General features: G+C 40.0%; 1 protein-coding gene and 1 non-coding gene across 8 annotated transcripts; one reads left to right on the top strand and one right to left on the bottom strand.

Annotated features, from left to right (window-relative positions):
* Nucleotides 1-16613: 16613 nt before the first annotated feature.
* Cpsf6 (cleavage and polyadenylation specific factor 6) lies at nt 16614-48576 on the bottom strand. Of its 7 annotated transcripts, XR_002385168.2 has the most exons (12): nt 48420-48576; nt 39129-39338; nt 37077-37180; nt 34584-34729; nt 33628-33801; nt 33387-33497; nt 32483-32987; nt 32054-32169; nt 30703-30856; nt 27736-27928; nt 27580-27650; nt 16614-26893 (listed from the first exon to the last, which is right to left on the bottom strand). XR_002385168.2 is itself a non-coding variant. In XM_021233747.2 (11 exons), the coding sequence occupies exons 1-10, from the start codon at nt 48477-48479 to the stop codon at nt 27739-27741; spliced, it is 1770 nt and encodes a 589-aa protein (XP_021089406.1). In that variant the 5' UTR covers nt 48480-48576; the 3' UTR covers nt 16614-26893; nt 27736-27738. The 7 variants fall into 7 exon arrangements, 6 of the variants coding, with proteins under 6 accessions (XP_021089406.1, XP_012976996.1, XP_005081551.1 ...); XM_021233747.2 differs by lacking the exon at nt 27580-27650; XM_013121542.3 differs by lacking the exon at nt 27580-27650 and having other exon boundaries at nt 16614-21396.
* A 21129-nt stretch (nt 48577-69705) lies between these two features.
* Nucleotides 69706-69812, top strand: LOC121143416. Its single transcript, XR_005880605.1, has one exon. It is a non-coding gene; the product is annotated as a U6 spliceosomal RNA (small nuclear RNA).
* Nucleotides 69813-72089: the final 2277 nt, after the last annotated feature.

Raw genomic sequence — 72089 nt, 5'->3', positions numbered from 1 at the left:
CTCCTGTTGTCCTCACAGCTGTTCCTGAGTTCACTGGCTACAAAGCAATGGAGACTGAACTACCCAGGGCTATTCTCAGCAGTCAAGTCAACTGGTAGATTTGGAAAAAAAAAAAAAAACTTTCCTGCCCTCTTCCCTTTGCCTTCAGAAAGTCCTTTGAACTTATGGGAATGACCGCATGCCTCAAGAGGGTTTCCCTGTCAACTTTTCTACTTCCAATGTTGTTGCCCACTACCCTTGAGTAAGTAACTTTTACTCTAACAAAGTGGATGTATGTATGTAGACTTTTTCTGCCAATGACTGTCTCTACCACTAAATGACCATTACATTTCAATGAGAAATAAGCCAACTTCTCTTTACGCCAATTTAAAATGAGCTATCCTTCTGCTTCAGTGGTGAATGCAGCTGTGGGCCTCTTCCTTCTTCCCCAAAATGACTCATTAACCCTCTATAATCTGTATGTCTTTTTGTTGTTGTTTTGAGATCGGGTCTTGGGTAGTTGGCCTTGAATTGCCTATGGAGCCCAGGCTGGCCTCAAACTCCAAATCCTCAGCTCTACCTCCCAAATACTAGGATTACAAGGATGGTTCACTATGCTCCTTGTGTTTCTTTCCTTCTTTCTTTTCCTTTCCCTTTCCCTTCCCTTTTTTCTTCTTCCCTTCCCTTCCCTTTTATTTTCTTTCCTGTGATATGTGGTGTGGTATAGTATGGGGGGGGTGGTATGATGTGGTATGTGTGTGTGTTTGTGTATGCATGTGGTGTGGTGTATATGTGTGTGTGGTGTGACATGTGGTGTGGTGTGGTGCCTGTGTGTGTGTGGGGTGTGGTGTGGTATGTGGTGTGGTGTGTACACATCTATGAAAACCAAAGGTTGACATTAGTTTTCTTCAGTCACTTCCCCCTTATATTTTTAACCTGGAACTCACTGATTTCACTAGCCTGGCCAGCCACTGAGCTCCAGGAATCCACCAGTTTTGTCTCTCCAGCATGATGATTACAGGTCTCTACCACCCTGCCCAGCCTTTTATGTGGTCACTGGGCATTGAACTCAGATCCTCATACTTGGGTAGCAAGCACTTTACTTACTTAGTCACCTTCCCAGCTTCTCTTTTCTTTATATGTTCCTTTATTACAAGGACTTGATGGGATTTGTGTTGTAAGGCTGACAGCTTGGTAAAGAGAACCCTTATAGATGCTGAGAAAAGGACAAGATCCATGTGCCAGAATTCACCTTTGTCATTTCTTTTAGGGCTGAAAGAGCCTCAGTTTTCCATGGTCAGTCCTGGGTTACCATGCTGACTCATGACAACAACAAAATTGGCATCCTGGCAACAGAGATAACAAGCAGAAAAATCTGCTCCATATTCTTCAGCAACAGTTGTGTCTGGGATGGTAAAAGGACTATTTATTGGCCTTTCATAAGAAGGATTAGGCTAGCAATGGTAACAACTTTGCAGTGATGTAGATGCCTTTGAGATACCCAATAAATTCACTGGTTCACTAAGCTAGACTTGGGTGAAATAATTTCTTTGATCTGTCATCAGTGCCTTATCTGGGATGAATAAATGTTTACATCTACCCAGGAAACGTCATGTGACAAAACTTGTGACTACATAGGGACTGAAAGAACCAAAGATGAGTTGAAGAGCAGTTGCTGCATCACCCCTATGATGGATGGTAAATCATGCAACGGGGCTGATCCACGTGAGGGTGGAGCATGTGTGGGACCAACCCTGACACAGCGACCTTTCCTGTAGCACAGGATGGCATGCCTCCTTGGCATAGTGGCGGTTGTGTGCTCCCTGTGGTGGTTGAGAGGACATGCAACCAGAGCCAAGACATGTAAAAGTGGTGCATCCAATGGAAAAATCCCAGAATGGCTATCTCCTCAGCATGGGATGGGGTGATAGGCCTCCTTGATGCGGTCTGACATACGGGTATGGGCATATTCCCAAAATGACTGTTGTGGTGGAGAATACACTGCAGTTTATAAGACAGGACCATAAGCAGTCTGTTGCGGCCTTTGGGTTGCAGCTGTTTACTCAGGAAGAACTCCCCACATAAGGAAACAATTACAGTGGGGAAAGGCATGCAGATGCTGTCTTTAGCAGCCTCTGATGTGGCAGGAAAGTGGGAACAGGGAAAATGAGAAGCTGCTGTTGACCCGCCATTTCAGACAGCTGGAAGGATACACAGGAAGAAGGGCACATGTTCTATATGTGCTAAAGAGCCCATCCTGTGACCCAAGCACTTGGAACCCATGGGAAGAATCAGACAGTGGAGGAAAAACATGAGAGCATGACATGTTCCTCCGCAGATCTAACCTTTAACACAGAGGAAAGGATAAACAAGATTCAGCAGGCAGATAAAATGGGTGCCAGTACAGCAATGTACTCTCCATCCCAACTGCCATTATTGAAGATGATTTTTAATCAAGGAATGAAAGCCAACCGCAGTCTGACTTAGAGGCTGTGGGTACAAATGACATCAGTCTGCATGTTGGGAAAACAGGGAAATTAAGTCATAAAAGTACTCATTCCTTGAAGGCTTGTCACAGCCTGAGTTAACATAATACCACTAAGGACAGTTGGTAATCACCAGCTAAGAACCTCATGAATAACAAGGACCAGAGACAACAGAGAAGACAGACACCATCTCAAGAACCGGGTATGGGGAAGTTGGTGTTTGACACCCAGTTCACCAAGACTTAGGAAAGGCAGATGCAGCAGGGGCCTTGGGACCAACAGGTGTTGTAACGACTTTGCTGAGCCCCTTGCTGGGGTGTGATATTTATAAGATAGGAGTGGTGTTGATGGATCAGAACCACTTAGATTAGCATATAAATTGGGTTTTCAATGTGCAACATCACTCAAGAGAAGATGAACAAAAGAAAAAGAAGATGGCTCCGATCCAAGTCACAGGAAGGAAATGTGGCAAGATCTGTGCTGAGCTAAAAAGCTCTTGGGGAAATTTTTTAACAGAAAGTCAGGGTACTAGTGAGCATCTTTAAAGCCTGAGCAACAATTCACAGAAGATACAGATAAAACAGTGCAAATGAGAGCGAGAGAGAAGCTTGTCCTATAGATCGGCGCTGATTTCCCCCAGAGTACACCATGTTCCTTTTCTCTTGCAGGAAAGTATACTGGGGCTGCACACTGTCTGGCCTAGGGCTCTTTGGGCTGTTGGCTGTGACTGATATAAATGGCCATGATGCTGGACTAGTAGAGCTTGTCAATTGGGAAGTCAGCTCCAGAGTGAGGCACAGCCAGTGAGAGTGTAGCTCTACTTTCCCTTGGGTCTGAGTCAGGGTGAGCAATGCAAACCAGCCCCTGCTAAGCCCACAGGGGTGGAGAAATCACAGCAGCTTCATGGCAGCAGCACCACTCCAGGATGCAGACAGATAGATCATAGAGAATGTCTAGATTACAGAAGGCTGGATGGTGTAGTGTTTCCCTCAGGAATATCACTGTACCCAACGATGCTTTTTTTGATGAAACAACTGGTAGACATGATGGGACTTTTCCCCCCCAGGATGTATTGATTTGCTAACATTTCTTTGTTAGTATGCCCTTAGCCATGCAAGATCAATTAGGATGTACTGTACTTTGGAAATCCTGTATGATTTCATTACAGAGTGCTAAATTTGGACTGTCTTGCAAATTAGAAAAAGCATCTTGAAAAACTGTAAAGCGTTAAGGAATTTAGATACAACTCCCCCTGCTCCAGTGTGTGTGTGTGTGTGTGTGTGTGTGTGTGTGTGTGTAAATGCATTTCCTAGAAGCATTATTTCCTTAGTATTCCCCTATGAGTTGTTAGCCAAGGAGTCGGAGTCCTGCAACTGCTATTGGTGTGCCAGAACTAGATAGTACCCAAAGACACTGCATGCTTTAGCTACAGGGTAGGAGAAAATCAGGCCGGCTCAACTTAAGGTTCTCTCCCTCTGGCCACTTGCATAGTGTTGGAAGGCACTATGTTGCTGGGGGAAAGACCATCACCAACAATCCTGTTTGCTATGTGCTATAGTACCAACCATTTGGGTAAGAGCTGTTATGGATACAACCAACCGCTTTCCAATTAGAAGTAAGGCCTACCACACAGGAGGAAATTCTGTTTTATAAACCAGGGCAAAAGCCCATAGCTGGGGAAGTCACAGATGTAATTTTAAAAAGCGACATGTGAGGGGTTGGAGAGATGGCTCAGAGGTTAAAAGCACTGACTGCTCTTCCAGGGGTCCTGAGTTCAATTCTCAGCAACCACATGGTGGCTCACAACCATCTACAATTCAATCTGGTGCCCTCTTCTGGCATGTAGGCAGAGCTATGTATATGTGATAAATAAATCTTTTTTTTAAAAAAAAGAAAAAAGCGGCATTCGAGAGAAAGATACCACGTGATAGAATTTGGGTGAAGGGGAAAGTGAATGGGGAGAAGGGAAGAAGGGAAGGTAGATTGCCTTCTGGGGAGAGGAGCTGCAGAAGAGAAAAGAGGAGAAGACAGGGAGGGAGAGGGAAGGACGGAGGGAGGGAGGGAGGGAGAAAAAACCAGACAGAGGAAGAGAAAGAGGAAAATGGGAGGTGGGCAGGGCCCTTTTAAAAGGGCATGTAGTGAGTGTGCACAGGTGGTGCTCTTAGTGGCTGTAGCTGAGGACGTATCCTGTCAGAACCCTAAAGGCAGGTCAGCATAGATACCAGAATACTAACAATATGCCCCAATGGGGAAGCAACTGGGTGTGATGTATATGTGGATGTGGCTGTCAAACTGCCTTCTAAACATTTGTGTTTACAGCCATAAGCCACTACTCCTTTCAGCAATGGTCATGGAGGGAAACTTCCTTTCTGCAATGACAGTGTACTGTAGCGGCTCCTAAGTGGTAAAGCCCCTGGTAAAGCATGCTGTAAAGTTCAGCTGTGAGTGGAAGAAAATCATCAGATTACCCTCCATGGCTCAGGAAACCCCTCAGGAGAGGGAACTGAAAAGATGGAAGGGGATGTGCTGTGGAGCTTTTCCCTCTTAATCAAAACATCCTCTTCTGAGGGGACACTCAACATGAGTCACTAAGTGAAGGGAGCATACAAGGACCAGGAAGTTCTTGAAATTTTAAGATTCACAAGGCCTCTCACCAGTGCAATGAAAGCAATAACAAGGTGTAGGGAATGTAGACTTTCCAGCTGACCAAGCTGCCTGCAAGATGTGGTCCAGGGGGACCAGAGAGATGGCTCAGAGGTTAAGAGCACTGGCTGCTCCTCCAGAATTCCTGAGTTCAATTCCCAGCAACCACATGGTGACTCACAACCATCTATAGTAGGATCTGGGGGGGAGGGTCTCTTCTGGCGTGCAGGAAGAACACTGTATTCGAAATAAATAAGTATTTAAAAACAACAAAAAAGATGTGGTCCAGGAATAGAGCTTTCCTAAGATGTCACCCATACTGATGTGGGCTTTCTGGTGATACCACAGTATTTTGAGTCACCTATTCCTATACAAAAATCCTCATTTGTCCCAGCCCGTGGGAAGTTCTTGGTGAGTTAGTGGCCGGCCTGGTCTACAACAAGTTCCAGGATAGCCGTGGATGCACAGAAAGACCAGACCCTGTCTCAACGAAGAGAGAAAACCCTCACTTGTGATCCATAATAATCCCAATAAAGTAACCGGTTCACTACACTAGACTTGGGTAGAACTGTTTCGATGACCTGTCTTTGGTGTCTCTGTGATGAAGAGACATCTGTTCACATCTTTCCAGGAAAAGTCACATACAGTACTTACTTCATTAACTGTATATTGCCTAGAGATACCACAGTTACAACATGTGTTTGCAAACACATTTTGTGGTATTTTCACAAGGACAAAATTGTCCTTCATCCAATTTCTCAGAACATATTCCTCCTCTTAAGTGATGGTAGTTAGATTATTTATCTATTCGGTTAAGCTATGGCTTTTACACATTATATAAATATTAATATGGTGTGTTAGTTCAATTTACTTTTAAAGTAGGTACTAACAGGAAAGGATTTACTATTGCCATTTGTTGCTTTTGTATGTCTTGTAACTTCTTTGTCTTTTCCCTTTTGCTGACTGATGGGGAAGTCCTGTGTATATGTCAATAAAGCACTGTTGGCCAATAGGGAAGCAAGATAGGTGGGACTAGGAGTTGAGGAGGATTCTGGGAAAGAGAGACATGGCAGAGATAATGTAGGCCACCAGAAAAGTAAGATGTCCGGACCCTTTTCTCTGGTAAGAGAAATACTTAGATTAACAATTATGGGTTAGCCAGTAAGAAACAAGCAAACGGCCAACAGCTTCATAATTCATATAGCCTCCTGTGTGTTATCTGGGGACTGCAACTGTGGCAGAGCCCAAGCGGCTGATGGGGAAAAACCAAAGCGGCTGGCAGAGTTACAGCTGACTTTATAATGACAAATTTTAATTCCCTACTTTATTTCTCTGTGTATTAACAGTACAAATACATAAAATGGCTTAAAGATACAACAATCTATAAAACTGATAGCAACTGCATGCAAAAATTGTTTTTATGATGCATACCTACTCACATAAACTCCTACTTATTCTCCTTTTACATCTCTGCTGGATTACAAAATTCCATGCTGTGATGGCTAATCTAAATATCAACATGGCACACAGGTAAGAGGGAACTTCAACTGGAGAACTTTCTCCATCAGATTGGCCTATAGGAGTTTCTTTGGGACATTCTCTTGATTGCTAATTGGTGTACAGATCACTGTGGCAGAATCATGCCTGGGCAAGTAGGCCTGGACTATAAGAAAGATAAATGAAACTGAGCCAGGAAGCAAGTCAGTGAGCAGCTCTCTTTCATGGTTCCTCCATGATGGACTATTACCTAGAAGTGTGAACCAAATAAAATGTAGACCCTTTTCCCCTCAGATTTTTTGACAGTGTTTATCAAAGCAATAGAAAGCAAATTAGAACATAAATCTAAACTGCAATAAGATTAGCTACACCTTATTTGGGGTTGGTGAGATGATTCTGTGTAAAACTACTTCCTGCCAAAACTGAAGACCCATTTCATTAAAATTAACAATTGATGCCTACATGTGTGGATGTGACATATGAGCTCCTAAGCAGACACATACGCTTGCACACACACACAGACTGGAGGCTGGAGAGATGGCTCAGAGGTTAAGAGCACTTGTTGTTTTGTAGAGGATTCAGGTTCAGTTCCCAGCACCACATGGTGGTTTCACAACATCTGCAACTCTACTTCCAGGGGATATGATGTCCTCTTCTAATCTCCATGGGCACCAGTTATGTATATGATACACATACACAAGTGCAGGCAAAACACTCATACATATAAAATTATTTTTAATCTAAAAACAAATGTAGCTGGGTGTTGGTGGCGCATGCCTTTAATCCCAGCACTTGGGAGGCAGAGGCAGGAGGATCTCTGTGAGTTCGAGGCCAGCCTGGTCTACAGAGCTAGTTCCAGGGCAGCCTCCAAAACAACACAGAGAAACCCTGTCTCGAAAAACCAAAAAATAAAAAATAAAAAACAATGTAAAGGCAAGACTGGTTACATTATGAATACAGTGGTATTTGGGGATGATTCCCACATGGATACCAACCCTCGTAAATATTTAAATCATTTAAAGGACTTCCTTTAGTATTTTATATCTGATGACATAGCAGTAAGAATTGTTTAATAATCTCCCTAAGTAGCTTTAGTCTCTCAACAATTTTTGCAGGTAAAATGTTCTTGGCTGACAATACTATGAATATCTCATTCTGGTATACAAGGTTTCTGCTGAGAAACTCCCTAATACGACTTTTCTCATGTTTCCTCTTGATGCTTTCAAATCTGCTCTGTGATTTGATGATTGTGATTTTTCCATGTGAAGTTTTCTAGGCTTCTTTCACTGTGTGTGTTCATTGATCTCTGACCTTCATGTAGGTTCTTGGCCTTTCTTTTAATTCTGTTTCTAGGAATATGTTTGTTGTTCGACTGCTTAGTGCCATAAGGCTCTCTTCATTTTTTTCCTCCTCTTCTGCCTTCAGAATTTCCAAAACTGTTGCCTGTTAGGTTTGCAGATTCCTTGTTTTTGGAGACAGGGTCTCACTTCTAGGGCAGGCCTGGCTGTCCTAGAACTCACTATGTAAACCAGGCTGACCTCAAACAGAGCTCCTCCTGCCTCTGCCTCCTAAGTGCTGGTATTAAAGGTGTGCACCACGATGCCTGGTGGGTTCACTGATTCTTTATTCTGCCATGGTTTGGGTAAGTGCCCACCAAACATCCATATGATAAAGACATGGTTCCCAAGTGTGGTATGGTGCTATTCAGAGGCAGAAATTAAGAAATGACTTATGGGAAGTTAAGTTCTCCCTAGCTCTGAAAAGGAAATGTAGGACACAAGCTGGTCTTCTCTCTGCTGCCTGGCTTGAGGTATAAATGGTTTACTTCAACATGTATACCCTATCACAGCCATTCAGTATCAATGCCAGAGACCCAAAGCAACAGAACTGTCTAACTCTGAGTTGGAACCTCAAAAAGTATGAGCCAACTTTTTGTAAAACTTGCTGCCTGGCTGGGTGGTGGTGGTGCATACCTTTAATCCCAGCACTTGGGAGGCAGAGGCAAGCAGATATCTGTGAGTTCTAGGGCAGCCGGTCTACAAAGTGAGTTCCAGGACAGCATCCAAAACCAGAGAAACCCTGTCTTGAAAAACAAAACAACAACAAAACAAAAACAAAAACAAAAGATGTTGCCTGTATTTTATTATAGTTAGGTAAAGCTAAAACATTCCTGTTCAAATTTGTTACTCAATCCCTATGGCAAGATTTTCAATACAGGTATATATTCTTTAGCTCCATAACTGCTCCGCTTTGTTACGCTTTATATATAGCATCCTTCCTGAAATCCCGAGTTCTCTGGCAAACTGTGTATTCCATTTATTTCAAGTTGCCTTCTGGAAACGGGTGTGTGTGCTAGTGTGTGTGCATGTGAACCCTGCATCTTATCTTTCACTGAGCCCAGTGCTCAATAGTTACCTACAGTGGCTGGCCAGCAAGCTATGGGGATCACCTGTCTCTGTCCTTCTCCTTACCACCATCCACCCCCCCCACACACACACACACTGCAGCACCACCACACACATACCCTACCCACTGCTATCACTGGTTTGTTTGAATGGTAGTGCTAGGTTCTCTGGACTCAGGTCTTTCCAATTTTCTTTAGTGTCTTACTCTCCTATTGCTGTAGTATGACACCCTGACAAAGACTTATGAGACAACTGTTTCCTTCTGCCCATAGTCCATTATGGAGAAGGCAGCAGAGTCTAAAGCTGATCACATTGCATCCAGTCAGAAAGCAGATGTCTGCCCAGCTACGTTCCTTTTGATGCGGTATAGGGCACAACCCATGGGATGGTACTTCCCTCATGCAACTAACCTAGTCAAGATAGCCCCTCAAAGACACGCCCAGAGTTCTATCTCCCAGATGACTCCAGATCTCAAGTGAACTACTGAGATTAACCATCACAGCTGGGCGTTGGTGGTGCACGCCTTTAATCCCAGCACTCGGGAGGCAGAGGCAAGCAGATCTCTGAGTTCGAGGCCAGCCTGGTCTACAGAGCGAGTTCCAGGACAGCCTCCAAAGCCACAGAGAAACCCTGTCTCGAAAAACCAAAAAAAAAAAAAAAAAAAAAAAAAAAAAGAGAGAGAGAGAGAGAGAGATTAACCATCACAAGCCATTGTTTCCACTTTTGTCTTCAAAATTTTTGTCAAGATTTCGGCACTGAAGAGATCAACCGTCTTTCCCAGACTTACAGGTCTAGTTATAGATTGGAAATTTCCCATAGCCTGTAAAGAATCTGGATGTTTCTCAAGCCTTTCCTGGGAAGGTGCCCTCACTGGGTTTGTATGTGGATTTTTAACTGACAAAAATTGTTAAGATTTCAGTTCATAAATTCCTTCTGCTGGTCTGTGCCACTGTGGGTGCTTTATGCTACAGTAATCATAGCACCATACCTCCACCTAGTGTCTTCATGTGGTACTGCTGATTTTGGTAGTTTCCTTTCATTACTATGTTAGTGCTTGGACTCAAAACAGCATTTGAAGAAAGGGGGGAAAATCTTGAGAACCCAGAAATAGTCTGGTACAGAAAGCTTATGGTCAGGCACAAAGGAAAAAGATCCACCAGTGTTACCCAAGGAGAACATTGCACAGCAGCATGCTTCAGGGTCCCAAGAGAATGAATACTGGCACTTGTGTGAGACGCCACATGGAAGTTGTTTACTTGTTACTGGCCTAAAGCTAACATCACCTTAACTTGACTATATTTGAAACTAAAAAAAATGAGAACATGGTAGGGCTTAAATGAAGTTTTTCAACTCACATTAGCTTTTTACGCATTTAAATTGTTCAAGAATATTGTTTTAAAGTAGTATGCTTTTATCATGTTTTACGAGAAATATCTAAAACTTTTATTATCATTTTCTAGGTATAATGGTAGCTTATTTATCTAGAATCCATTTTGTACAATAGGCCATTGCATTGTATGTATGCTATATTATGTGTCAAAATATCTATTTACAACCCATGCAGTAAAATAGATGAGACCTATGTGTCAATCACAAGACACGAAGATGCCTGCCCTGTGGCATCTCCTGGGCTGTATACTCTACTTCCCTTCCATAGACTAATATGCTGAGCGGTGTTAACCGTTTTCTTGTATTGCTTCTTCCAATTGCTACTTTCCTAACTCACAAAACTCTCACACCTTTGCAGTTTGAAGTGTCTGGGAATGTACAGAAATAGGGTACTGGGAATTTTTCTGACTTCTTGAAGTCAAGATAATTTCATAACTCATTTATATATGGTGTACTTAGTTCAGAGTTTTTGTTATCAGGCTACCAAATGTTTGCTCTATCATTGTAATATTCTAGATGTTCCCAGTTTGTTTGGTTTTTTGGTTTTCCGAGACAGGGTTTCTCTGTATTGCTTTGGAACCTGTCCTGGAACAAGCTCGTAGACCAGGCTGGCTTTGAACTCATGGAGATCCGCCTGCCTCTGCCTCCCGAGTGCTGGGATCAAAGGTGTGCACCAACACCCAGCCAAGTTTTTAAAAATATTACAATACACATTGGCTGGGCAGTGGTGGTATACCCCTTTAATCCTAGCACTCAGGAGGCAGAATCAGGCAGCTCTCTTGAGTTCCAAACCAGCCTGGTCTACAGAGTGAGTTCCAGGACAGCCAAGGTTACAGAGAAACCCTTGTTCAAGAAAACAAAAAACCTAAATTCTCATAAGAATTTCTCCAGTATATACATCACAAAGGCATGTTCTCTACCAACCTACATTTCCAACACCAGTATTTTCTACTGTACCGTCTCTGCAAAGTACAGAACCGCATTTTTCCCTAATCTTAATGGTTGTAAAATAGCACATGATCTTAGTATACATTTCCTAGACTTCTAATGTGGTTGTAGTTAACATTTATGGACTATTCTTTGAAGTGTCAGTTCATATCTGTTCACTCTGAATAGATCCCCCAGCCCTGCACCCAATGTTGCATAGACTTGAACTCATGTTCCTCCTGCCTCAGCCTCCAAAACACTAGGGAGTGTAGTTGGGCACCACACGACGTGGTTTGTTACTCATTTTCAATGTTATATTTTCCTTATTATGATAGATCCATAATTTATCTTATTTTACAGTGCTGGAGACAAAACCTAAGTCATTATATACACAAATACTATTATTGCTGTAGCCTACTCAGTCCCCTTTTATCAGTCTTTAATGACTTGTGTATTTCAAGTTATCTTCTCCCAGTATAGAACTCCTCTTTACACTTTAAATTATCATTAGTGCCTAATGTATCCAATATTTGGTCTTTCCCCTTTTTACTAGTCTGTATTAAAAATATAATTCTGTAGCAGGTGTGGCTCATGAATGTCAATTCCAGGACTGCCAGGAATTAAGAGGCCAGCCCAAGTTACTTATTCAGTGAGATTCAAGACAGCCTGGGCTATAATGCAAGACCTGTTTGAATAGGCAAACAAATACAGCAAACTTCTGCAATCCAACATCACCAATTTAAATAGTCTACACTTTTAATGCCTCTAACATTAAGTGCTTATTTAGCCCACCCAGAGTTGGTATTTATATTCAGTATGAGGTAAATATCTTGTAACATCTGCATCTCAGTAGTCTGTAGAAATTCCCACTCTGTTCTACCTCAAAGGTTCACACATATGGTTTCTATCTCTCCACATTGTTTCTAGGAATCTGACTACTGTACTATCTACTTTATTATGAACAAGCCCTACCCTGTCTCTCCCTTCTTGGTACCCATTTGCCTCTCAACTCCCATATTACACTCAGTAACAAAATCCCTGGGATTTTAATTAAATTTGCATTAATTCTAAAAACTAATTTAGGAGGAATTGTATTATTACAATACTATCTCTTCATAAAATAGCACATGACTGATCTTCATTTATCTTAATGTCTTCCAATAAAGGTTTAATACTTCCAGCAAAAGGACATCACACTTACAAATTTCACATTAGCTACACTGGTTTCTAAACTGATTCTACATTCAATGAACATGCTCAATTATTAATTCTAACTTATCTGCAGATTCCTTCACATTGCATATTTGTAAATAGCTCCTAAAATAATTCCTGTCATATTCTCCCTTGATTCCAAGATGAACAAATCAACTACTCTATTTCTCAAAATAATGAGGGACCGAGGGGCTGGAGAAATGGTTCAATGGTATTCCAAGATGAACAAATCAACTACTCTATTTCTCAAAATAATGAGGGACCGAGGGGCTGGAGAAATGGTTCAATGGTTAAGAGCACTGGCTGCTCTTCCAGAGGACCCAGGTTTAATTCCCAGTACCTCTATGGCAGCTCCTCACGATCAATGTATATAAAATAGTTTAATTATAAAAAGGAAGGAACCCAAATGGGTTTTAATGTACATAAGCAATAGCACTGAGGTGGCCAGAATGCATAATCTCTACTTTATTCAGGACAACTAATGTTTCTTTAAGAATGGCCAGTATGTGCTAGTACTTTATTGCCTTTCTTAGATAGTTCAAGGTTTTCTTCAAATGCTAAAGCATACTGTACCTTCATCATTTTTGTCATTGGGAGACACCTCGGGCTAAGAGCAAACTAATTTCCCATACTCAGCAAGTCCAGACCTACAGTTGAGAATTTTATTCAGAATTGAGGACAACACACACTTGTTTAAAAAACAAACCTTAAACGAGAACCTGGGAGATGGCTTGGTGGGGAAAGTTTGGTTTTTGTTGTTTTGAAATCCCTGGGACTAAACTCAGCCCCATGACCTAACTTCAATCCCAGAGACGCTCACACCCACACTTCCCTCAAAGTGTTTTGTTACCACCATACAAGGCAGGTCGCCCAATACCTAAATATTAGTAAGTTATCTTTAAGCCAGGCAGTGGTGATGCGCACCTTTAATCTAAAGAGGTAGTGGCAAGTAGATCTCTGTGAGTTCTAGGCCAGCCTGATCTACAAACCAGGACAGACAGGACTACACAGAGAAACCGTGTCTCGGGGAAAACAAAAACAAAACATTCCCCCATGCCCAAAAAAGTAGTTTATCTTTTAAATGTTAAATGACAGCCTGGGATATAAATCAGTGGTAGAGTACTTTTTCCTTTAAGACCCCAGCTCATGAAGTGGTGCCACTTACAGCTGAGGTAAACCATGTTGATAACCCTTCATAGGTATGCCCAGAGGTTTGCCTTCTGGGTGACTATGTACCCTGCCATGTTAACAACCAATATTAGCTACCACAGGCTCTGAAGCTCCTTTTTGCTGTTTTGAGATAAGGTCTCACTGTGCAGCCTGGATGTCTTGGAACTCACTACATGTACCACACCGGTCTTGAACCTACAGATTTGAGAGTGCTGACATTAAAGGTGGACATCACCAAGCATGGCAGACCCTGAGTCTCTACTGAAATGCTTTCCCAAGTGAAAAGTATTATGGACTTACCTTTTACACAATGTACAAAACTTACACAGACCTATCAGTAGATGGCAGTACATTACTAACAGTAAAGTACATAGGTTACGGCTCACTTGGTAGTGGTTGCCTACTACTAAAAAGCCATAGACTGGCTCTCCAATGTTACAAAGCAAAACAAATGACTAAAAAAAAAAAGAGTTAGAATGTAAAAACTTATCACTATAAAAACTAAAAACAGTATGTGGGGAGGGGGAACCCAACTTATCACTGAAGATTCAGAGGATGGGGAGAGAGATGTAGTTTCATATACAACCGCAAAGGTGAATTCGGGGCAATTTAATGTGCTCAAAACTGTTTATTTTCTTAATCATGTATTTGAAGAAGTTACTTTTAGAAGAGATCTGTACTAAGATAAAGACACTTATTACAAATGATAAATTCAAGTGTCACATGAGCATTACTATCTGAGAATGGGGTGGTGGGGTGGCTCACTGAGTTCAAAGGCAGTCTGAATGAGACTATCTTAAGCACCCCAGCTTACTACAAAAATGGGGAGCCACTGCAGGATCCTGGGGCTACTGCCTGTCTGTGCTATAAAGAGATTTATGTGGTAGCAAGGGTAGAAAGCCATGAGACTATATGGAATGGTCCTTAGTATTCATGGATAGTAGATGTCCTAATGTATTGGGTGTGAAATGTGATAAATTAAAGGTGGGGAGGTCTCCAATTTCTAAGGGGAGACTGAGTGGAACAGGTAACTAGGGAGGGAGAATGTGCCAAGATTTGTGGAGGTCAACATTTACAAATACATCCCCCATTACAGTTCAGGTATCAATATGGCAACGGGGCCTGTCTTTATAGGGATGGACAAATAACTGAGAAATTAGACTACCAAGAGCATTTTTTAGCCTCCAATCACTTTGCTGCTAGTCAGGACTCAGGGCTTCCTCCATAAAATCTACTATATAGTATGAGTAAGAATTGAAAGGCAAGAAGTACAAAACTCATTAAACAACATACTTCCTCAAATAGGAAGCCATGGGTAAACTGCCAAGTGAAGATGACAGCCTTCATCCAAAGTTTTACCCATCCACCTTCTGGGAAACAGATGCAAGTGAGTCAACTGCCACCAATACATGGAACCTAAACTTAGATACACTTACAAAGTCTTGATAAAGTTAAGGATTAATATTACTTCTCCTAAGTGTAAGCCACACCTATACAATATTCTCAATTTCTACTTCAAAGTAGGTGGGTCACTAAGTGTAAGTATCACAAACTTCTTTTTGCCTAAGTACAAACCCATAGCCTTCCGTGTATTTAGTCTCCTTTGAGAACTTTTCTTCCTACCAACCTCAAAAAAGGTACTTCTTCACACTATTGAGCTCAACGAATATCTTCAGTTTGCTTGCTAAAGCAGACTCCTCACATTCCTTATGACTGTCCAAACTCTTAAGATTGAATTTTCTCCATTTTAACTGTAACGTAAGACTTAACTCCATGTCCCAACCTCAGAATTACATGGCTACATGATTACCATTTCTTTGACAGCAGTCTAATGTAGTCTGTGAATGTCTTCTAATGCACTTCATCTTAGTCACTGGTGTTACCCAGGCCCTTCATCTTTGCCCCTTGTCTCTATTCCACTGTCCCTGCACACTACCTCCTGTACCTTCTGTCCCTTTTTACTCCATCTCCTGATACACAGAGTTGTGAAGTTCACTGGACTACCTACCTCATCTTCTCTTTTCCTAATTTAATCTGCAGCAGAGGTCTTTAAAAGCTAACTGAACTGTGCCACTTCATACACATTAGTCACTCCCTGTGATGCTGAAGGTAATTTTACAATTATGTGCATGTGTGCCAATGTGCTTGTGTAGAGAAGGCAACATAAAGCAGTCAGTTCTCTCCTTAGATCATATGGGGCTCAGAGATGGAACTCGGGTCTTCAGGATTGGCTACAAATGCCTTTTCCAAATGATCCATCTCACTGACTCTCAGGACTTGTAAGCTTCCAGCTCTGGCATTACTAAACCCCATACCACTCATGGTTCGTACTACCTGCTTCAGACAAACATTTTAAATCCCTACTACACAGCACAATGAACCCTCCAGTCAAGAGGACTAGACCCTCTCCCCCTAGAGAGCCAGTGTATCCATCTACCAGGTCTTGCTCTTCATGTTTCAGTATAATGTTAAGGAAATAAGCCAAAGCTTTCCTATGAGCTGTGTGGGAACCGCATTTAATGTAAGGCCCATCTGGGTAGACAAGAGGGCTCATCAGGCAAATGGGCTTACCACAAAAAGCCTGATGACAAATTCCTAGAACCCAAGTAAAAAAACAAAATACAGTAATGTACTCATCCATCTGATACAAGCCTGTTAGCCCGAAAGTGTGCAGTAAGAAAACAAGGGACATGCTATCTTAAGGTTGAAAGCAAGAACTAACCCTCTATGTTTGTCCTCTGGTCTGACAGTCAAATGTCTACACAAGGGTATAGCTAACTGATAACTCAAGGAGGATGACTTAGACAAAATATAGTCTAATCTCTGTTAATACTGCAGTCTCCCAATAGATATCAAAGTTGAACAAAACAAATTATAAGTCAAACAAAAAGGACAAACTACAAAGTATTATCAAAACTTTGTTTTTTATTTCAATACAAGATAAACACCATGCTTGTTACTAGTGCAGTTTAAGGCCAACAATGACCGTATAGCAAACTGCTGAACAGTCCCTAAATGCTAAAGGAAGAAAAGACAAAGTAAACATTAACACAACGTTGCAACTCTAGACACTTTAATAAGATGGGAATATGTCTTTTGAAAAAAGCTAATATGAAGTCTAGCTTTCACGGGCATCAAAAGGATGCCTACTTGATAGAATTTCACCTTACCTTTTGCACAGAACTCTTAGGAAGTCACCACACCACATTAAATAGCTAAAATCTCAAGACTTTCTTTGGCCTTCTGATATTATCAGACAACTTATTTACAAAGGGTGATTATTCAATAATTCACGGATATTGGAATATGATACAATTTTTTTGTTGCTAAGGGCTTTCCATTAAAAATTGTAAAACAACTTTGTAAGGCTGTGCTGGGCTGTAAACTACTTTGCTAATACACCATGGGAGACAAGGGGAGAAATAATAGAACTTTTCAAGGCTAAAGTCCTAAATATTATAGATGCAGTCCTCAAAATACATTATGATCCACTCCAAAGGGCCATTTCCTATTAAATACCACCTGAGTACCACAATTTCCAAAGTAAAAAAAATAAACATGAATTTATCACTGCATTTTAAAATAATCTGCATACAGAAATGCTGAGAAGTGCTATGCAGTTACAGTGTAACAAAAAATACACCTTCAGAATGAACTATTTTTACTAAAATGAATGGTCTGTCCAATTATGAATGTAATTTACTCCCATGGTGGAGTTTTAAGGTATTCCCACATGAAAAACTGCTCGTAGTATTTACTATCCACAGATACCATTCAAGATTTGTGTGACTTCAATTAAATTTTACCTAATTCTTTCAAAGTCCCCCCACTATAGTATAATTAATGTAACAGGAAGTTTTGAAAACACTGAAATCTGGGAATAATGTAACAAGAGTTCATACATCCCATACAAAAACCATAGTAGCTGTATATTCAGTGAATGACAACAACCTGCAACTTTTAAAGAAACATTGGGTTAAAACAAACCTAAGTCAATCTGAATATAACACAATGGCTTGAATATTCTGAATATTCATAGTCATATTGCTTCTTTCTAATGCAAAGAAAGAAGAGTATAAGAACTTCCTCCCAGAAGCCTAGACACTTAATACATTCTATTTTGACTCAAAAAAGAAACTAATTCTAAATCTTGATTTAAATAAAATCTAAATTTAAAAAAAATCACATTATAAACACAAGAAATACCATATATAAGGCCACATCTCAATAAATTTATAATTTTTGGTTGAATATTCATTTAAAAATTAGTCTAAGGCTTCTAGGAGTCAAGTTGCTAAAAAAATAAATACACCAGTGTTCGAACTGAAGATTAATGTTAACACAAATACTATAAGAACATAAAAATAAAATGCTTTGCTACAAAAATCCTACTTGGTAATATTTTAGCACAAAAAAATGTCTAATATGTACAATGGATAAGCGTGCATTTAGTATGTACATACAACTGGGGGAATCATTTACAGAGGGCTATGGGATGCAAATGAACTTCCGTGAATAAAATTTAAAAATCAGTTATCTGTGCAACAGCAAGAATCTCAACACTGTATTTTCAGTAAAGAATCAGAACGAAAACTGCTTTTAAAAAAATTAAACTGAAGCTTAAAACGCAACACTGGGGCTTGTAAGATACAGATAATGCAATGACCACCTAGGTAACAAAACTAGAATGTAAATCAAGAACACTCCAAAAGAAGAGCCTTGAAGTAGCATCTCGTATCAAACAGAATGTACTTAGGTTATTGGCACATTTCAAAACACAGGGAAAGAGAATTAACCTTTCCAACAATTCTCCTTCACTATAAAACGTTATCTAATGTTCATTAAAACCTCCATGTTTATTTTTAGAACTGACTTTAAACTTGTAAAACTAAAGCAACATTCTCCATAGGAGAACCAAATGAAAATAATATCTTAAGCTATATGTTGTGAATTCCAAGTTGTAGTTTACTGCTTAAGAATATTCTAAGTAATGGAACCATTACATGGGGTAACATATATGCTCAATAGCTATAGAAAGCTACTCAAAATCTTGCTGAAAACTGACAAAATACAAACATTTTTGAATTTACACTGAAATAATGTTTCTACAAACATACTTCCTTTACATCAAAGCAGTATAATGAACTCAGAGTGCTGCTCCAGGAGAAATAGCATGCATATGCTTTACCACGCATCTATGACTTTCCCGCTAGCTGAGGAATGTGACTGCACAGCACTGGACAATGCTGGGATTCGGAATAAAATCAAGCAAACTTGTTTCCATCGCCACTGAATGACTTTTCATTTTTAAGACTCCCTCATTCTCTCCCTTTTTGCTATTTATTTATTTAGTGTCTATGCAAAGACTTCTCTTTGGATTGTTTTTTGTACATCAAAAACAAATTTTCAAATAACAATGGCTCCTAAATAACACAAGGGCTTTGACAAAGAAAACATGGTTTGAATTTTTTACTTTTACTGCTATACATTCATGTGTTATCAGGTAGGAGACTGCAAAATTAGTCAAACCAAAGTTGTTTTATTTCTTCCTGACAACACTTATTGGCTAGCAGCAGCAAGCAACTCTAGTACACTGACACTATCTGCAACCAAAGCCACTTAATGAAATAAGTCAAGCAAGGAGAAGGGTAACATAAAGGAAGCAATTAGAGGGTTCCACTGATTTAAAAAAAGAGAAAAGGTAATGAAGGATTAAAATTAGTACAAAATCTCCAGTTTCATTTCAAGTATATATATTTGTGATTCCATTTAAAAGTGTTCAGAGAAAAATTTATCTAGTGGACATTTTACTTACCTTTTAATCTTACTATTACCTAATTTCCCTTGTAAACATATGTATATCCAAACGTCTTCACATTAGGGTATTGTAATTAAACTATTAAAAAAAGCTAAGAAATGACAAAAGCTTACAATACCTATACACAAAACAAGAAAACAGATTTTGATACAACTCTCAAAATAAAAGGCAACTTGCATTTTAACAAGATTAAACGCTTAAGAAAAAGCACTTCTGAGAGCTAACAGTTCTGGTACACACCAATGATCTCTTGCAAAAATACTCTGCTCACAAAATGTTTTAAATGAACTGGCAGTGGAAGGATACTCTGAAACTAACTCTCAACAAAGGTAAGAGCAGACAGGACGAACCTGAAAAACAGCAGTGCAAGCCTCTTGAGCTGCACTTCATCTCTATCTTCAGTACAGGAGTACCTTTAGCATTGCCCTTAAATTTAGACAAACTTTAAAAGTCAATGCCTTACTATCCAAAGATCTCTCATGAGTAATAAGATCTTTAAAATATATTTAAAACAAATTAGCTTAAGGATTTTATCTCAAATTTCTTTAGTGACTTGGGTTTTAACTTCCTATAAAAAAAAATAGGCAATCAAGTTGACAGTCTGTCTCTGCTAATTTTGCACAACACATGCTAGCCGGTGCTTTTAATACAGCCTTTTATTAAGGCCAGCTTAAAAAAAGAATAAACTGATCAATAACTCTAATCCAACATAAATCAAGAGGGTAACAGGAATATACACAGAATTTCTTGAACCATGAGGACAGGGTGCAACTATAATCTCCCATTACTCACACTGAAGAATACAACCCAACATTAATAAATATCACACCCTTCAGAATCTCTACCCAGTAGACTACTAGGGTTTCCTTACGATTATGTGCTGGACTGTATTTACACTGCCTATGGCACCATCAGCATGAAACAGTAAATTACTGTGTCAGATCTGAACTACCAAATCTCTCTTGAATGCTAGCAGTTCAGGGTTAGCTGTCTCAGCACATGTGGGGTATAAGTGAGCTGCACTATTGTAGCAAATACAAGAGTCTTTACCAAAAATGTTACAACCTCAAATTTTTCACCCCTAACACATTCACTGAATTGCTATATCTGCCAAATTTCAGTTTTTACAAGTTTACATACCATTCAGCAAATTCACAAGCTAACTAGGTAAAAACAGCTAGAAAAGCAGAATATAGAAATATTAAATATCCATGTAATTACCTATCCTAATATCAAAATCAAGGGCGAGACACTTAATTGGTTATGTTTAATTCACTGAACGCAAGATTAGATTGATGCATATCCAAACACCCTATTGCAATGCTTTTTTTAAAGGACAGTAAAAATGTTGTCATAATAACATTATCTTTAGATATTGCTGCACACAAGACTTTCCCTGAGGTGTAAACATCAAATAACTTGAACAGCTTTACACATCAGCCCCATTCAACAGTTTATTACAACACTACATCTATTGTAATCAAAGTGGTGCTGTTTACAGACATTATCATATGAACATTTTAACAAGAACAAACTACTATAAAAACAAGCATGTACTTGAAGTTTTTCCAATTGCTTGCACATTATAATGGCCAAATATATATAACCAGTAATAAAGTTGCAAAAGCTATTAACTTTTTTTAAATCACACGTTTCCTTCAAATAAAACAATTAAGCAACATAAAAAATAAAAGTAGAGCTACTGGTTACCATTTATGCAGATTTGCTTTATTCAGATCTATTCCTGTTCAGTAAATCCATGAATCCTTACAGGTTCAGTTCAATCACAAGAAGCAAACTGCTGGACAAGCGTCACTTTTCCCCCATGAAGACTGTTTTGTCTTGGAAGGTGTTCCTCCTCTTCCTTCAGCTGTAATGTGTCAAAATTTGTGATGTAGATTTTGCTATTCCCCAGAATACACAGAAAAATGTTGGCTTAGCTATACATACACAAGTCGTGCATCTACTCACTGTTAGGTATTCTAACACAAAATAAAAAGTAACTCAAACAGTAGCTGCTTGCATAGTGGAGAAATGCTCCCAATTTACAAATTCAAAATGAGAAATTCTCATTTCATTCTTTTTACATATTATTGCCTTTAAAATTCAGTGACTGTCATACAAAGACCATTATTTTGTACAATATATGCCAATTTTTAAAGAAAACAATTACAATAACAAATGAAAATACAGCAGCTACTGTTTCCATGATGATGAGAACAGCCATAAATCATTTTCTAAAATATGCATACTACAAAATAAATGGGAAAATGCTTGGATTTGAATGTAGCTACTTTTTTTTCATTCATCCACACAATTCATTTAACAAATGCTGAACTGAATATAAAATCAATAAAATTTACAAATTAACTGTATTTGACAGCATACATGAACTTCTGCCAATTTGTTATAAACCAATGGTGTTCCATGTTACAAAATTTATAAATACTTTAGCATGGACATTAAATATGACATCCACATACAAATCTTTAGACATAATACAATTCTGAGACATTACTTTCACTCTATTTCACCTATATCAACTAACCAAACACCAACTAATAGGAACCTACAATGATAAATTTCATTGAAAACTTACATCAAGGGGGAAGAGTGAAGCCAACAATATAATTGATTCTATAGTCTCAGGAATGTGCGCACATGTGCATAATTTTGAGTGTGTGTGTAAATCCAAAGAAGAACATTAATTTAAAAAATATTACTGAAATATTAATTACTTAAAATACAAATACTAAAAGGGTATTTTAATATTTCTCGAAAGCACACAATGCTTAGTGGCATTCTGTCATAAAAAATGTTAAAAGATCCTTTTCTTTAAAATTAGAAATAATTTTTGTGGCAACAACAAATTTTGTGTTCGATTCTCTTTAGAAGAATCACTGTATATATACACATATTCATACTTCCTAATAAAAACTTAAAATCTTAAAAGTACAAAAGGAAAGGGTCTTTTTCATCTAAATGTTTTCTATACATCTGTGCTTTCGAAAGACATTTAAGCTGTTTATAGCATTTCCTTTTGTACTTTCACTTTCATGTTATGCTAATGAGGCTTACATGGAGGAATTATTTAACAGGAAAAAATCTGTAACGTCAGTTTTCAAAGGTTTTATTTTATAGGTCACAATTCTGGTAGGTTTTTATTTGTTCTCTGGAGTTGATACCAAGATTGCAGGGAAATTCACAAACCCTACTAAAAAAGGAATGCTATCTCCCCTAATATTTTTGTTGTGTTATAAAGGATAAAGAATGAATCACTGAAAGAAAAAATATGTAAAGTCACAGTGTGGGAATAGGAAGAAAAAAAAAAAAGAAGAAGAAGAAACTCACAATCTTTAAAGAGCCACGGGGTACATATTGAATGACCCTAATGGAAACTTCACTACTTTCATACACGAAATCTTGTTTGTGCGGTCACAACACATTTCTTTATGACTAATGAACTCATCTCTTGCTACATTGTGTATAGAAAGGTCTTTACTGATTAATAAAATTTAAATTTTCACCATACAGACATAAATTTAGGGAATAGTCTAGAAATTTTTATTTCTAGTTCTAAACACTTTACATATAAACACAAATTTTACAATCTCAAACGGAAGCAAAATTTGAAGGCAATACAAACCATTCCAATAATCCAATTCCATATTATAGTCTCAGATGTCTAAGCAGACATCTACATAAACAAAGATATCAAAAACCTTAAAAGTGACAAATACATTCAATGCCCATATGTTCAAAATAGTATCTGACCAAATGTCTAATGTCAAAGCCACACAATTACTTGCTTTAACTGTCAGTTATAAAGGAATCTATGTAAACAGCTGTTAAATGAATTAAGACAATGAAACTACAGCTTTAAAATCTGCAAGCTAAAGCAAGCAGTATAATTTTAATACAGAGCGAAATACCTACATTTTGAGATAATGTACTACCAAACCATTATTAACAACTCAAATTGAGTGTTATATGCCAACTTGTATTTTAAAACTCATGGAAAATTCATGTTTTTAAGTAAAGCATTTGAGTATTTATTTGATAGGATTCTCATAAGAATTTTTATATTGTGTGTTTGCCTTAATTTCTGAAACAGGACCTTAGTATAGAGAAAGGCCTGACTAGCTGCAGCTCCATGTGTAGTAACCCAGCCTGGCCTAGAGTTCACAGGACCCTCCTGCATCAGTCTCTCTAGGGGCAGAGGTCACAGGTGTCACTGCTACACGCAGCTCCCAGCTTTTCATATTAATGGGCTGAATTAGAAAGGACCCTCACATAATTTTAGAAATGCAATGCTTTGAAATGAGTAAATTTTTAACCTTCTATATTTGAAGGTCTCCTTAATGAGAAAACGGGAGATGAGGCAGGTAGCAGAAACATCTAAACTTATATTAACTCTTAAGTTTCTTCTCATATTGACTAGAACATGGTACATAAAAAAATAATTCTGTTTATTGATGGTGTTCAAAAAAGTTTCTAGCTACCAGAAAGTTTATATTTTCCTATTTTTCTCCTATCATACTTACCCCATTTCAACCAAAGTATTTTATTACTCTACAGAATACACAATTAGGTGCTCTATGCAATTGACTACATGGTAGAAACAAGCTACATTGCAAAAAGAAAAAAAAAAGAACAGAAAAAGGCTTTGTGTCAAAGAGTCACTCAAAAGATGTGGACATTTCAAAAGGAGCTGTTATTTAAAATTCACCCACTGTCAAGAGTTAGAACCTGCTAACCACAGAAAATGTTCATCTGGATAACATGAATGGCACTTTTCTTAACTGGTTAGTAGGTTTCCTCTAAACAATTCTAACTGGATATTCATTTAAAACAAATAAAAATACTTATTCAAAACAATCCAATATACAAACTAAACAATGGTAGGAAAGTTCACACTGAGATGAAGGTGAGAGCAAGGTGACTCACATTGGCATTCAATTTCTTTAAGACAGAAACATCAATTTTTTATAAATAAAACTATATTCTTAAACCACAGTGAGCAAAACACACTATACATACATCCAAGGGATCACTTCCTACCCTCTCTTGTCACTCTAAGTAAGACACTGTGTAAATCAGAGAAGAAACGAGAGCCAGCACAGCAAGACAAAAAAGCACAGCAATTGAGATATATGGGAAACAAGGCTGGGAATGCTAGGCAGGTAACAAATGACCCAAGAGTTGTAGAAATAATTTTAAAATCTTGTTAACAGTCAGTTATTATTTACCAAGTAATGAAAAGAATTTTCACAAAAGCCTCAACGTAACACTCCTAAGAAGATGAAACATCTTAGTATAAAAGAAATGTTTTCTTTGGTCTTTCCCAAGTTAACACAAAGCTATAATAATCAAATAAGCAACACAAAGTATCCTAGAGTAATTAAATTCAAGTTCATGACATTTATGCCAAAAGTAATCACATGCCCATACTCTTACAGTTACTTAATGCAAACTCCAAACATAGTACTTAGTAAAGAAATGTAATCATTTGAGAACATGTAAATCTCATAAATTAGAAAGAGAAGCCTGAATAAAAATCATCTAGAAAAAAATTCACTTTCATTATTCTTCAGTACACAACTCAATTGTTAACAGACTCCTGAGCAAGGCTATTCTAAACAAGCAGTCAGAAGAACACCATCTAGAGAAAGGAATTCAACTGTAACTGTAACAGGAGGGTTATTTCTGTAAGAACACACCTTACATCTTATTTTGCTCAGAGTGGTCTGAGAATAGAGGCAAAAATTACAGAATATTAAGCACAATGCATTTACATACTGAAATTTACAAAACTGTTATATATTTCTCATTGAAGTATTATTATCTATTTGAACTTGGATGTGGAATGCTTTTAGAAAAACTAATACATTTTTCAAATGAGAATGCAGTTAACATTACCCAACAGTTCAAACACAAAAAAAACTTAGGATGAGACAGACATTAACAGCTGCCAACACCAAGTTTCCAGACCCTGACCTTCACCCACCATCACTTGATACTGTGTTACATTACTAACTTATACAAAGACTCGTGTTTACTTTATTGTTGAAGAACTTATTCCATTTAAGATATACATGAACATTCAAAAGGACTCATATTTAAAAACTTCTAAAGAGGTCAACAGACCTTATAAGGTAATAATTTGCAAATAGGTTTGCGTTCGAATATGTACTTAATCCCAGCCCCCACCCTCTTACATCTACTTCCATAATAAATACTGCTTGGCACATAGCAAAGGTACAACAATCCAGGAAAACACCACCTCCTCTCACCCCCCACTGAAAGGCTTTTGTAAAATTTTGCTTGGATGAAGGCACACAACAATATTACAACTCAATTCTGATTAATGTACAAACAAAACATGGGATTTGGGGTATGGTACACCACCTATTGCAAAAAAAAGTCAACAACTGCACACTAGGAAATTGTAGTTACTGTCTGAAAGACATGGAACTCAAATCATTTAGGTGTGTAATCTTGACTGGATTATAAATTCAAAGTATATAAAATTAACAATGAAACTGTCAAAGGGGATGTAGTTGGTTTACTAAATTAATGAAGACCCATTTAAGAAAACTGCTAATAATTAACTCTACATATGAACTGGCTTAGAGGCTCCTCGATGGACACACTGAATTAATCAAAATGTATCCAAGCTTCACCATTATATCTTTGGGAACTATAAGATAGTTGATAAACTGCAAGGTCTAAAAGTAAGTAAGTAATACAGCTTGTAGAATCTGTACCTTATCAAATGACAGAGAAATGGACATTTCAAGTAATGATATGACCAGAATCCACCTTAAGGGATTCTTACTAGAAATGAAAAAACTTCTTTTTAAAATTTAGTTCAGATTTATATGAGACATCAATTTTATATTCAAACTACCAATTTCTATCAGTTTTAGTAATTTTAAAAATAGTAGATAAATGTATTTAGAATTAAAATTTTTAATACAACATATAATAAAAGGTTTTGATAAATATTCAAGGTCATAGTCAAAATGCAAGATAAAGTATTAAAATGGGCTTCCTAACTTCAAAAAGTCCTTAAACAGTTAAGAGTGGTAACTATTACATTACATAAAAATTACAGATACCTCTTTTCTCCTGTGTATGTATGTGGTGTGCAATCATTAAAGAAACTGCTGTCTTAAAATTACATACATGATAAAGCCAATTACAAATAAAATATCAACAATTTTTGAACTAGATTTTCAGTAAACGCCTGTGAAGTAATTGCATATATAGGATGCCATCAATATATGGAGCAAAGGTGTTTATAGAATAACCTGTCACATGCAAAAGATTCGCAGTGCTCTTTTCCCACTCTTCATGAGTAAACACTGTTCACAAATATAAAATAAAATCACATGTAAAAATGAAGCATAAACAGACAACTCATTCTACTTTATGAAAAAAATGTACACAAAATTTTAAAATACAGAAAAAAAGACAATGATTATGGTTTATGAATGAAACAACAAAGAAAATTAGTTCCAGTTATTTCTAACTTGGGATGTGTGGCTTGGCACAATGTAACTTTTTAGATATGTACCCTGAATCCACTTTACACCTTCTTTACATATTAAAAAGATAATGTTCCTTTAAAAAAAATCAAATGCAGATTTTTCCTTATAGAAATTTTTTAAGAAAAAAAAGCCGCTTTAAATACTGAAAAACACCTTTTTGTATTATACCCTATTATAGTGTTAAATTTTCTTAAAAAGTTTCAGGGACAAATGATGTTAGTTCAAGGGAGGAAGGACAGAAACTTTATTTTTAAAAATCCAAGCACAAAACATTCATATCTGAAACAACTCCCTGGTATTTTATAAATATGTTAAATCACATGAAACAATGAATGTGATTATAAGAATCCCAATTTCTAAATTTTAGAAGTACACAATGAGTCCTCTTGATTATTTTTCTTGCTTTAAGACCACAAACAATCTGAAATCTAAGTCATAGATAACTCATGGTACAATATTCAAGGGAAAAAGGTCAAAATATTTTACCTGTGATGGCTTACCTGTTTTCAGATGTTTCCAGAAGATTAAATCAGAACAAGTACTTGGACCACTTAAAATGTAGGTATATTTACTGTATGTATAAACAACAGCCTTGGAGTTATAATTACTGTTAATACACACACATACTGAATAGAATAATAAAAAGGAATGCCCACCTTCTAACGATGACGGTATTCTCGCTCTCGGTCGCGCTCCCGGTCACGGTCCCGATCCCGGTCCCTGTGTCTCTCTCGCTCTCTGCTTCTCTCTCTGTAATAATCATCATGACGATCTCTACTCCGAGATTTATGACGCCGACTCTTTTCCCGTGATCTACTATGGTCCCTTTCTCTTGATCGTTCACGTCTTCTAAAAAAAATTACTGGATTAATACTCTCCATAACTGACAAACTTCTAAGACATTTAATATAACTGCCTTTCCTTTATCACTAGTTTTATTTTCCATGGTTTCAGTTATAAGTCAACCAATCTGAAAATATTAAATGCGAAATCTCAGAAATAAAACATTTTACGCTATTCTGATCAGCTGTAGGAGTGGAAGAAGTCCCAAGTGAATGAAGTTCTGACATGGCCATAACTATGTGGGGACTCTGAGGGCCCTAACAACCCCACCTAACATTGGCAAAGAAGGTTCCCACAAAGGTCAGGCTCAGGAGGGCTGGCAAGTGCCTCTCAGAGTCCTAGCAGGAATGTTTAGGAGGAACTGATTAGTGTAAAGACTAAAAAAAGCAGCTTCTTCTGGGATGTGTTTAGACTGCAACCACTACTCTACAGAGACCTACCTAAGCTACTATCTCCCAATAATTGCACCTAATGTATGCATAGAATACAGGTCCCAGATAGAAGCTGTAGCAGAGCCTTCCTGATTCTGGCTCTACTGGAAGTGTTGTCTGTCCTTTTCCTTATTCCTGTGCAGGCCCTAGTCAGGGTTCCAACACCCAAGCCACCTAGATTGTGGCAACCATGATGAAATCTCTTACCACACTGCTCCTTCCTGCCCTCTGTCTAGTATACACACACTCTACGCTACATACCCACTAATTATTCAGTATCTGTCAAGTATCACAGTAGTACAGTGCTTATGATTAAGTAACCCTTAGATTACTTGTAAGAGTGTGAAAGTAGTGAAACTGACAGGCAATTTGGACATTGTTCCTTTAATTAAGTAAAAAAAGTGAAAATAAAAGTCATGCTGAAGTTGCTAAGGCTTATTTACATTGAGCATCCATGAACAATGAAGAAAAAAGAAATTTATGCTAATTTTGCCACCGCATCCTAAAAACTCAAATCATAGCCAAAGTTCATAATAATTCCATTAGTTTAAGTAAGAATTCTTCTATCACATAATTTCTTAAACAGGTAACTCCTTGATCAAACGGGATGTCCTCACAAAGAAGGCATGCCTGATAGATTATGACAAATTGGTTCAGATATGGAGACAACTTAAACAGAGCCCAAAAGGTAATAACAAAGTAAAGACTGTTTCTCTTAATTAAGATACTACTTACAAGCCGGGCGTTGGTGGCGCACGCCTTTAATCCCAGCACTCGGGAGGCAGAGGCAGGTGGATCTCTGTGAGTTCGAGGACAGCCTCCAAAACAATACAGAGAAACCCTGTCTCGAAAAACCAAAAAAAAAAAATACTACTTACAGAAAACTCCTACTAAGGACAGATATAAGACTATCATATGGGCAATCCAACTATCATATGGGTAGAGGTAGCTCAGGAGTAAAAAACACGGGCTGCTCTTATAGAGGACCCAGGTTCAATTCTCAGCACCCACATGGTAGTTCACAACCATCTGTAACTTTAGTTCTGGGGAATCTAAGGTCCTTTAGCATGGTACACAGCCACACACGCAGGCAGAGCAGCAGCACACATGAAATCAAAATATTAAAAATGTGGCTGAGTGTGGAATCACAATAATCAGAATAGAGGCAGGCTGATCTCTGTAAAGTTCAGGCCAGCCTGGGCTACATAGTCTCACAGACTCCACCTCAAAAGAGATAACATCATCATGTGAAGACGTACCTCCCAAAATACATAAAATCCCAAGGTTAGTAAAAATGTTTTAAAAAGTAAGCTTCTAAAAACTGATCTATTACAAGGGCTGAAAATATGGCTCAGTGGTAAAAGCACTTGTTGCTCTTGCAGAGGACCAGGGTTTGATTCCCAGTACCCACGTGATGGCTCACAACCATCACAGCCATCCTAACTCTAGTTCTAGGGAACTCAATGTTCTCTTTGACTACCTTAGGCACTAGCACACATGTGGAGTGCATCAATCCAGCAAAACATTCATACACATAAAATAAATAAATCTAAAATAAAACTGTTTCTATTACAAAATAGATTACCACACATTCATTCATCAATTCCCTCTTTGAAAAACATCCTCTATCAGGAAATGTTTAATATTTAATAGCTAAGTCCCCTGTCATCATTCAACATGTGTTCAGTAAGAAATGAGCACCAATAATAGAGAATAGATGGTTATAGTAAATACTACAAAAGAAATAGAATGACAGACTAGAGTAAGTTGAAACAGAAAAAATAAAGATAAATGTGTAGAGAGAGGGAAAAATAAATAAAATGGTTCCAAGCACAAAATCAGTGAGGTATCAGTGCTTTGATGTGTCCATGAACAGTGAGACCATCTGGTTAGAGAACAGTGAGTGTATGGAAGTTTCCATCATGCAGTGTGCTTGTGTATAGTTAGCCTAAGAGTAAACAAAAGCGATACAGTTCCTTGCATGTAACTTTATTCTAAATGGATGCCTTGAAAGGCTTCAGGAAACACCGACATGCCATTTAGAGTTACCTTAAAAAACCCACTCTGACTGTTGGGTACACAGTAAGTAAAATCACAGTCCTGTTTTTTTTTTTTTTAAGTTTCACTTTTGTTGCTGTTAACTATTTTAAAAATACATGAAGTGCCGGGCGTTGATGGCACACGCCTTTAATCCCAGCACTTGGGAGGCAGAGGCAGGCAGATCTTTGTGAGTTCGAGACCAGCCTGGTTTACAAGAGCTAGTTCCAGGACAGCCTCCAAAACAACACAGAGAAACCCTGTCTCGAAAAACCAAAAAAAAAAAAAAAACATGAGACAGGAAAGTTTTACCTTGATCCAGAGCCATAGGACTTGGACTCAATTCCATGAAGGCAATCTTGCAAAGAACTAATAAGAACTTTGCAACGATCATCTGCAGATACTTTGGATTGTTTAATTAAAGAAATTGCTGTTACCAATGTTTCAATAGCACTCCCATAATCACCTGCAGGAGAAAAAAAAAGGCTATTAGCAAACAAATTTTTTTTTTCAAATTATCATCAAACCAACCATTTTGGAGTAAGAATGATGAAGCAATGGACTTTTGTTCAGGGTTTTGAAATTCACAAATTATTTTTTCATACACAGGGACAGTTATTTTGCAAATATGAGAATAAATGATCTTTTGTTAGTATTTAATCTTTTTACTTGTACAAGTGTTTTGCCTACATGTGTCTTTGCATCAAAAGCAAGACTGGTGCCCATGGATTCCAAAAGAGAGAGTCAGATCGTTGGAACTGGAGTTATCCATGGCTGTGAGCCACCACGTGGGTGCTAAGAATCAATATGGATCCTATGCAGGTGCAGGCAATGCTCTTAGCTCCTAAGCTATCTCTCCAATTCCCAAAGTCAGTTATTTTTTATTTTGTTTTATGTGTGTGGATATTTTGCCTGCATGTATGTCTGTGCACCAAGAGTGTGTTTGGTACCTGATGAAGAAAGGGGAGGATACTGGATCACATTGCAGCCAATGCTCTTAATCAGAGACATCTCTCCAACCCCCAACTAGTATTTAAATGTAAATGCAATAACTTTAAACTGGTGGCCTTTCTACTACACTGACATGTATCTTCCTTCAACACTTTAAAATTAAATGACAGAAAATGATTTGGGAATACACAGATTGCAGACAGTAAGTCAACTATCTTTACAAACTGCACTTAAGCTTTGGGTTTTGATTTTTAAGTTTTTAATTTTATTTTATGTATATGGGTGTTTTGACTGCATGTGTGTCTGTCTATGCACTACAAGCATGTCTCATGCCGGTAGGCAGAAGCCAGTAAAAGGCCTTGGAGCCTCAGGAGTTAACAAATGGTTGTGTATCAAACCAGGGTCCTTGGAAGAACAGTCAGTTCTTAATGGCTGACCCATCTCTCCAGTCCCTAGGTTTGGGGTTATTTTTAACATAAATAGTTATATTAAAGAATGGACACTGAAGCCGGGCGTTGGCGGCGCACGCCTTTAATCCCAGCACTTGGGAGGCAGAGGCAGGTGGATCTCTGTGAGTTCGAGGCCAGCCTGGTCTACAGAGTGAGTTCCAGGACAGCCTCCAAAGCCACAGAGAAACCCTGTCTCGAAAAACCAAAAAAAAAAAAAAAAAAAAAAAAAAAATAAGAATGGATACTGAAACAAATATACAAACCAGCACTGGCATCAGACACAGCTCTTGAAATAGCACTACTTGAGATGGCCCGATTTCTATTCATGATTTCTTCAAACTCAGCTTCACTCAATGGTGTTCTTGCAGTATCCATTTCCCTACAAAAGACATGTGTTATAATTCTTACTTAACAAAAGTTCTCGTTTAGTAACAATGTAAACAACTCCACTAACAGGTTTTGGCATTTGCTCCGAGACAGCTCTAACTTTTCCTAACTGGAGGATACTATTTTCCCTACCAGATCAAATCTAAGCAAAATTGTGCTTTGGCTGAAATAAAACTGAAGCTTAGAAATGTGATCTTTCTGCAGGACAGAAACTATGTTTACATTTCTACAATGTAATAAATTTCATTCACAGTTCTTTATCTTTTACTGACTAGATAGTTTCATTACTATGGTGTTTAACTTACCTCCCAGGAGGACCATAGTCACCCCTATCATATGGTGGAGGGCGGCCATATGGGTCTGTTGGTGGGGGACCTCGACTATCTGATGTTGGCATGCCACTATTAGTTGGTGGAGGAAAAAAAGCCGGATTCACATGTGGAGCTGGTGGTGGGGCACCTGGAGGTGGTCCCGGAAGATGTGGAGGAGGAGCAAGTGTAAGGGGAGGCCCAAGTGGACCTGGTGGTCGAGGTGGGAAGGGGCCTGGAGGTGGAGGTGGTCCCTGCTGTGGAGGCGGTGGACCAGGAGGAGGGCCGTAGCCTGGAACTGGAGGTGGAGGCCCAGGAGGAAGTGGACCCAGCGGAGGTTGCCCAAAAGGTTGTCCAGGAAAAAGAACTGGTGGTGGAGGACGATCCCCTCGATTGGGAGGTCCTGCCAGAGGCGGTGGCAAGACCTGACCAGGAGGGGGGGGACCTGGTGGACCAGGTGGGCCTGGGGGGCCCAAAGGTGGACGTGGTGGAGTCTGTCCAGCTACAAAATAAAAGGAGAAAAGGAGAAAAACATTTCAATAAGCATATTACCTATTACATGCCAAGATTATACTTCTAAAGCAGAACTTATAAACCATGACTCTCTTTAAATGAAATTAAATGCTCTACCAACAATTACAAAGGTTAAGAGTACCCTCACAAATTTAACTATTCAAATTACGACTGGAACAGATCTGAACACCTAGAGATACTTCCCATCTCTGAGCACACACACTTCTTTCTTACAGTGAAATCACCCACCTTATATTCTACTCTGATGCCAAGCTAGAAAGTGAAACAAGGAAAAATGGTCTTGAAAGGATTTTTTAAGAGGTAAGAAAATAAGACGGATGTAAATATTCTATATATAAGTCAAGCAAGTTTGGAGAAAAATAAAGACCTTTTAGGCCAAAAATGGGTATTTCCTCTATGCTGTGCCCCATATGCCATGGAATCCTAGTTTCCAGGAACAAAGGCCGAGTTCCTTTAACAAGATGCTTGATCAAATTTCCTGGGTTCCAAAAATAGCATAACAAGGAGAGTAAGTCACATTAATAATGCATTACTTGAAAAAGAGAGAAAAGGAAAAGAGGTATTAGGCAGACATGTTTTCTCCATGATAAACTTAAGAAAAGTTTTACCTGGGAAAGGTGGAGGTGGCCCTCCTGGTCCTGCTGGCCCAGGAAATCTGTCCCCACCGGGAACAGCCCCTGGAAAACGGCCCCGTCCTCTACCACCTTGTGGAAATGCTGCACGTGAACTGCCTCCTGGAGGACCAGCTTTACCTTCCCCAGACATCTGTCCTGATTGTGTAGCTGCAAACACCCAAATACTCATAAATAGCACTTATTAAAACAGTTCTCTGAATTGTAACCGTGTTATCAGAAACATACTTCAAAATTCATTTATACTATTTGTCAATCTGCAATGACTTGGGCCTATGCAAAGTACTTGGCTAGGAAAACATTCACATCTATTTAAATACTTTCTTAAAAGTCTTGAAATATTCAAGTCTAAATGGACTTTCAATGAATACACATTGCTTTTAAAATACCAGTACTCTACAGCAGCCAAGACAGAAATTCTTCAAGAGTAATTTTAATCACAGATTATTTTTATGCCATGCAACATATATTCTTCAGCTAAATTTTAAATGCTAAAAAATTAAAGCAAAAGTAACCAGTTGTATTTCTATTAATTACATGGCTCATCCACCTTATCTTTTTTTTTGAAAGCGTGTAATGACAAATCTCTTCTACATTTATTTACCAAGTAATAACAGGTCTTGGTGCAGAGCAGGGGAAAAGTGACTATTTCTTGGTTATCATTAGCCTTTCTATCCCCATCGATACATATATCCATATAGCACTCCTCCTGACTAAGATGTGAGTGACAGGACAAGAATGGCATCACCATAAAGCTCTCAAACTGCTGCACAAAGCTGGGTCTGTGACAGCTAGAAAAAAAACGGAATGGAAATAGGTTTCCAGTATACTGGCCCATAGTCATAACCCATGATTAATTCAAGTTCGTCCAAACTAAATAGTAAGTGTAATAGTTAACAAATGTCAGCAGCACTGCTGAGAGACGTGCTTACTTTTCCTGGACTGCATCTCAAACTGACTCAGGAACTGCTTATTGCAAGGAGTCACGACAGGATTTTGACCATGAAGCTCTCTTTTAGGCAGCAAATCCATTAACTTTTTGGAAGATGCTTCAGATCCAACACCAACAAGGGCAAATCTAAAAGATGTTAAGAGGGTGGGAATAAAAAGGAGGAACTGAGACTGTCACCATTGATTAAAAGAAGAAATGGTCTCTCTTACGACTCTTTCTTAAAGCTACAGAAGCTTATACTATCTTTTATAATGTCCTGCAAAATTTACTCACTTAAATGTGCAATTCAGTAATTTTTTAGCATATGATTCATGTGTTTTACAAACATCATATCATAACGTTTCATAACATTCAACATTACCAAGAGAAAATCCATAACCTCTGCCCCCATTCCTAAAACACAGGGAACTGTAACTATGTTGTTCTCTATGATCTGGACTTTCAAATAAACGGAATATATATAAGTACTTTACAGTCAGCTTCACTTAGTGTTCAAGGTCTAGTCATGTTACAACATGCAAAATCACTAATTCATTTCTTTTAGTGGCTAACTAATGTTCCATAATAGTCATTGTTTTCTGGCTTTGTTTTAAATACACCCATCAGTCAATAGGCACTTGGATTGTTTTTACTTTTTATTGCCACAAAAAGATATTTTGGCATAGGGGTTGGAGAGATGGCTCAGTGGTTAACACTGTCTTTTCTTTGAGGATTCAGGTTTGATTCCCAGCACCCACATGGTGGCTCAACTGTTCATAGCTCAAGTTCCTGGGGATCCAATTCCCTCCTCTGGTCTCCATGGGCATTAGGTATACACAGAGTACACATGGAGTCAAAACACCCACACACATAACATAATTAATAATTTTTAAAAGAAGATACTCAGTATCATTAGCCATTAGGTACAAATCAAAAACCATACTGAGATGTAATTTCCCACTATAATCAAAATGACAACTATTCAGTGCTGGTGAAGATAATGAGAAACTAATCCTCTTGCACTGATGGTGACTGTGCAGTCTGGTAACTTCTCAAAATGTTAAACAGACTTAGACATTCCTCTTAATAATCTATAAGTAGAAACCACCCAAACATGGATTATAGATTCTTCCTTCAGTGCTACCCCACTCTATGGGACTATTACTCAGGCATAAGAAATGCTAATGCTGCCACACTGAAAAGATTATACTACGTGAAAGAAGTCAGACACAAGAGCGTCATTATTACTACTTTGTTTACACAAAATACCCAGAGTAGGCAAACTCTGAGGCAAAAAGTACATGAATGGCTGTCAGCAAAAGGGACAATGGTGATCATCAAGGTAATGCTAATGAAGCCAGGGTTTCTTTGGGGATGGAGGTGATAAAATGTTCTGAAACTAGAGGTGCAATGGTTGCTTAACTTTCTAAGCATGTTTCTTAAAAGTATTGTATTGTACTCACGTACATAAAATAAATGTAAAATATCCAAAAATGTGCCTAATATATTATTTATAATAGACACAAGTGTAAACAATCATAATATCTGAAAATAAAAGTAAGATATTTATCACTATTTCTTCTGTTCTTGATGTTTCAAACATGACAAAGTATGAATTATAATACTATTATTTAGGGGGAAATGTGGAGGCATATTTATTAGAGTGATTATCTGTAAATGGTGAAATTGTAGCTATTCATTTTCTTACTTTTAGATAACTGCATTATATAATAATACTAGTCTGTGTGTGTGATTTGCTGATTAGGGAAATGAAGCAAGATACCTAGGTGACATTTAATCTTCAGTTACCTACCTTTCTTCATCATTTTCATTTTTATGACACTAGAATCAAAGCAAACCCAGAGCTAGTCCACATTATGTAAGTGGTTCTACCACTGAGCTCCATAATCCTTATCTCTTCACTAAATAAATACAATGCTTCTCAACAATGTCATCTTAGAAGCAGTGTACTAAGTAAATGTAGGAACAGGCCTAGTCTGTCCACAGCCCCATCTCAACCAGCTCTAGCATACTTTCAAGAAACAAGAAATATAAATTTTAAGTATGAAACTCTGCCCGAGATCATCCTTCCTGTGTGTTCACGTGGGTTCCCAGGAACTAACTCAAGCTGTCAGGTTTGTGCAGCACATGTATCTTTAGTATCTAAGCCATTTGTCAGTGCTTATGTGTTCATGTGTTCTACATGTATATAACCAGCATTAAAACACAGAAAACTGCCGGGCATTGGTGGCGCACGCCTTTAATCCCAGCACTCGGGAGGCAGAGGCAGGTGGATCTCTGTGAGTTCGAGGCCAGCCTGGTCTACAGAGTGAGTTCCAGGACAGCCTCCAAAGCCACAGAGAAACCTTGTCTCGAAAAACAATAAATAAATAGATAAATAGATATATAGATAAATAAATGATAAAACACAGAAAACTAATTTGTAAACTGTACTCACTAACAGTTTATATCAGGAAGAAAATGAAATTCTTACCCCTTTGATTGTCCATTTGCCCGATTTTCAAAAAATTTTATCTCCAAAATATCATTTACTCCCAAAGAATGAACTGCTTCAGTTAAATCCTCATCTGTTGTCCACTGCAAGACATTTTCCCCTTATTAGCCATTAAAATAGATTCAGGTTTTTATTGTCAAAAACATTTAACTTTTAAAGGAAAACAAATGATAAGAAAAATTGTTTAGTGCAAGTCTAAGTACAATTACTTCCCGCCAGCCTTCAATTTTTAAACAGCAGAAAAGCTCTTGAGTGCCTAACTTCATTTCCTAATAGGAGTTTTGGAAATGACCAAGTAAAGTACACGCTCTGGAAGACAAATGCAATTTTACTTAAGATTTTCTAGTTTCTAGTCAGGTGTGGTGATGCACACCTTTAATTCCAGCACTCAGGAGGCAGAAGCAGACAGATCTCTGTGAGTTTGAGGCCAGACTGGTCTACAGAATGAGTTCCAGACATCCAGGGCTACACAGAGAACCCTGTATTGGAAAAAAATGAAACAGTTTCTGGTTTCTTCCAGCTTTAAACTCCTTATGATTTTAAATTTTCAATAAAACCAATCTCACTTGTAACTTCCTCCCATTTAGTATCTTGTGAAACAAACAGCTTATGCTTGACTATAATAAGGAGAAACCAACATGAATGAATAGCTACTATGTATCTTTTTATCAAATATTTAACACTTACCTAAGTCCCATTACTTTCATTTTTCATAAGAGGCAACAGAGGAAATAAACAGTTTATTCAAAGTCACAAAACACGGATATATACCAACTCTTATTTATACTACCATTGCTTCCAAGATTGTAAAAAGATTGTTCAGACTGGATGACAGGAGACTCAATCATTTAGTTTATTTAAAAAAAAATGTAGAGATGGCTCATTGGACTCTAGGCTCAACTCCCAACACCCACATGATGGCTCACAACCATCTGTAACTCGAGTCCCAGGGAATATGATGCCCTCTTCTGGCCTCTGAGGGACTGCATGATATGGAGTACACAGACATGCAGACACAAATACCTATATACATAAAATAAAATGAAAACACAAAAGCAATGTGAAATAAAATATTTTCAAATAAAATAGTCTGCTATAAATAGATAAGAAGTCAAAATTTTGCTGTAACTTTTAAATTTTAATATAATAGCTCAGATAAAAATGTTTATAGGAACACTTTAGTGATTATTCAAGTTTGATGCTAATAAGAACATTAATAGATACGCTAGGCATATAGCTAATGAAGCACACAACTTAGTCTTATGGACAACTCAATTAAAGTACAAAGCATATTCCAGGCACTGTGGCATATGCTTATAAGCCTAGCACTCAAAGTGCAGAAGCAGGAGAACTGACAGGAGTTCAAAGCCAGTCTGGACTATAGTGAATAGTAGGCCAGTCAAGGCCAGTCAAAATTACATAACAAGATCCATCTCAAAACAAAACAGGCAAGCACAAATATTATAAAGCATACTTCTATCCATTAATTTCAAATTTAAGAACAGAAATGAAACTTAAATCTGTAATATGAATTAGAAAATGAAGACTTCTTTCTCTCTTTCTCCTATAATCTTGAATTCTTACTTTGAAACCCCTTAGTGAAACTGGTAAGAATGAAGAAAAAGAATATAAAGAAAAATGTAAACTCTTATTTAAGTATATACCTAGCGGGGCGGTGGTGGCGCACGCCTTTAATCCCAGCACTCGGGAGGCAGAGGCAGGCGGATCTCTGTGAGTTCAAGGCCAGGCTGGATTGACAGCCTCCAAAACAATACAGAGCAACCCTGTCTCGTAAAACCAAAAAAAAAAAAAAAAAAAAAAAGTATATACCTAAACCAAACTATAAAATTCAAAATAGAATAATTGAAATGTCATTTTAAAAGAACTTCGTTTTTGCCCTTCTCATCACATAGGTTAACAAGAAAAAAACAAATATACAGTAATGTCAGTATTTTTTACAACTGGGCAAAAAAGCATGGAATACTGGAGCAGTTCAAAATGAACCACCAATAATCTGTTAACTTTACTTACCCATGTCAGATTTCCAATATACAATGCAATTCTCTTTCCAGTGTAAGTATAGACAACGTTTGGTGCTGCCCCCTTCCCCACATCATCACCAACAGTTGGTGGAAGAGTATCCATGTAGTCCCGGTCTTCTGGGGCATCGCCATTATTTGCAGATGGAGAGATGACATCATCATACAAATCTATCTGATCATGCCCACCATATTCTGCTTCCTAAGACACAGAAATGGTGTTGTAGATTATATGACAGACAGAATACCAAATAAATCTGAGTACAAATTCATTCAACTTTCTTATTTTAAAAATCTGGTACAAGACAGAAAAAGGCTCAAAGACCTTAATGCAAGTCTCTTCTCAATGGTGCTTTAATGCCTTCCTTGAAAGTAACAACACATAAATGAAAACCAATGTTTCAAAAGAATAGTTGTCATAAGACTTGTCACAAAAATCAGAGGTATTCTTCAATATGTGACCACAGGCAAAAACTCCAGCATTTTCTTTGGTAATCACATCTTGTTTACCAACTCTGAGAAAGCTACTATTTTATAAGCTAAGCCATAGAAATGGAACCAAAAAAAGGGGGGTAACATATACATGTTTCAAAAACTCTTAAATATTTAGTGAAACAAAAAACTATAAATACCCAGCACTCGGGAGGCAGAGGCAGGCGGATCTCTGTGAGTTCGAGGCCAGCCTGGTCTACAAAGTGAGTTCCAGGACAGCCTCCAAAGCCACAGAGAAACCCTGTCTCGAAAAACCAAAAAAAATAAAATAAAATAAAATAAATAAATAAATAAAACGGATATTCAAAGTAATATTTTGCAGTAATTGTATTATTCTCAGTAGACAAAGAGCTACTGTTTAACTGATTTTTAAAATCTAGCCAAGTGAAAAGTAATCCACACTAAATCTAGTAAAACTGGGTCACTGTCACAGAAGAATTAAAGCAATGCTAAGTAAGATGTTACTTACATGCCTAAGTGATAAGTCAGGCAGAAGAGAAATGGATGTGAGAAAAAAAAGGTAATTCAATTTGCAAATATCCCTTTTTTAAGACTAAGTATATCAACGTGAACTATTTTACCCTTCTGAAATAAATTTGAGATAAAAATAATACAAAACTATTTAAGAGTTCAGATATAATGGCATAATTCAAGTTCTCCCATGTATGCAATCTACTAAGAACTGTCACATGACAAACAAGAGTTTTAGGGACTATAATAATGACCAAGGAAAAAAAACTGTTTTATTTGATCATGTAACCTTTTAAAATTTATCAAGCCGGGTGGTGGTGTAGCAAGTCATTAATCCCAGCACTCAAGAGGCAGAGGCAAGCAGATCTCTGTAAATTAAAACACAACCAACCAAACAAGTAAAAAAAAAAAAAAAATCAAGCTATTACATACCAACTAAGACCTAAAATACCAAGTAAAATACCAAGGTAAATGAAAGAACAAAAAGCCTCCTTCGGCAAAAGGCAGATGTAGGGAGAGACCAGGTACCTGCAGCTGACCCGCCCCCTGGGGCCTGATCACGTGTCGTGTAAGTGGGAAGATTCAGTGGGCACTCACTCTCTCTCTCTTGGATGTTGGCTGTGCTTCGGAGGGCAGAGCACTTCCCAGGTTAGTGATTGCTCCTTTTAATCTGCATTGTTCCATTAACAGGCAGAAACTAAGACCACTAGTCACTGAATAATGCATTGATTTTAGTGAACAATGCCAAAATAATATATGTAATGGGTTTTTATTAAACAATGAAGCCCATGCAAACTGCGCTGACAGTAAAATTACAAAAAAACGATGAGGATGGTGACAAAGTTTCAAAGTGGCCGAAACTTCTGATGATGTGGCTCCAACAGTGGCCCCATACATGAGGACTTTAAAACTCTCTTGCAATCTGGTTCTGTACACCAAGTAAAATTATTCTAATTATTCAAAGGAAATGGTGTTTTCATCCTCAACAAAGATTAATCAAATATAGTTGGAAGAGTAAAAAGGAATGCAAGGGTTACTAAATACAAGACTAAAAGTACTTAAGTTTCTACTTTCATTTACAGTCAGTAATTGAAACTACACTAACCTGGTGCATTACACTTTTTTTTAATGCCCATGACACCAATCATATTTTCCATATTCATAATACTCTATCACTATTTAGAATCAGCCATTTTGTCTGGTAGTTGGACTGCTTCCAATCCAACTTGAAATGATGTTAACTGAGATCACGGCCCTGGAGTTTGATCTCCATGTGGACTAGTTAGCTTCTCTGTGTTCCAAGGCCACAGCCTGTTTTAACCCCAACGGTATACATTGGACTTGGTGAAAAAACATTAATGAAGCTGAATACATAATTACCATTGCTAAGAATGTAATTCAAACAATATTCTTATTGGTATCTGTAGTCTTCCCTATTTTTAGCTTCATTATTTTAAGTACTGTTCACATTCTAGAGAAAATCCAGAACACATGTAACTGTTTCTACTTAAAGTGAAAATGAGCATATTCAGAAATTATGCAAAATGCCTATCACAGGTCATATAAAAGTGAACTCTCAAACCCTACTAAACAAACTAAAAGGTTTTACTTTGTCAAAGAAAGTCAACATCAAGTTCTGCTTTGTGAAAAGTCTTTTTCAAAGACATTTCAATGGCATCCTAAAATGCAAAATTTCAACATATCCTAACCATTTCAAATTCCAAAAGCCATCTGTTTCTCAACCCATGTTTCTAGACCCTAATCATCAATAAAGTTGCATCTCTAAACTTCTAGCAAGAACAACTCTTAGACAGGGAATAATGTCAAATGCCTTTAATCCAGCACTTGAAGGCAGACACAGGTAAATTCAGGGTTAGTTTGGTTTCCAAGACACAGTGAGACTGTCTCAAAAAAAAAAAAAAAAAAACAAAGAGAACAACTCTTAGGGTTTGTGAAAAGAGCAACAAAGTGTTTTCTTTAAATTCCTACTATTCTAAATCACTACAATCATTCTAATGACATGTAGTTATCAAAATCCAGTAATGGTTGTATACTCAGCTTTAGTAACCCTAGCATTTGGGAGGCTGGGGCAGAAGACTACCATAAATGAGGCCAGTATGGGACAGTTGCTTTAAAGTAAAGAAAAAAGAAATAAAGGGAAATAAAAAAAAAAGGGAAAGGGGGGTGCACTTCTCTTTTACAATATAGGACTGTTATCTTCCTACAAGAGACACAGAACTGTTGCCCAGTGGGAGAATACACTTAAAAAGTATGATGGGGGCTGCAGAGATGGCTCAAGTTAGGAGCATTGGCTTCTCTTCCACAGGATCCAGGTCCAATTCCCAGCACCCACACACATAGCAGCTAACAACTGTCTGTAACTCCAGTTCTGAGAAATCTGGCACCCTCATACAGACATACATGTGGGTAAAATAAAAATCAAAAAAGGTATAATGGATAGAAAAATGACCAAAATCCCATTCATTTTCTTAAGGCAATGTTTTAATCTTTTTTATTAGCACTATCTCCCTTCAAGTTATTAGACAGTTTTCACCTAATCACACCCTATCGATTTTTAAAAGATGTATTTATTATGTATACAGTTTTCTGTCTACACATATCCCTGCAGGCCAGGAGAGGACACCAGAACTCATTACAGATGGTTGTGAGCCACCATGTGGTTGCTGGGAATTGAACTCAGGACCTCTGGAAGAACAGCCAGTGCTCTTAACCTGAGTCATCTCTGCAGGCCCCCCCAATACATTTTTAATACCACAGATAAGTTGTATATAATGTATACTATTATTGGGATTATTCTAATAGAGCTATTAAAAGTATTCATTTTCCCTGATAGGCCCAACACTGTTTTTGGTGTTCCTAGAATCACAGTTAATACCTTATGTGCATTATTGGAGACTACCAGTAAAGGACAGTACCTATTTCAAAATACCCTTATTTTAAAAAAATATTAAGTCATTCTATTTAAAGAACTCTAAGAGATGGGGGAGCTATACTCTGCATTACAAAAGGTGTTCAATGCCATGCAAGAGAAAAATTAGCACATAAACCCAGCAAGAGACTGGTTCCAACATATCCCCAACCCATTCAAGAACACCAAAACCTGCAGATGTTTAAACCTCTTATATAAAATGGTGCAGTGTTTACATATAAACTATACATCCTCTCATATACTTTAATCTCTAGACTTCTTAAAACTCCTAACACAGTAAACGCTTATGGAAAAAGTGATTATGCTGTACTGGCTTACGGAATAATGGTAAGAAGTCTGTACATAGAAATGCATGTGCAGCCGGGCGTTGGTGGCGCACGCCTTTAATCCCAGCACTCGGGAGGCAGAGGCAGGCGGATCTCTGTGAGTTCGAGGCCAGCCTGATCTACAAGAGCTAGTTCCAGGACAGCCTCCAAAGCCACAGAGAAACCCTGTCTCGAAAAACCAAAAAAAAAAAAAAAAAAAGAAATGCATGTGCAATCTCACCCAGTCAGTATTTTAGATCCCAGCTGAATTCTTGGATATAGAAAATGTGGATCCTTTTTTCCCAGAAAACATTACTTTATGAATATGCTAAGCATATTAATATTATAATTCCTGCATGTTAAATTAGATCTTAACAGCTCCTATTGATTTATCTTTCAACTGTTTTCATTAAGTTATCATAAGGTTCCACAGGAAAAATACTTGATTTATAATATACAATAACTAAGTGTAAATTGAAATGATTCAATAAAATTTGACACAAGAGGACATCTAAATCCTTAATGAAGGGAACTCCAGTCATTATCTCCATTTAAGTTTAAAGTGAGCAGATCTACTAAATCAGCACTGCTTACTATCAATAACCCACAGTCTGACAGAGCAGACACTAAATTCTACATTAACAGCATCTGAACCCCTGATAAACAAAAAATATATACTATTTGGATTACAGAATATAACTTGAGCATACCTAATTTAAAAAAAACAACTATGATACTCAAAGCGTTTTGGACTTGGGTTTGAGAGATGAGTTCCTAGCACCCATATGGTGGCTCACAACCACCTGTAAACTCCAATTCCAACAGATCTGATGCCTTACTCTGACCTCGACAGGCACCAGGAATGCACATACAAATACATACATGTAGGCAAAAACACTCATGCACATAAAAGAATAAATCTGGAGGGGGGCATTCTGCTTTCTATTTAACTGAAATTTAGTAGAAATGCACAAATTCAGAAGTATTTCAAACTCTCCTTCCACTGAGCAACTATTCTCCATTTGGCCACATCCAAAGACTTTTAAGATCTAAGCTCCCCATGTCTCTGTACCTTCTTGTCTTCATTCCCCAGTCTTAAAAATCACCTCATATACAAAATAAATGCACTTAGTCCCATCCCACCCCAAATAAAAGTGTTTAATACTCATGTCTCATACTTTATGCAATATTGTGTTTTGCCAAAATGCAAAACAAGACACAGAATTTCAGAGAATACAAAATACAATTAAAACTGCAGCTCACAGCCAGGCAGCAGTGGCTCAAGCCTTTAATCTCAGCACTCAGGAGGCAGAGGCAGTGGCCTCAAACTCAGAGATCCTGCCCACCTCTGCCTTCCTAATGCTGGGATTAAAGGCATACACCAGGCCGGGCATTGGTGGCGCATGCCTTTAATCGCAGCACTCAGGAGGCAGAGACAGGAGGATCTCTGTGAGTTCGAGGCCAGCCTGGTCTACAGAGTGAGTTCCAGAACAATACAGAGAAACCTTGTCTCGAAAAACAAAAAACAAAACAAAACAAACAAAAAAAGGCATACACCAACACTGCCCAGCAGAGTTAAAAAAAACCTAATATTTATAAATGTTTAGAAACCAAAATAATTAAAATTGCTAATGATTAGTTTTGAAAAATATTTGCTCAGTGACAATCAAATATCACATTGGTAACTATAGCAGCTAGTAGAAATAAGGTTACCACCTAGTGAGAGGAGATTACTAGGGATGCAGCACAGGAGGATAGCGTGTTTGCCTAGCATGTGCAAGGGCCTGAGTGGAGGGAAAGGGGACAACTGAGCCTGATGGCTTGCACAGGTTTGAGATCCCAGCACTGGAGAGGCTGAGGCAGCAGCTGCACCACAAAAGGTGCAGGCCAGAATACACAGCAAGTTCTAGGTCAACCTGAGCTACAAGACAGAAAAAACAAGCAAGAGAGAGAGGGAGAGTAAATCAATCAACAATAATTTTGTTGTTGCTTCTAATTCTGGTAGGATCTCATAAAAACACTTCAATAATGATAGGAACATCCATAGAAAACATGACCCATCTCTTGGTGGCTACTTTTTTGGTTCAGAAATTCAGAGCAAGCACTAACAAGTGATGCAGATGGAGTGAGCAAACAGCTCAGTGGTGCTCACCTAGACGTGCTAGGGCCTGGGGTCAGTCCCCACAGCTGCAAACATGGACTTTTGGAAAAAGCCTCCACTTACCCTCCCAATTAATCTATTTAAACCTACAAAGATTTTCCTTGTAAAATTACACGACCATGTATTAGACACAACGGTGAAGGTACAAGTCAATGAAAACTACATTTATAAAAAGGAAGCCTAGAAAGTAGTTCCTCACTGGAGTCAAAAGTATTACCTCTTCTTGACCTCCTGCTAGCTAGCACCATGTCCAGTTATAGCATAAGTATACTATACTACCCCTCCCAAGTATTCAACAGTCTGGATGTATTTCATAGAGATACCAAAGAAAGCTTATCTTTCTTTTCTTTCGGAGACAGGCTCTCACACTGTAGAGCAGGCTGGCCTCTAACCACTGAGCCACCTCTCAAGCCCTAAACACATCTTTTGTTCTCTATTGTGAGCAGCAGTTTTAATTGTACGTTGTGTTCTCTGAAATTCTGTGTAGACACTAGTCTTGTTCTCCATTTACTATTTAAAGTAGACATAGTCTGTTTTTTTGGTTTTGTTTTGTTTTTTTGTTTTTTGTTTTTTGTTTTTTTTTTTGCTTTTTGGTTTTTCGAGACAGGGTTTCTCTGTATTGTTTTGGAGGCTGGCCTGGAACTCACAGAGATCCGCTCTGCCTCCTGAGTGCTGGGATTAAAGGTGTGCTAAAACTGTACCCCAATTCCTCCTTACTGAGAGCACAAAAACAAAGCAATATGTTCTCTGATTGAAAAAAGTGAATGAAGCCGGGTTTTGGTGGTGCACACCTTTAATCCCAGCACTTGGGAGGCAGAGGCAGGTGGACCTCTGTGAGTTCGAGGCCAGCCTGGTCTACAGAGTGAGTTCCAGGACAGCCTCCAAAACAATACTGAGAAACCCTGTCTCGAAAAACCAAAAAAAAAAAAAAAAAAAGAAAGAAAGAAAGAAAAAGAAAAAAGTGAATGATAACCAGGCAGTGGTGACTCATGCCTTTAATCCCAGAACTTGGGAGGCAGAGTCAAGCAGATCTCTGAGTTCTGAGTTTGAAGCCAGCCTGGTCTACACAGTTCTAGGACAGCCAGAGCTACACAGAAAAATCCCGTCTTTGGAAAGAACTACTAAAAAACAAAAAACAAAAAAAACTAATGAAAACTGTTTCAAACTTTTATTTTTCCCTTAGTCATAGTTATGACAGTGTTTTGCAAATGCTATACGCCTTGATAGATGAAAGGGAAAAAAACCCCGACGTCTTAATCTACTGATCTTAAATGCACTGAAATTTGGGCAGCACTCAAAAAAAAACATTTCTAAGTTGTAACTGACAATTCAGGCACGATTAAAAAAACTGATTTTCAAACTTAACGTTTTTTATTGCAAAGGGCTAATTACATTTTAAAATATCTAGTTTCTAAGTCAGTAATAATTAAACCCTATCAAAATTTGCTTCTCTTTTCTAATATTTAAACCAGAGGCACTGTCATTGTTGAAAAACAAAGCAGTAAGGATTTAAGGGTGTTCACTGTTTTGTTTTTAATCTTGCATCCCTAGTCATAAATACGATTAGAAGGTAGGCATATTAATAAATGGCATCTTATTAAGCTTCTCATTTGAACATGGAATTTTTTAATAAAAAATTAAATAAAAAGAAAAAGCCCACAGCTTTTAGCGGCACTATCGTTGGGTGCAACTTGAAAAAAAACGTGAACATACGAAGAGGAGTAAGTAAGAGGCTAAACGTTACTAACTAGACCTGTCCAAGGATGTTCACCATCAGACATCCCAGCTAGTTCTAGGCGACCGTAGCCGGTGAGACCGGAAAACCTTACACTTCTCACTTTCTCAAGCCTTTCAAATCGTGAAGTAGAGCCCCACGGGGCAAAGACTTGGTTTTCAAAGCACAGTCACCTCCACGACGACTCGTAAGCAAGCCACCACGGTAAGGATGTCGGGTGGACGCTCTCCGTTTCAACCTCCCGGATCTGTTAGCGAAGGACCACCATCTTTTTGTTCCGTCCAACCACCGCGCACCCAAGTCTTTAGCGCAAGTCATTTATCTTCCCAGATTATTATTTCCCTTCACAAAGGCCAAGGACCGGGCCTCAAAGGCCCCCCAAGCCCTCGATGGCCACGGCGGGCCATCGCACCGTGCGACTTTTTCAAAATGAGCTCAGTGGGTCCAGAAGTCAGATGACTTGTTGCAGACGTACCCACACCTAAGCCGCCTTCCCTCCCCGCCTCGGGGGCCGGGGCCGAGAGGGACCCCGGACCCCGGGCGCCACGCCGAAACCTGTCGCCAACGCGAGCAAAGGAGCCCGGGAGACTCGGCGCGCGGGATACAAAGGGCTGTGAACGCGGCCTTCCATGAGGGCGACCGTGCGCGGACAAGAGACACAAAATGGAGCGACGGGAGGAATCGGAACCCGAGCGGCAGGGCCGGGATGGAGGCGACGGGCGGGCGGGCGCGCGCCGGGCCAGCCAGGGCTGCTGCCCCCCCACCATCAGGCGGGCGGCGGGGGAGGGGGCGCGGCGGCCCGTTCTCCCCCGCCCCGCACACGCGGCCTAGCTCGGCGGGAAGCGCCCGCCACCGTAGCCAACAATGGGGCGTGAGGCCGCCTCGAGGAAGGGGCGGGCGAGCCGGCCGGCGGGCGAGCGGGCGGGCGGCTGCACGGCGACCGGGCCCCGCGCTCCAGAGCCCGCGGCCCGCGTAAACGACGCGCGAGAACAGGGGGTGAGGGGGCGCCGCGCCGCGCACACACTCACACAGCGGCGCGGCCCAGAGGCGCCAAGGGCGCACGGTCTGCAGCCGAGCCCGGCTCGCGGCCCTCCCGCGGCCACCCTGGTGGCGAGCGTCCAGGCCGCCGCAGCGTCCGCGTCCGCGGCGGAGCCCAGACCCTCCCGTACCTGGTTGAACTCTTCGCCCACATCCGCGTAAATGTCTATGTGGTCCACGCCGTCCGCCATCTTCCCTCGGACTGGGCCGCCGCCGCCGCCGCCGCCACCTCCTCCTGCAGGTCGGCCCGCCGAGGCAGCAGCAGCGGATCTAGCGGTGGGGGCGGGGCACGATACGTCACTTCCGAGGGGCGGAGACGAGGGCGCAGCGGCCCCAGCGGGCCGGCCTGGGGACCGGGTGGAGGGGACGCTGCGACTCCCGGGGTTCTCACTGTTCTTTTGTGTGCAGGGTTAAGCGGCAGGATGGCGGGGTGGCACAGGAAATTGCCGTTCCGCCTGCCGGAGCAGCCCGCTTGTGTCCGGAGACTACCGTTTCTAGCTGCTTCTTGCCCTTTTTTCTTTAAAAAAAATATTTTACGCTTTCAGTTTTTCCTACTTTTTTTTTTCTTCCGAGGCGTCGAGAGGTGGGAGTTATTGTGTGTGCACAATTAAAAACAAAATGTGATGCCCAGGGCAATGTCTTATTTTTGCTTCTAAAGACAACCAAATTTTGTATCTATGTGTACCTTGAGTTATTTGTGTATTTCATGCTTGCATCTCTTATCAGTGTAATAGTCAGTTGTGTCTTTTCGCTTCTTCTCATCCTCCTTCCTCCCCCATTGCCCTTGCTTTTTTTTTCCTCTTTATATCTGCAGGAGGTTTTCTTTCGAGGCGTCTAACTTCCTTTTAGAGCTCATACAAAAAAAGTAAATGTATCTAAAATCTAGGTGCTCCTGGGTTCAGAATGCTGAACTAGAAGGGAAGCTTAAAAAGGTGTCCTTAGGTCCAAACATCCCACTTTACAGATAGAGGACTAAGGCCTAATAGAACATAAGTGATTTAACTAGGGGTTACGTCGCTCGTAAAGGTACACACACACCCTTTGACAGCGGTATGTGATTCAGAGACCTCTCTCTATTTCCAACAGCCTCACCCATTTCTTTCCTTCCCATTGAAAAATTCACCAGAGCCGGGCGTTGGTGGCGCAGGCCTTTAATCCCAGCCCTTGGGAGGCAGAGGCAGGTGAATCTCTGTGAGTTCCAGGCCAGCCTGATCTACAGAGCGAGTTCCAGGACAGCCTCCAAAACAATACAGAGAAAAACCCTGTCCCGAAAAACCAAAAAAAAAAAGAAAGAAAGAAAGAAAGAAAGAAAGAAAGAAAGAAAGAAAGAAAGAAAGAAAGAAAGAAAGAAAAATTCACCAGGCCCCTCAGCCGGTAAAGGTCCTAGCTGTGAAGCCAGATAAATTCAGTCCCTAGCACTCTCATGGATAAAAGAAGAGAACCGATTGCTGTTAAGTAGTCCTCCGTCTACTGAGCACCTCTGGCTACCCTCAACCCTGCCAACAAATAAATGAATATTTGTTTGTTTTTTAAAGGGCACCAGATGCAGGCTGGTCTGAAATCATCAGTAAACCATCTGTTCTTGTTATATAGCTATTAAGTCTTGGTTGCTGCAGGGAGGTGGTGGCATGTACCTTTAATCCCTGAACTCTGGAGGCAAAAGCAGGCAGATCTCCATGAGTTTGAAGACAGCCTGGTCTACAAAGTGAGTTCCAGGACAGCCAGGGTCTTGAACGCCCCCATCCCCCCAAAAAAAAGCTTTGATGATTTTTCAAATGTAACTTCAAAGTACCTTTCTACTTGACAATTTTCAAAATTTGAAAGAAAACATGTGATAACTCTAGCTCTTATTTTTACTTATGTTGTGCCTGTGCATGTTGTATGGCCAGGCCATGCCATGGCTCATGTATGGAAATCAGAGGACAACTTTGTGAATCATTTCTCTCCTTCCACTGTGTGGATACTTTGATCTCAATGTTTCGTTGGTTGATTGGTTGGTTGGTTGGTTGGTTGGTTGGTTGGTTGGTTGGTTGTTTGTTTGGTTGGTTGAGACAGGGTTTTTCTGTGTAGCCCTGGCTGTACCGGAACTCACTTTGTAGACCAGGCTGTCCTGGAACTCAGAACTCAGAGATCTGCCTGATTCTACCTCCCAAGTGCTAGGATTAAAGGCATGTGCCACCATGTCCAACTATCCTAACTTCTTGATGGGAGTTCTAAAATCTTTTTGTCTCAAGTCTACATAGAATAGAAAGTCCAAACATCTTTAAAAGAAATTCAACAATTGTGTGTTACATGTTGCACAGAAACTGCCTTTTCACCTCCCTGTGCTAGTTTCTTATTGCTACAGTAACAACTTAGTAACAATGTCAAGGGTCTGAAACAACACAGATTTACCATCCTACAGTCCTGGAGGTCAGAAGTCCAATATAGGGTTTACAAGGCGGCTCCAGTAACCTTTTATGTTGCTGTAGTAAAACACTCTGACCACTTAGGGAGGAAAAGGTATTAGAGTTCTCTAGAATGACAGAACTTATAGAAATATATATATATGCATATATATATATTAGAATGATTTACAGAGCTGGGTGGTACTGGCACATGCCTTTAATCCCAGCACTCAGGAAGCAGAGGCAGGCAGATCTTTATGAATTTGAGGTCAGCCTGGTCTATAAAGCTACACATAGCAACCCTGTCTCGAAGAAGAAGAAGAAGAAGAAGAAGAAGAAGAAGAAGAAGAAGAAGAAGAAGAAGAAGAAGAAGAAGAAGAAGAAGAAGAAGAAGAAGAAGAAATCCACTTCAAATTAAGCAACAATCCCTCACAGGTATGCCCTGACATTTTGGGGTTTTAGTTAAATCCAGATTCGGTCAAGTTGACAACCAAGAATAGCCCATCACAAAGGGTCTTTTTTTTTAATGTTTATTTATTTTTATTTCACTTGTATTGGCATTTTGTCCACATCAATGTCTGTATGAGGGTGTCAGATCCCCTGGACCTGGAGTTACAGACAGTTGTGAGGTGTCAGGTCAGTACTGGGAACTGAACCTGGGTCCTTCTTTAGAGCTGTCTCTCCAGCCCCCACAAAGGATTTTTGTATTACACTTTCAGGTCATAGTCTGCCATTGAGGGATGTCAAGACAGGTACTCAGTTCAGGAGCTTGAAGCAGAAACTGGAGGAATGCTGCTTACTGCTGGCTCTCAGACTCACGCTCAGCTAGGTAGCTAGGTAGTTTGTTTGCCTGCTTGTTTTTACATAGGCCAGGTCCTCCAGCTGAGGGATGGTGCCTCCCAGACTAGGCTGGACCCTCCCACATATTCACTTGTCAAGATGGCCTCTCCCAGACCTAGGCTCAGATCAATTTTATTTAGGCAGTTCCTCAATTGCGTGTCCTATTCCCACACAGCTCTGGTTTGTGTCAAGTTGACAAAACCAAGCAGCCAAAGGCCTACTGAAGTTTTTTGTTTTTGTGTGTGTGTGGTTTTTTTTGTTGTTGTTGTTGTTTTGGGGTTTTTTTTGTTTTTTTGTTTTTTTTTGTTTTTTCAATACAGGGTTTCTCTGTGTTGTTTTGAGGTTGTCCTGGAACTCACTTTGTAGACCAGGCTGGCCTTGAACTCACGGAGATCCACCTGCCTCTGCCTCCCGACTGCTGTGATTAAAGGTATGCACCACCAGCACCTGGCCTACTGAAGTATTTTAAGAAGTCTGTGATGCATCTGCCTATTTTCAAAGCTACAAGACAGGGTTCTCTTTTCTTTCCATTTGTCACCTGTGCAGCCACCAACGCAACCTCAGTTCCAGTTCAAATAATTACTTTACAAGAAAACAGGCAGCTGTCTTAGTTCCAATCACAAAACTAAGGAGGAAGCAACTAGTTGCCTCGGTTAGAGAAATTCATTTCTGCTGGGCATGCTGGCGCACGCCTTTAACTCCAGCACTCCGGAGGCAGAGGCAGGCAGATCTCTGTGAGTTCAAGACCAGCCTGGTCTACAAGAGCTAGTTCCAGAACAGACTCGAAAAAGCAAAAAAAAAAAAAGTCTTCTTGGAGTGCCTTCTTTCTTCAACTAACCCGCACTACGTGGTGCACCCCAACACTTAAATTTTGTGAATTTTTAAATATATTTTGGATATTAACTCCCTGTAAGATAAAGAACTTGGAAGATTCTTCTCCCATTCTGTAGGCTGTGTCTTCACTCTGTTGTTTTGTTTGCTGCACAAAAGCCTTTTTATTTTATGCAAACACGTTTGTCACTCTTGCTTTTATTCCAAGGACTACTAGAGTCCTTTTTAGAAGGTCTTTACAGAACTGGGCATTGGTGGCTCACACCTTTAATCTCAGCACTCTAGAGGCAGGTGGGTCTCTGTGAGTTCGAGACAAACAATACAGAGAAATCCTGTCTCGAAAAACCAAAAAAAAAAGGTCTTTGCAAACACTGTATCTTGAGATGTTTTCCTCTAGTACTTTTGCCATTTCAGGTCATACAGAAGACCTCTAATCTGTTTTGAGTCGGCTTTCGTGTGAGTGAGAAGACCAGGATCTGCTCCTCTTCTTCTGTGGGTGGAGATTCACTTTCCCCACGATCATTTGTTGACGATCCTGTCTCTTCTCCATTGTGTCATTTTTGGTGCCTTCTCAGAATCAGATGGCTAGGGGTTGCTGCCTTTGGGAGCGGTCTGCATTGCTCAAGGACCTGGTTGCCTGAAATCTGTCTCTGTGCCTGTCTACAAGGGAAACAGAGCTCTATCCAGCATGAATTCGACACCAGCCTAGCCTACATAGCAAATTCCAGGACAGCCAGAGCTACACAGAGAAACCCTATCTCAGCCTACACAGAGAAACCCTATCTCAGGAAAAAAAAAAAAAAAGATTCAGATTGGGATGACCACACTAGTTTAGTTCTAAATTCTGTCTTGTTCCATTGGTCTGTGTGTGCATGTTTGTGCCAGTTCTTTGAGAGTTTCGTTACAAAGTTCCGTAGTATAATTTCAGATCAGGCGTTGCACATGATACCTCCAGCATTACCTTTCGCTAAGGATTGCTTTAGCTGTTTGGGATCTTCTGTGTTTACAAAGAAATTTTAGTTTGGTTTTTTTTTTCTCTAGTTCCATGAAGAATATTCCTGGAAATTTGAAGGTGATTTTTTGAAGATTTATTTTATTTATTACATATACAGTGTTCTGCATACCAGAAGAGGGCACCAGATTGAATTGTAGATGGTTGTGAGCCACCATGTGGTTGCTGGGAATTGAACTCAGGACCTCTGGAAGAACAGTCAGTGCTCTTAATCTCTGAGCCATCTCTCCAGCCCTTGAAAGTGATTTTTTGAATCTGTGATCAATTCTAGTAATACAACTATTTCACAATATTCATTTACTGTCCATGAACAGAGGTATTTTTCCATCTTCTAGTATCTTCTTCAATTCTCATCAGTGTTTTAATTTTTTCATTACAGATGTCTTTCACCTCCTTGGTTAGCTTTATTCCTAAGAGCTTTTTCTTTTCTTTAATTTTTGTTTTTGTGTGTGGCAATCTTCCTTCCTTCCTTCCTTCTTTCTTTCTTTTTCTTTCTTTCTCTCTCTTTCTTTCTTTCTCCCTGCAAGGAAGAGTTTCTTTGTATAACAGCCCTGACTGTCCTGGAATTTGCTTTGTAAACCAGGCTGACCTTGAACTCACAGAGATCCACTTGCCTCTGCCTCTATAATGCTATAATTAAAGGCATACACCACTATTGCCCGATTTGTGAGGCAATTTTAAATGAAACTATATTACTGATTTCTTTCTCAACATGTTCATTACTGGCACTAAAAACAGATGATAGATAGATGGATAAATGGATAGATAGATACATAGATACATAAATACATAGAAGATAGATATGATTTTGCTGCTGACCAGATGGTAGCTGACAATCTGAGTGTGGGATCCCCAGAACCTACAAGGTAGAAGGAAATCATTCCTTCCTATTCCTACAAGTTGTTCTCTGACCTATATATATGCACTGTGGCACTGGCACACATGCTCATGCACACACACACTTAGTAAATAAACCTTTTTTTGTTTGTTTGTGTTTGTTTTCCGAGACAGGGTTTCTCTGTGGCTTTGGAGGCTGTCCTGGAACTAGCTCTTGTAGACCAGACTCATAGAGATCCACCTGCCTCTGCCTCCCGAGTGCTGGGATTAAAGTGTGCCACCACCACTCAGTTTAAATAAATGTTTTTAAAGCTACTGACTTTGTATGTTGACTTCAGAGCCTGCTATTTTCCTGAAAGTGTTTATCAACTATAAAAGTTTTCTGGCTGGTTGGTGGTGGTGCATGCCTTCAATCCCAGCACTCAGTAGGCATAGGCAGGTAGATCTTTGTGAGTTTGAGGCCAGTATGGTCTACAGAGTGAGTTCCAGGATAGCCAGGACTACACAGAGAGCCTCTGTCTCCAAAACATTTAATTAGTTAATAGTTAATTAAAAGGATTAGCTAACTAATTAATTAAAAAAAAAGGAAAAGAAGTTTTTGGTATTGTTGTGCCCAAATTCTAAACTGTATTAACTCTGGTCCTCCATCTGTCCTACACAGCAGGTGTAGCAAAAAGGACCCAGAGGGACCAAGGGGCAGGGAATTTATTGGGGGGGCTATAGGCCTTCCCAGGGGGGTTGCTATGCTCTGCATACCACTGTTACAAAATCACACGCAGAGCCCATCAGATAACTTCTGATTTGTTCCTTACCACATGGAGGTATCTGGCTTCTTAGTGCTTTCTAGTGACTAGGAGGTTGGACAAGGTCAGGAAGCCCAGCACATGCCACTGAATCAGAGACCTATGTCATGGCTGCCAAAGCAGGGGGCTCAGTGAGAGTCTGGTCCCTTCAGTATCAGGGGTATATTATTTCATGTTCATGTATTGTATGGTTTCTGTTATCTTTCTGACTACTTACTCCTATTCTTATTCATATATATATGGTATATATGAATCATATATATATATAATTCCACATCTCTAATCCCAGCACTCAGGGGGCAGAGACAGGCAACTCTCTGGGAGTTTCAAGACAGCAGGCCACAAAGTGAGACCATGTCTCAAAAAAAAAATTTGAAAAAAAAAACATTATCTTGATTCTTTTGTATTTGTCAAAACTTGTTTTATACCTAAACTATCATCTTTCCTCTGTTTTGTAGAAAGTTCCATGAGATGCTGAGGAAAATATGTGATCCACAGCTGTTGGATAAAATATTCTGTGGGTGTCTGTTAAATCCCTTTGGTCTCTGGTGAAGATTAGATGAAAGGAATTCATTTTTCACTCAGTGATCTAGATCTGAGGATGTTATTGAAGTATCCCACTATCACGTGTCTAGAACTGTCTGTCCTTTTATATCCAGTAGTGACCATTGTATGAGTTTGGCTGCACCAACACTTAGTACATACGGACATACACATGGCTCAGCTGGGTTTTCACCTTCAGATTCTCAAAGTCACAGTTGTTCTTAGTCTCCAGGGTAGTTCTAGCAATAGCACCCCACCCCAGATAAGCATTACAGAGCCCCAGAACAAAGGGGTGTACACATGAATTTCCATGCCAATGCTGATTGGCCCCAATGGAGAAGCCACTGTGATGCAAATCACCCAAGATTTAAGGTTTGTGGATTTGTCCAGTGGCTAGGAATGCCAGCCTGGGTCACCTTGCACTGGGAGCCTTGGCTTCCCCTCCCTTCCTAGAGCAGAGAGCACACTGCTTTCTTCATGCTGCCTTTCTGTTTCTCTCTGCTTTTCATCAGTTCATACTTTCAGATGTTTCTGTCTTTGGAATAAAGTTTGTTTTGTTACTTACACTTTTTTTTTTTGAGATAGGTTTTCTCTGTGTAGCTCTGGCTGCTCCAGAACTCACTCTGTAGACCAGGCTGGCCTCAGACTCACAGAGATTCACCTGACTCTGCCTCCCCAGGTACTGGGATTAAAGATGTGATGTGCCCCATCACTGCCCAGCCATTCTTCTAATCCTTGGACTCTTCCATTTTGGTCCAACAGTGAGAATTCCTGAAACTAAAGTAAATAGGTTTCCAGAACTTTCAGACCCAAGACAACCTTGAATTATAACTTTATTTGTACTTATTTATTTATTGTGGTTTTTCGAGACAAGGTTTCTCTGTGTTGTTTGAAGGCTGTCCTGGAACTCACTCTGTAGACCAGGCTGGCCTCAGACTCACAGAGATCCTCCTGCCTCTGCCTTCCGAGTGCTGGGATTAAAGGCGTGTGCCACCAATGCCCGGCTTCAACTTTTTTTTTTCAAGACTCATTTCTATATGTAACCCTGGTTGTCTTGGAACTTGCTCTGTAGACCAGGCTGGCTTCCAACTCAGAGATCTGCCTGCCTCTGCCTCACAAGTTCTGGGATTAAAGGTGTATGCTACAACTGGCTGGAAAATTGTAACTTTATTTTTACCTAGTGCCTTCCAGCCTTATGACTTCTGGCACATAGACTAAGTCACGTGGTGTGGAAACTTCCTCCCTTCAAATCTTAGAAGCAATAAGCCTCCCTTCATTCCTTGGAACTGAGGATAATTGGAGGCTCATTCCCTTCAGGACCCCTGTCCTGCTGCTGCATGACTTGTATTTATTTGGCTTATTATCTTGGTTGGTTGGTTAGTTGGTTATTTTTTTTTTTCGAGACAGGGTTTCTCTGTGGCTTTGGAGGCTGTCCTGGAACTCGCTTGGTAGTCCAGGCTGGTCTCGAACTCACAGAGATTCGCCTGTCTCTGCCTCCCGAGTGCTGGGATTAAAGGCCTGTGCCACCAACGCCCGGCGGTTAGTTGGTTATTTTGAGATAGGTTTTCTTTAGGTAGCTCTGGCTGCCCTGGATCTTGCTTTGTAGACCAGGCTGAGCTTGAACTCACAGAGTGCTGGGGTTAAAGACTGTGTGTGTGTCTCTCTCTTTGAGACAAGGTTTCTCTGTAGCCCTGATTGTCCTGGAACTCGCTCTATAGACCAGGCTGTCCTGGAACTTGCAGAGATCGGCCTGCCTCTGCCTCACTAGTGCTGGGATTAAAGGCGTGGCCTCTGATGCTACTGTCACTGCCACTAACGCCACAACCTGGTAGAGTCTTACAAGCAGGCACAGTTGATCTGATAAAGATGGCAGCTTTTTTGTTCAGAAGAGTAACTGTCTACAACAGGGACATAGTGTGATCTAAATGTGTTCAAATATCCTAGGCACTAGGACTGTGTGGAGGAGAAACAAAGTTTAAAATATATGGAGCTATAATAAATACTATTCTGTAGAAAACTAGTTTCGTTGTTGTTTGTGAGGGGTGCAATAAAAATACTACCGAGCCAGGCAGTGGTGGCACACACCTTTAATCCTAGCACTTGGGAGGCAGAGTCAGGCAGAGCTCTGTGAGCTAGAGGCCGGCGTGGCCTATGAAGTGAGTTCTAGGACAGATTCCAAAGCTATGGAGAAACCCTGTCTCAAAAAAAAAAAAAAAAGAAAGAAAGAAAGAAAGAAAGAAAGAAAGAAAGAAAAGAAAAAGAAAAAGAAAAAAGAAAAAGGAAGAAAGAAAGAGAGAAACTATTGAAATGGTTGTTCCATGACTAATGGCTTTAATTGTAGATAAGAGAGAAAATATCCAGAAGTAACTGGAAGTGTCCAGAGAAGAGAGGGTGTTGGGAGAAAAAGCAGACTGGACATGGTCAGGATTATCTGGGAGAGAAGGGAAAATACTGGACAAATACCAGAGAACTGATTTGAATGAAAATGGCCTTCAAGGCCAGCCTGGTCTACCAAGGGAGTTCCAGGACAGGCTCCAAGACAATACAGAGAAACCCTGTCTCGAAAAATAAAAAAAAAAAAAAGAAAGAAAGAAAGAAAATGGCCCATAGGCTCCTAGGAGGTGTGCTTTTGTTGGAGTAGCTATGTCCTTACTAGAGGAAGTATGTCACTGGAAGTGGGCTTTGAGGCTTAGATGCTCAAGCCAGGCCCAGTAGCCCTCTCTGTTCCTGCTGCCTATGGATCCAGATGTAGCACTCTCACTACCTCTCCAGCTCCATGTCTGCCTGCATGCTGCCATGCTTTCCACCATGATGATAAAGGACTAAACCTCTGAATTGCAAGCCAGCCCAATTAAATGTTTTCCTTTATAAGAGATGTCATGGTCATGGTGCCTCTTCACAGTAATGAAGTCCTAACTAAGACACACACTGTAAAATTTTTCCTCAACATATATAACAACTAAAAACATGTAGAAACGGCCTTTAATCCCAGCACTTGGGAGGCAGAGTTCGAGACCAGCCTGGTCTACAAGAGCTAGTTCCAGGACAGCCTGCAAAGCCACAGAGAAACCCTGTCTTGAAAAAGAAAACACACAAAAAAAATCTAGAAATGATGACAAAATTTATTCACTTTACTATTCAACCAATATTTTACTGTAATAGCTTGGTCTAAGCCACTCTGTAAATAAGATTCCATCATGATACAATGGGATCATGACACAATGGGATGGGTTGTGGAAAGATGTGTGGTACACATTGGTTTGAGGTCCTACTCTGGTACTTTTACTGAGGATGGGTGTTGTTTTGTTTTTATTTACTTATGTTGGGAAGCAGGTTTCGCTGTGTTTCTCAGGTTGATTTCTAACCCTTGTGCTGCTGAAGCAATCCTTTCTCAGCCAACAACGTAAGGCCATAGGCATGAACCACCACACCTGGTTGTGCCAGTGTAAGCAAGAGCTGCTTAACCTCCAGCGACCTATTTGGAAGAAAAAGACAGAGATAATAATACCTCCCTCAAGTGGGATATTTACTGGTGACAAGGGGATGGAAAAGAGCCAACGATTATTGAGTACAAAGCAATTTATACCAGCCCCTGAGGTAAATGCTTCGCAAGCATCAACTCAAATTACAAACTATGTGTTCAGAGGAGAACTGATAATCCTTGAGCAGGGCATAGACATCGCTTTGAAAATCCCTAGGAAGTTGTGTCAGCCAAAAGCTGGGAGGAAGCAAATGGCACACGCCATGGGTGAAATACGAGGAGACTTTAATGGAGTGACCATTTATGAGGTATGTCAGGTCTAATAGAAAGAAATGAGTGATGACGAAACTCTGCAGGACAAGCAACCAAGATCAAAGAGCCTGCAGGGAGAGTCATCAAGTAATCAGTAACTATGGGGAGGGAGGGAGGGGAGGGAGGGAGGGGGCGGATGCAAAAAAGGGTCACCTGACCCTGCTGTAGCCTTTGGGACAAGCATAAAATGGTGAGAGACTAGAGAGTAAAATTCCTATATCACTAGGCGCATGACCTTCAATTTTGTTTCCATGGGCCTTTAATCCCAGCACTCAGGAGTCAGAGGCAAGCTGATTTCTGTGAGTTCGAGGCCAGCCTGGTCTACAGAGCAAGTAATAACCCTAAATTCAGAAGCACACACTGTTGGTCACAGTTACTTAGGGGCAGATACAGGAACCTCACAAGCAAGCCTAGGCATCATGACAATACTTCAACACTAAAAGGGGCAGAAAAGGATACAAACAAGGTATAGCAAGCCAACACCAGCCAAAATAGAAAACAATGCAGCTATATCAATAGTAAATTTAAGAGAATGTAAGAGGCAAAATCACAAAAATGAAGCCAATGGTGTATCTTTCCCAGAAAACTGTTTGAATGCATGAAAAAGCTTAAGGTAAAAGAAATCATTGTGAAGGCTGGAGAGTTGGCTCAGCGGTTAAGAACACTGGTACTCTTTCATAGGCCCTGAATTCAATTCCCAGCACACACATGGTGACTCACAAACACTTATAACTGTGGTCTCATGGGATCAAATGACCTCTTCTTATGTGCAGATAGATGTACATACAGACAAAGCATCCATATACATAAGTAAAACTTAAAAAAGAAAACATTGGGTAAAAACAACTATTGATACATTAACACGTGAGGTATTTTCTTGAGTATTTCTCAACTCCCCACCCCCTGCCACTGGAAATACCTTTCATCTATTTGTCTCTCATAAAATTTATAGAGAATGAGCCGGGCGTTGGTGGCGCACGCCTTTAATCCCAGCACTTGGGAGGCAGAGGCAGGCGGATCTCTGTGAGTTCGAGGCCAGCCTGGTCTACAAGAGCTAGTTCCAGGACAGCCTCCAAAGCCACAGAGAAACCCTGTCTCGAAAAAAAAAAATTTTATAGAGAATGTGTTTAAAATGCTGAAAGCAAAAGGAAGGACAGCATTAATACAACCACAGATAATACCAACAGTTCATGTCTATCCTTCTAGGCATATTATTGAACTGCATAAATAAGCATTGTGTTTCTGCAAAATAGTATCATAGCCAGATATTATGGTGCATACTCAAAAACGCAGCCTGTAAGAGATTGAAACAAGCTGGGCGTTGGTGGTGCGCGCCTTTAATCCCAGCACTCGGGAGGCAGAGGCAGGCAGATCTCTGTGAGTTCGAGACCAGCCTGGTCTACAGAGCGAGTTCCAGGACAGCCTCCAAAGCCACAGAGAAACCCTGTCTCAAAAAAAAAAAAAAACCAACAACAACAAAAAAAAGAGATTGAAACAGTGTCTTAGTTAGGGTTTCTAGTGCTTTGAAGACACCATGACCATGGTAACTCTTATAAAGGAAAACATTTAATTGAGGTGGCAGCTTAAAGTTTAGAGCTTCAGTCCACTATCGTCTGACAGAGAGAATGATGGTGTGTAGGCAGGCATGGTGCTGGGTACATCTTGATCAGAAGGCAACAGAAAGTGAACTGTGATACTGTTGAGAAGCTTATACAAAAGAGACCTCAACCTGAGTTCAATTCCCGGCAACCACATGGTGGCTCATAACCACCTTGAATGAGATCTGGTACCCTCTGCTGGCCTGTGGGCAGATGGCTGTATACACAATAAATAAAATATAAAAAAAAAGAAATGAAGCAAAAGAGACCTCAAACCTTGCTCCCACAGTGACCTTCTTCTTTCAACAAGACCACACCTACTTCAACAAGGACACACCTCCCAATAGTATTACTCCCTTTCAAACCACCTTAGACAGGAACAGAGCAAGCTTGTAGTTAGCTTGGGCTACACAGAGAAACCTCTCTGAAACCGAACTCACCAAATAAATAAATAAATCACATAAAAAGGTATAGACTCAGAAAGACAAATATTGTATGTTTTCTCTCTCAGTGTGCAGTCTGTGGGGGTGGGATACACAAAAGTTAAAAAGCTGTAAAGGAAGAAGATGGGAATGCCAAGGAGAGAGGCTGAAGGAGGTTGTCATATTTTGTATAATATCCAATAATAAAATGCTTTAAATGGCAACATAATAGGTATCTTTTTTCACCCAAGCATATTGTTAGTGTTCAGGCATCTGTACTGGCCTGCCTTTGTGGTTCTGACAGGACACACCCTCAGCTGCTGCCACTAAGAGCACCACCTGTGCAAGTTCACTGCATTCCCTTTTAAAGGGCCCTGCCTATCTCCCATGCCCCCCTTTCCTCTCTCCCTCTGCTTCTGTCCCCTGTCCCCAGGGGCTGCTCTCCCCACCTCCCCTCTCCCCTTTTTTTAATGATCCTTTTCCCTTAATAAAACTCCCTCCACTTGAACTCTGTTGCATGGTGTCTTTCTCTCTCCAGCTGCTTTTTAAAAATGGCAACACCTGTTTAAAAAACAAAACAAACAAGCAACAACAAAAAATTGCTCTTCTTTCTTTCAAAATGTGAACCATCTTTTCAGTGGTTAAGGGAACTTGTTGCTTTTGGAGAGAACCCAGGTTCAGTTCCCAGCACTCACATTTTGGCTCACAACTATCTGTAATTCTAGCTCCAGAGGATCCAGAACTCTCTTTTGACTGCTTTAGGCACCAGGCATGCACATTGTACATACACATGCATGCATGTAAAATAAATCACACACACAAAAAATAAATCAATATAAAAACATTTTTAAAAAGTGTGAATCACCTGGTACCTGGAACTGCCAAAGTAAAAAGAACTTGGTCCCCTGGCACTGTAGAGTAGTATTCCAGAGTTTTATATTAAAAGGAATATATTTTCTCCTATAAATCTGGTATTGTTTTAAGGTCTCCATCTTAGGGTTTCTATTGCTGTGACGAAACACCATGACCAAAAAGCAAGTTGGGGAGGAAAGAGTTTATTTGGCTCATACTTCATCATTGCTGTTCATCACCAAAGAAGTCAGGACAGGAACCCAAGCAGGCCGGAAGCTGGAGGCAGGAGCAGAGATCAAGGAGGGTAGCTACTTACTGGCTTGAACCCGCTAGCCCACCTTCTTATAGAACCCAGAACCACCAGCCCAGGGATGACCCCACCCACAATAGGCTGGGCCCTCCCCCAATTGGTCACTAATTAAGAAAATGCCTTACAGCTGGATCTCATTGAGGCATTTTCTCAACTGAGGCTCCTTCCTCTCTGATGACTCTAGCTTGTATCAAGTTGACATAAAGCCAGCCATCTCCCTTCATGCATCTGGATTCTCTATCTTTTTTTTTAAAGATTTATTTATTTATTACATATACACCAGATTGAATTGTAGATGTTGTCAGCCACCATGTGGTTGCTGGGAATTGAACTCAAGACCTCTGGAAGAGCAGTCAGTGCTCTTAACCTCTGAGCCATCTCTCCAGCCCCTGGATTCTCTGTCTTTTTTTTTTTTTTTTTTTTTTTTTTTTTTTGGTTTTTCGAGACAGGGTTTCTCTGTAGCTTTGGAGGCTGTCCTGGAACTCACTTTGTAGACCAGGCTGGCCCTGAACTCACAGAGATCCACCTGCCTCTGCCTCCCAAGTGCTGGGATTAAAGGCGTGTGCCACCAACGCCCGGCCGGATTCTCTGTCTTAATTTGTTTAGTTTAAGATGTTTCAAGCAGTCTTTTGTAGGAAGTGTTAAGTGTCTACAAAAGTAGATAAGTTAGTAGAAAAATTGCATGCATCCACCCAGCAGCTTCATCTAATTTCACCGATACTCTTATCACTTCCTCTTCCTCCACTGAAGTATTATGAAGCAATTCCTAAACATCACATATTTTTCTTTTTTAAATTTAATTTAATTTACTTTAAAATGTTATGTACATGGTGTTTTGCTTGCATGAATGTCTACATACCACATGCTGTCTGGTGCCCTCAAAGGCCAGAAGAGGATACCAAATATCCTGGAACTGGAGTTACAAATAGTTGCAAGCCTCCATGTGGGTGCTGGGAATTGAACCTATGTCCTCTGGAAGGGCAGTCAGTGTTCTTAACTGATGAGCCATCTCTCTAGCCCCTATAATTTCTTCTGTGAAAATTTCAGCACATTTGTCTAAAAGACAAAGATTCCTTAAAATAATTGTTTTGAGAAAAACAAATCTAGTTATCTAGTAGACAGCTGACCACATTGCTAACATTCTGGCCTGAAGATTCTGCTTTGAGAGGATAGCATCTTCTCATGGATGGCGTTGGAGCCTTTGACAGTAGATGAGATAGCCCAGTGTGGCAGTCTGAATGTAACTGGCCCCCATAATCTCATAAGGAGTGGCGCTATTGGGGGGTGTGGCTTTATTGGACCACTATTGTGAATGGATGTTTCTTTGGGTCACCAACTCACAAAAAAATGACACAGAGACATTGTAAATAATGAAAGCTTGGCTGATAGCTTAGGCTTGTTTCTACCTAGCTCTTACAACTTAAATCCACCCATTTCTCTTCATTTACTTCCTGCCTTATGAATTTATTACCTCATCTCATTGCCCACCTGCTTCTTCTCCATCCAGCTGGTGACCCTGCCTTCTTCCTGGCATTCTCTCTACCCCTAAAATCCTGCCTAGCTATTGGCTGTTTAGCTTTTTATCAAGCCAATCACTGTGGCATATCTTCATACAGTGTAAAGGAATATGGCCCTGTTGGAGGAAGTGCGTCACTGTGTGGGTGGGCTTTGAGGTGTCCTGTGCCCAGGATACTGCCCAGAGTCTCACTTGGCTTCCTCTTGCCTTCTGATGAATGTGTAGCTGTCACAACTTCTGCCTGCAAGCTGCCACACTCCCTGCCATGATGATAATGGACTGAACCTCTGGAACTGTAATTGAGCCCTGTAGTTAATGGTTTCCTTTATAAGAGTTACCCAGGTCATGGTGTCTATTATCAGCTATAGAAACCCTATGACACCCAGGGAAAGTGTTTGTCTTCACTGAAAACAGAACTGTCACAAAGCAAGGGGTTAGGTAAAGTAGAGTAAAACCTGCTTTGATTCTGGGATAGCTGGTCAGAATAGTTTTTGAAGGTGGGTATTTCTTTAATGAAATGTTGAGGGGAGGAAGGTAGATGGTGATGCTGGAGAGCTTAGCACATTGCCTACAGGGTTGTGTTGAAGACGTGGGCTAGCATTGCGTGTACGTGGGTTTTATTCCTTGTCATCTAGATTCCAAAGTAATGCGAGTAGTCATCGTATTGGCCAGGAATGTTTCTAGTGAGGAATGAACGCTCTGAAAAAAAAAAAAAAAGATAAAAATATCCCAGGAAGGAGGGGGCGTTCCTGCCGGCAGGCACGCAGAGCCCCCTGCTGGAAAGGCCAGCACTAACAGTGCAGAACACGTCGCCCGAAATAGATGCAGTCAGCACAGGAGGGAGGAAGTTGCAGGTGGGAAGTGTCAGGGAAGTCTGCATTTAACATTGTAATTGGCTGGAGGAAAAGCTGAGAGTTACCAGGGTCGGAGGGTCTGGGATGCGCCAAAGACAGCTCCGGAAGCTGGTACAAATGAAGGCGGCAGGTGACTCGAATAGGAAGCAAAGTGTGAAAGTAAAGCTAGCGGCCAAATCACAAACCAAAGAGGTACAAGTGTCAGCAGTTCTCAACCTGACTAATGCTGCGCCCCTGTAACACAATTCCTCATATTTGACGGCCCCAACCATAAAGCTCTTTGCGTTGCTACTTCATAACTGTAGTCTTGCTACTATTACGATTCGTAATGTAAACGCCTGACATGCAGATGGTCTTAGGCGACCCCTGTGAAAGGGTCGATGGACACCCCAGCCCTCTCTGAAAGGGGTCGCAACCCATAGGTTGAGAACCACAGCTGGTAGAGGCTAAATGAATCCCTCAGTGTGGGAACAGCAAAGAAACTCCAAGGGACAACAAGCTTTACCAACATTTTCTCCAAGAACTCGGAGGAACTTTTCACATGTTTCAAAAGTTCGAACTAAACAAATTCAAACTTGTAGAGAAGTTCCTGGCTAGGAACCTATAGTCACCTTGTAGCTACTATCCCCCTGGCTTATTTATGAAAAGATCAAGAGATTTGGCTTCCTGACAACTACAGAACCTCGGAGATATCACTATTTGAAATCAGCTGCTGTTACTACTAGACCTCAACAGATCTCAAGCACTCTGTTTTTGCTACAGGCGAGGACAATGGGTTCAAGTGTTATTTCAGTTGTGACTATAATAAATTGCCTAGACATAATAGAAGCTTAATCCATGTTTGGAAGCAAATGAATGAGTCATTAAATCAGGCTTATAGGAGGCCTATAATTTGGGAGGTCTCAGAAGAGTAATTCACTTATATATTCATCCACTCTTGCCTTGCAATTATTATGTCTTCTGCCATGGGGATTTGAGAAAGCTTATGATAAAACATGCACCCAAATAGAAAACATAAGTAATAAATAAAGCCAGCATCACGGCAAATACAAGTGGGTGGAATGGACTGAGATACACAAGCAAAAACACAGCATCTAATTATCTAAGCCCAGCTACAAATCTGTACTGGATTGTCTACCGGAAGAAAAGAGAGCCAAGCATGATTTTCTTGACTAACACTGGCAAATGATTGTGGTTTCTCGAGTTTTATAGGAAATTAACTTTAAGATAGAGTTTTGATCTGCTGTCTTGTTCTTGGAGCATTATGGGGTTGTGGTAAACAGAACCCTAGCTACTATTCTACAGATTCTACAGCCAAGGCGTTAGAGCTTTCCCACAGCTATTTGCTGTAGTACAAACTCTAGTATGACCTGCATAGCATAGCTCACTGAAGGCAATCTTATTAGACACCAAGGAAATACTGTTCAGCTGGAAACTCTCTAAACGTGAATGGAATCAAAGAATGCATCTTCAAAATCGAGGGAAGCACACAGGCCCCCAACAGTCCTCTGCTGGCATCACCTCCTCGAACCAGACATTCAAAAACAGGTGGAGAACAGATCACTGGCTTTATATTCTCTGCTAAGGCCTGCAGTGTTGTTGTTCTATGCTGTTGTTAGGTGGTAACGTGTGCTTTAGTTATCAAATGAAATCTCTTCCATTAGTTTTTATTTTTATGGTAAAGCGAGGCAGGCACTTGACCAAAATCATCTTTAGGATGGATAACCAGCTAAAATGTCCCGAGTTAAAACACCAGTGTTATTATTATGAGTACTCGTGACCATTGGGGTTTATGGGGTTCATCAAAGTAGTTCATGTTCAGGATCTTTCATGCAGCTGCAGCTAGACAGTGGTTGGGCAGGAATCACTGAAACTGGACAGAACCACTCACTCACATGCCTCCTGACACAATAAATAGGCTTTCCTCCCTCCTCCTCACTTCTCCCTGTCTCGCCACCTAGAGCTGTGTTGCTCTAAAAGTGAAAATTAAATACCTATAGCATTTGGGCCATTAGACATTTTGGGGTTAATTGATTATAGCTGCTCGCCAACCTTAACTAATGCACCTATACCTTGCTCTCCCCTACAGACTTCAGGCATCTTTAAGATGTGCTACATATGAAAGAGGTGAAAAGTTGAAAATATAATGGTAAGATTAGCATATATATGCACATGCAAAAATAAATAGTTTGGGATAGTATAAAGTACAAGCGTAAGTCTTCTGCTTCCATGATTGACCAACTGGTAGCTAGCTCTGCACCTACTACACTTATTTTTAGCTATTTCTATCTTAATTTTCTTGTTATTGCTACAAAACATCTTCTATTTACAGTTTTTTAAATTTATTTAACCTAGTGGCTTCCAACTATGAGTGATCAGTAGTTACCAAGTCGTTTTCAGTCTAGTGTTTGTTCAGGTTATTTTAGCAAACTAGTATGGGCAGTGTGGTTTAGACAGGAAGCATTTAATTCTTAGAGTTCTAGAACCTGAACAGTCAAGATGAAGGTGCTAGAAGATTCATTTTGGTGTCAGATGAGGGCTTGCTTCCTGGTTCATAGATTGTCATTGTCTCTGTGTGGTCTTAAGGCAGCAGAGTTTGGAATTCTTTTATAACAGCACTGACATCACTCATAAGACTGCGCTCATGAACTAACCACTTCTCAGGGGCTCCATTTCTAACTCCATCCCACTGAGGCTTAGAAGCCAACATATGAATTTTAGTTGCATGGGCATAGATCTTCAATCCACTGTCCTAAGGCAGAGGAAATAAGGTGGTGTCAGAAGGCTGCCACACTTCATAACTACACGAAGGAGAAGAGTTTGATGTGGGGCAAACAAAACCTGTACTCAAATTTGTGTGAATTTTCACTTTGTACTTTCTGAGATGGAGTGATGCTTCAACTCCATCTTGCCATGGGTTCATCTCTAGAAATATTTTCAGGTGTGCCTGAGACTGCAGGATTGTAAGGGCAGAGAGGAAGCACAGCAGTGTTAAATACCTTGTCACTCTTGGAAAGTGTCGGATACTTTATAGACACAATTCCATCCCTTTCTGCAGTGACCCAGACAAGGCGGCTTGTGAAAGGACAAAGTCTGATAACTTGATAACCTGTCATTTCAGTTTCTTTCCCTGTTGCTATGGTAAACCACCCTGGGGAAAAGCTATTTAGGAAGGAAGTGCTTATTCTGGGTCACTGTCCCATGTCCATCAACATGGGGAAGTCACAGGATCTTAATCACATCGCATCTGTACCCAGGAAGTAGAGAGGGACGTATGAGTATACTCGGTGGCTTTTTCCTCTTATGCAGTCTGGAACCCAAGTCAGAGAAAGGGTGTCATCTGCATCTAGTGGCGGTCTTCCTAACTCCATTAACGTGATCAACATATTCATCAAAGCATACCCAAGACTCCAAGTAATCCCTTACAGGTGTGCCTGGAGGCTTAGTTCCCAAGTGGTTCCAGATCCTGTCAAGCTGACAGCTAATAGATGATGTTGTCTAAGGTCTCAGAGAAGCGATATGTCATCTTCATACACCACTACATTTGATGGCAGATGCTGATTAATCTTTTGTCTGCAAAAGCTGATATTCATTTTGTGAGCTAGTTAAGGTCAAACCACTCTGTGGGGTGACTTGGGTGAGCAAAGTGTCTTGCACATCTAATTTTGTAAACAGATCTTAAGTTACTAATTAAGCAGCTCCACCTGAGCCAGAGCCTCTTGCTTCAACCCATGGGGGGAAGTCAGTGAGTGAGAGAGGGCATTTGCTTCTAGATCCCTGGAAGTCACCCTTAGGAACCATATTAAAATCGTATTTGAATTGTTGTCAGTTTACCACAGCAATGGCCTGAAGCCCAAAAGTGAGTAAAATAGTCCATCTCAAATAACGATCAGATCAATAGAAAATAACTTCAAATATAATTCACCAGAGTTCTTGACAAAGTAGTTCAAATTTTGTATTATTTTAGAAATAATCATTTTAATGCTGTGTAGACATCAGGTATTAGTCCCAAGAAGATTGTGGTCCTGTAGGGAAAGGACAGTTCCTATATAGGAAAAAATAGATCTTTTTTATTGTTGTCATTCTCTGACTAAGGTCCAAGCCAATTTTTGTGCTGATTCATGTCACTAAGCTGATGACATCATCTAAACCCCACCACCGCATGTTCTTTAGTGAATCCTTCCTCCTGTGAATATTTCCACCATTGAGTTTTCCAGACATAAATAAAAACAGAAACTCTTATTTGGTGGTGACAACTCTCATGAATCCTTCACTGATATGGCTGAACCAAGAGAATCTGTCTTCTACAGGATATGCTACCACTGGTCAATGGATAGGTCATGTTTTCACACTAAGAAAAAAATGTCCCATTGCTACTTGATCTTCGACTTTAGATAAAATTGGATGAATTCCTAATTCATCAGTTGTTTAGGCTTATATATATATTATATACATTATAAATGTAAAGGAAGAGGGAGATGGGGATATAACAGAACATCATTCCAGAACAAATAAAGATTCGAAGTAAACCTACCAGAATACCAGTTGGGAACCTCATTTAAAACAGAAACTTGGGAGGCAGAGTTCCAGGCCAGCACAGTCTACATAGTGATTTCTAGGTCAACCAGATCAACCAAGTGAGACCCTGTCTCTAAAGAAATGCACAAACAAGTAAATAAATAGAAATCAACTGGGTGGTGGTGCACATCTGTAATTCCAGTACTAAAGAGGAGGCTGAGAACAGCCTGGGCTGCACAGTGAATTTAAGGTTAACCTGGGCTACATAGTGAGATTCTGCCTCTTAAAAGTAGGTATTCCTGTGCTCGATTCGGCAGCACATATGCTAAAATTGGAATGATACAGAGAGGGTTAGCATGGCCCCTGTGCAAAGATGGCATGCAAATTCATGAAGTGTTCCATATTCTTTAATTAAAAACAAGTAGATACTCATTTCTAGTTTTAGCTGGTTTAAAGGTTTGTACCGCTGCCTCTGGATAAGCATGCTGGCTTTGTTCCATTCCCCTCTTTTCCATCTCTGACACCCCTGTCATCTTTTTCAAAGGCAGTCTCAGTATGTATACCCTAGCTGGTCTCACTGCTAAGCCCAGTCTAGCCTCAAACTTGTAATTCCCCAGATTGAGTTTCCTGAGTACTAGAATTAAATGTCTGTGCCATCACATTTGACAACCTGAATATAGCAGCTCACACACACACACACACACACACACACACACACACACACACACACACACTTCCAAGTGGCTAGGGCTCCATCCAAATCAATTAAGTCTTAAATCAGAATTTATAGTGTAAGAGTCTGACAACATGTTTTTTGTTGTTTAATCTCAGCAGGGCAAGGTGACATAAACCTTTAATCGCAGCACCCAGAGGCAGAGGCAGGTGATTCTCTGTGAGTTCAAGACCAGACCAGCCTACACATCAGAACCATGTCTGCCTCCATGCCACCATGCTTCCTGCCATGAAGATAATGGACTAAATCTTTGAATTGTAAGTCATCCCCAATTAATGTTTTCCTTATAAGAGTCGTTGTGAGCCGGGCGTTGGTGGCGCACGCCTTTAATCCCAGCACCCGGGAGGCAGAGGCAGGCGGATCTCTGTGAGTTCGAGACCAGCCTGGACTACCAAGCGAGTTCCAGGACAGCCTCCAAAGCCACAGAGAAACCCTGTCTCGAAAAAAAAAAAAAGAGTCGTTGTGGTCATGGTGTCTCTTCACAGCAATAGAAAACCTAAGGCACTAATACAAACCATGGTATGAACCTAGCTCCAAAAGATTGTACTTTTTTTTTTAATTTAAAGATGTATTTATTTTGTATTCAGTGTTCTGCCTGCACATATGCCTTCAGGCCAGAAGAGAGCATCAGATCTCATTACAGATGGTTGTGAGCCACCATGGTGGTTGCTGGGAATCCATCTCAGGACCTCTAGAAGAACAGTAGTGCTCTTAACCTCTGAGCCATCTCTCCAGCCTAGATTGTACCTTCTTTAAGAACAGAGATGGAGCCAGGTGTTGGTAGTGCACACCTTTAATCCCAGCACTCGGGAGGCAGAGGCAGGTGGATCTCTGTGAATTTGAAGCCAGCCTGGTCTACAGAGCGAGTTCCAGGACAGCCTCCAAAAACAATACAGAGAAACCCTGTCTCAAAAACACAAAACAGACATGGAGTGGAGACATGGCTAGGTGGTTAAGAGCACTCGTTCTTACAGAAAACCCTGGTTTGATTCACATCACTCACATAGGGGCTCCTATCCATCCATAACACCAGTCCCAGAGTCACATGATACCCAGACATACATTGCAGTAAAACACTCATACACATAAAATAAAGGAAATAAATCTAAAAAATTAAAACTCTATTACCATGCACAAAACTTAAGTCCAAATGGGTCAAAGACCTCAACATCAATCCAGCCACACTGAATCTCTTAGAGGAGAAAGTGGGAGGTACCCTTGAACAAATTGGTACAAGAGACCACTTCCTGAACATAACACCAGTAGCACAGACACTGAGATCGGCAATTAATAAATGGGACCTCCTGAGGAGCTTCTGCAGGGAAAAGGACACAGTCAACAAGACAAAACGACAGTCCACAGAATGGGAAAAGATATTCACAAGCCCCACATCTGACAGAGGGCTGATCTCCAAAATTTACAAAGAATTCAAAAAGCAAGTCTCTAGAACACCAAAGGATCCAATTTAAAAAATGGGGTACAGAACTAAATAGAGAATTCTCAATAGAGTGTCCAAATTGGCCAAGAGACACTTGAGAAAGTGCTCAACATCTTTAGCCATTAGGAAAATACAAATCAAAACAACTCTGAAATACCATCTCACTCCTGTCAGAATGGCTAAAATAAAAAACACTAATGACAGTTTATGCTGGAGAGGATGTGGAGAAAGGGGTACACTCCTCCACTGCTGGTGGGAATGCCAACTTGTGCAGCCACTTTGGAGATCAGTATGGAGATTCCTCAGAAAAATGGACATCAGCCTACCACAAGATCCAGCAATTCCACTCTTAGGCATATGCCCAAAAGATGTACCCTCATACAATAAGGACATCTGCTCAGCTATATTCATAGCAGCATTTTATTTGTAATAACCAGAACCTGGAAAGAACCTAGATGCCCCTCAACTGAAGAGTGGATAGAGAAAATGTGGTACATTTACACAGTGGAGTACT

Source organism: Mesocricetus auratus, unplaced genomic scaffold (genome assembly GCF_017639785.1).
Source record: "Mesocricetus auratus isolate SY011 unplaced genomic scaffold, BCM_Maur_2.0 Super-Scaffold_100011, whole genome shotgun sequence".
NCBI classification, from domain to species: domain Eukaryota; kingdom Metazoa; phylum Chordata; class Mammalia; order Rodentia; family Cricetidae; genus Mesocricetus; species Mesocricetus auratus.
This window is presented reverse-complemented; position numbering and strand designations above follow the sequence as displayed.

Coding starts and splice junctions, on each gene's coding strand:
- Cpsf6 (XM_021233747.2), bottom strand. CDS start 48,479: ATGGCGGACGGCGTGGACCACATAGACATTTACGCGGATGTGGGCGAA. Junction 32,988..33,386: donor ACCCATTTTTGGCCTAAAAG/GTCTTTATTTTT, acceptor TTTATTTTGTAG/CTGGACAGACTCCACCACGT. Junction 32,170..32,482: donor GACTATGGTCCTCCTGGGAG/GTAAGTTAAACA, acceptor TGTCTTTTGTAG/GGAAATGGATACTGCAAGAA.